The 72,089-nt window shown below is 38.6% G+C and overlaps 1 protein-coding gene and 1 long non-coding RNA gene across 2 annotated transcripts; both read left to right on the forward strand.

The window, feature by feature from the left end:
- Positions 1–249: 249 nt before the first annotated feature.
- On the forward strand, positions 250–15,817 carry LOC148757384 (uncharacterized). Its single transcript, XR_016021953.1, has 3 exons — positions 250–13,008; positions 13,232–13,301; positions 14,434–15,817. It is a non-coding gene; the product is annotated as an uncharacterized LOC148757384 (long non-coding RNA).
- Positions 15,818–16,395: 578 nt separating this feature from the next.
- On the forward strand, positions 16,396–34,780 carry GPR37 (G protein-coupled receptor 37). The gene is made up of 2 exons (XM_019750085.3): positions 16,396–18,509; positions 33,500–34,780. Exons 1-2 carry the CDS (start codon positions 17,484–17,486, stop codon positions 34,316–34,318), a joined length of 1,845 nt encoding a protein of 614 aa, XP_019605644.3. The 5' UTR covers positions 16,396–17,483; the 3' UTR covers positions 34,319–34,780.
- The last annotated feature ends 37,309 nt before the right edge of the window (positions 34,781–72,089 follow it).

The following is a 72,089-nucleotide window of genomic DNA, read 5'->3' on the forward strand; positions in this document are numbered from 1 at the left end:
TGCTTTTCATTCTTCTTCCTGCTGCTTTTACTTTCTGTACATTTTTTTTTTTTCCCTACAGATTCAATCATTCTCTCTTCAGCAGTGCAAATCTGCTATGAAATTCTTTTATTTGATTTATTTAATATTTGTCTTTTCAATTTCTTAAAGTTCATTTTTTTTTTTTAAATTATATCCAGGACTACTTTAAATTAAAAATTTGACTCCAACTTTCTTCAGACAACAAAAGTGGTGATAAGTTGGACTAGAGACTCAGGTGAAAGATTGCTAATGGTCCTAAATCCTCAGAGGAGGCATCAAATTCTAGACAGACAAGTTTCTTTGTTATCCTCTTCTAAAGAGAGAATTTGTTTCTCATTTACCTTTACTCTGAGGGCTGCGTGTGCAGGGGTCCAGGCTTTAGTCTTTATCCCTTGCTTCCTCCTACACAGTCTGGCCGTAGAGCTATAAAGGGAGAGGTTGAGCTTACAAAGGAGAAAATGGAGAATGTAGACTATAAGGATAGAAGATAGACATGGCAGGTAATTTCATGAGCGAAAAGAGCACGGAAGGATAAATATCAGATAATATAAACTAGGAGAAAAACACACAGTAAAGATGCTTGGAAAACTGAAAGACTACCTGAAGAAAGACACTACACAGACCAAAGAAATATATAGAGATGAGGGACAGAAAATTTACAAATGAATAGAGTTCAAAGGAGAGAGGTGAGATGGTGATCCTGAGAAAGGAAAGGAAGTGTGTTCAGTAAGTGTGTGTATTGTTTAGATTCATTCTGAGACTGTGTTTTCATGTGTCCAAAAAAAACCATTTCCAGCCTTTGGGGAAATGTACCAGTTCTCCATAGACAGGGAACTTAAGTGTTTCTTAGTAATATGTAAAGAAATGGATAAGGGGAAGAACAGTAACCTTCCCATGGGCAGTGAAATGAACTTTCATAAATAACATTTGCTTAGAATTTTTTGGTTTATATAGGATTTGACCTCTAGGATTTGACTTCTTTAAAATTCTTCAAAAATGATTTTTAGAAAGAATCTTTGAAATAACATGTGATTTGAATAAATATCTAAAGGAAAAAATATTTCCTGCTGCAGACAGGTACTGAGGCCCCACTATGTTCAGATCCTTAATGTCGGCAGCCCCAAAACATTTTAGTTAAATTGTGACTCATAATAACAAGCCAGACAAAAACAATAGATCCATTTATTTAAAGGGAAATAAAACATTTACAATATGATTCTTGCATTAGTACAATATACTTAAAAGTAGTTTGAGATATACACTAGGTTTGCAAATATGCACAAAAAATTACTTGGAGCATTTCCCACATATTTATTAGTTTTGAAAGGCTTAAATTTCATTAAAAATATTTGAAGATGGTCTCTTCAAAAGGGACTTAGATTTAAAATGGCAACATTACCACATGTCTAATTCCCTCTATAAAGTTTGCCCTTAAAATTCCCAATGGATTATTTAACCAAAAAAGAAAAAGAAAAGAAAAGAAACCCTTTACCAATGCAGTTGAATTTGGAACTGTGATAGCCACTTTTGAAAAACTGAGAGATTTCTACTCCATGTACTCACAGAACCAGTAGAAGAATGAAGAACAAAGCTAAGCTGTCCCCTCCCAACAAAGTGTACCCGGGAATAGGGGGAGAATCTCTCACAGAAACCCTTGATGCTCACCATCTGCGGAGCCTGGGGACCTTATTTGGTGATAAAGCCGCAGTGAACATGTTGTATCCTCTAGATTTCACATGTCCTCGTTTGTCATTCATACAAAAATAGTGCCCATCTTAGTTAATTCCCCATTGTCAATCAAAACAAAGAAAATAATGTCTTCAAAGAAATTGTGTGCATCTCTTCACTTCCTACATTCTGCTGGACCTCTTAGCTTGTCAAGTAAATGTACAGCCTAAGTTTATTCCTTTCCTTTTCCTCTGTACCCAAAATATTCAGACAGGGATCTATACCAATGACTGATAGCCCATATTTCAAGACCGCATTTCAACCTTCCTTTAAAAGATGGAGTAAAAAGAAAGAAAAAGTCATTATCAGCTTATAAAAATACATTCCAGTTCATAACAAGAAAAATACAAATATTTCCTTCTTAAAAAGAATGCAACAAACAGTAGGAAATTTTAGAAAATGTTTTTTTCATTTCTTTCCATAAATGTGCACAGTTGTTACAATTAGAAATAATATGCAGTTTTTCTGATTTAGCAACCAAATGATACCTGTTCAAAATCATCTAAAACATCTCTCTTTATTAACTCCCTCCCTCCTTATGTTTAAACATGGCAGCAATGGAATCAAAGAGTGTGGGTTCAAATCTTGGCTCTTTAAATTCTATCAGCTGAGTGTTCTCCAAAACGTTGTTTACTCCCTTCATCTATAACAATGAGGGGGAAAAAAAACATTCTAAAATATTTGTTCTTGGAGCAGTTAATATAAAAATTAAATGGAGTGAAACATATAAAAAATGCCTATCCCATGGGGGATTCTAAATACATTTTAATTTCTCTTCCTTTATCTCACCCTCTCCTTTCTCTCTTCCTTCTTTCCATCAGCCCTTTCCAAATTACTTGTTCATTTTTTGTCTCCACTCTACAACTACATTTCTTTAATATACATTTTACATTTATCCTTCTACATTTTGTCACACCCATTCCATTCTCTATCTTATCAGCTCACTGAAGCCCTATCCTTTGTTAAGTTAGTCTCTGCCCAGATCCCAACCAAATCTGCTTACTCGTTTCTTCTTTCTAGTTATCTTCGTATGACTTCTGGTTGTCTCTCACACCAAAAGCTAGGATTTCTCCTTCCCCAGCTCTTTCTTGGCATTGTAATTGCTATCCTGGATCTTTTAACTCCAACTTTAGTTCCACACCAAATTCATTAACCAGTAGTGTACCCAGGAGTTGGCAAAGGATTGTGGGGGAAAGCATTGTTGTTAGTCAGTTATTTAGTCTGAAATGTGTCGTGCAGGGGGTAAGTCATGGAGTCTGGGGCCAGGCCTTGGCTGAGGACAGAGCTCCACTGATTCCTGGCAGTGTCAGTTTCGTCAAGTTATCTCATTCCTGTGGCCTCAGTTGCTTAAATTTCCTTGAATTCTCAAGGTTCAAAGAGGATAATCGATGTAATGCAATTAGTACACACTGTCTAGTACATAATAGCAGCTGACATTTATGGAACACCCTGTAAGTGTTAAATCATATTAACTTGAGGATCTTCCAAATGAGTGATGAGAATTAAAGAAAGCACAAATGAGTGACATTACTGAAAATTACTTTAATTACTTTGTTTATCTTTTAATCTCATACTTTTTTCGTAACAACTTCTATTATTCAGAATCTCGTAAAGTTTCTAAAGAAACAGTTGAATTTTTGTGATTGAGATGCAGAAACAGGAATACACTTTCAAATATTTATGAACAGAAAAAAATTATTCTGTCTCAGAATGGTCATTTAACTGTACTCATTTTAATTCGGAAGACTGTCTAAAAACCCCATTTACTGGAATGAATATTACAACAACACATTGTGATGGAGGTGAGGTTTTGAGTACAAGAATTTAATCAATGTAATGCAATTAGTACACACTGCCTAGTACATAATAGCATTTTGAGTATTTGTATTTTATATCACCTGTTATCAAGTGAAAAATTATCTGGCAAGTATTAATTAAAATGCACTTGACCTTCAGTATGTCAACAGGTAAGGCAGAGCTTTCTGTGGTTTGTCTCATTTTCATTAAAGCTTTAAATTTTAATATTTGACATCCATACCTCTGTCAAAATTAATTTTAACTCATACATAAACATGTAATTTGCATGTTGATTAACTGCCACAGTTTTCTCTGTAACAATCTCAGATTGGAAGTGCACATAAATCACAACCAGATTTCTATTAATTCCAAAACCTCATATGAAATAATTGTCGTTTTCCTGAAGACCATCTATAGCCACTGCACAAATTATACATTTCGTTTATACATGTGATCTATAGTTGATGTTTCAATTATACACTTATTTATATATGAAACTTGGATTTCCAAATCAAGGACTATAAATATAGAAAAGATCTAGCCAAACTGATGTGTAATTTGATCACTTTATGTGATGGAATTAAACAGTTTGGGTGCAGGAGGCAGTTAAGGAACCCACCCTGGCAAGTGTATGAAGTGGCATTACATTCTGCAGGGCACAAGTGGGAGCTCTTTCCCGCAGGATTCTGGCCTCATCCTCTAGAGGAAGTGGGGCTGGAGGAACCAGCCCAGTCAGAGGAAACACCACACAAGTTCAAGTTCAAGCAGAATCATGACAATGCCACGTTTGGAGACCTTGAGAAACATAGTTAGACCAATTAGACCTATCACAACTGGGAGCAGGTGGACCTTTTTCAATTTGGTTGAGGCTTTCACAAATTCCAAGTAGTTTGGGAAGAATACTAAAATTACCGTGTCCACTCACGGCTAAAAGGAAGAGGGCTTTCCACCCAGTAAGCTCATCAAGTGCACTCCCAGCCTACAATGTTAAGTGTGCTGGAGCCAAACCAGACTAATTGGGCGAGTGCCTTCTGACAAGATTTCCAGATTTCCCTGGATAATTACCGGTGCCGGGGTTGGGCCGCCTTCCCTCCCGGGTAAGGGTCTAGAAGGTAGAGGATGCCCCAACTCTGAATAGAAAGATTTTGACTTTGGATTCTGGATTCCTTCCTTTACATATGTTCTAAACTACAAAACAAAAGTTCATGCTCTTTGGAGGGTTGAAGCTTTGAACTGCCGCTGCTCTTTTTAAATCATGACTTTGGCTGTATTGGGAACTCAACAGTTCAAGTTCTCCTGCATCCTTTTTTCTATTCTGCTTTCCTTTGGACTATGATTGTCATGACATTCATGCCTTTACTTAAAGCATTATCAGCAGCGTGGAAACATTGTTTATTTTAGTTAACAGTGAGAGAGGATTGCATTCTCCCAGGCCTTAACACTAAATATCTACTGAATCACTATATTGATAACGTCTGGGCCTATTTTTAATAGAATGGTTTTCCTTAATCCTGTCCTTCTGATTTACTTTTATGTGTTATACATTATAGAGGCTTTGAGATGCTCATCTTATCATCCCAGTCACTGCGGTTCGTGCCCAAAGTGGAAGCATTATGTCCTTGCTTGTAGCACGTCAATAGACATTTCTTAGTTTCAGCCGATGGCTGAAAATAAAAACAGGGTTGATACTGAATCATGATAGGATGAATTAAGTAGCTGAATTAAATTTGTTCTTAGAAGAAGAAAAAATCTTCTGCAAACATAGGTTGCCATGCTGAAATGATTTATTTCAGTAGGTTTCTAAAATTCAGAAAATAATGCAGGAAGGTAAGAAATAATGCAAGGAAAATAAGAAAAATGGAACCCAAATAGCATTTTATTGACAAACTGACATCTAGCTATTCTTCAAGTAAAATCTTCAGCGAGGGAGACAATCTGGGTCCTCGAGGAAAAAGCAGGAGAGTGAGGACCCCTGTGTCTAGCTGTCCCAGTGCAATGTTTATTTCCTCCTCTGAGTCCTGGCTACAGAGTTGTCAAATGTACAGGGTGGGGCACAGCAGAGGAAAATGTCCTTTGAGAAGTTAAAACTACACATACTTACATGGTATTTATTTTTTAAAAATGAAAACATATGTCTTCTATATATGTATCTGTATGTATACACATAGCTGTAAGCAACGGGTACCTGGATGCTACGATGCCTGTACCCCCATCTCCACTCCACGTCCCAGTGACACATTCACGGACCTGATTCCCTCTTCTCTTCACCATGCTCACCCTGTCACTGCCACCGGCCTCCCGGCCCCTTTCTAACGGTTGCATCCACAGAGCCACAGCTGTGCTGCTCAAGACCTCAGCCCTGCTGCTTGTTCATTGGGTGAGTTACTGTAATGCTCACAGTCCCCCTTCTTCAGTTCTGCAGTGGGTGTAATCATCTCTACACTGCCACTAGAAGATGGCAAAGGAACTGAGAGATACAAGGTTGTTAGCAGTAAATGGTTAAGAAATTCACAGCGATGGGCAAACAGACAGCAGTTCCACAACATAGGGGTTAAAACAATGAGGTTCCAGGCACAGGGAGGGCGGCTCATCCGCCCCCAGCATTCCAGTGGAATTCGGAAGCTTCAGATGGCTCTGCCTGCCTGGAGTGAGGGTTCCACCAGGTTGGAGAGGGCAAAAGGGCTTCCTTTGCCCTTTTCAAGGTTTCTTTCTTTCTTTACTTTTTTTTTTTTTCTTAGTACCCTACTATTGGTACCAAGCAGGCTGTTCTGGAGACTGGCTACATGCCTGCCTACTCACCATGTGCAAATAACTAGTGCAAAACAAAATTAGCACCTTCATGAGTGTTTTTGTGGAATTGAGATGAAGTGAGCTTCCATTACCCACAATCAGGCTTCAGCAGGCCTGCACTTCAAACTCTGGGAGCACCCTGCCTGCAAACAACTAGCTCACACACATTCAATATATGGGTGTTTAAAGCACCTAGCACATGTACCAGGCAATCAATCAATTAAAAGCTGGAATTCCATGACATGTAATATTGCCCATAATTCTTTATGTATATCACTGTATTACTAAATTGATTTAAGAAGATAACATCCTATAACATGCTGGGTTCTCTATTGCTGAAGTCACCCACAAGTTGTTGTTATTATTAGAATGTGTTAAATTGTATATTATCATTCCATGTCCTATGTTTAGAGTAAATGCAGATTCTTCATATTCCCAAGTCTTGTACATTTACTATATCCTAAATCCCCTATGAAAGGAGTGCTATTCATATCCTATTGTGAAAATGTGTTCCTTTTAAGAGAATTTAGGATATAGTATTCACCTTTGAAGGTAACCAATACTGGTGGGTATATAATATTCATTATTTTGCTCAGGTAACACAATGTATATGCTTAAAGGTGATTATTCAAATATTTCATTGGTTTTAGTCAGAACAAGCTTTCTCTTTATTCTCTTCATGTTAACAGTAAATTACACTATTTTGGAATACAAATCATACATTTAAAAAAGCCATTCAATTACATTATGTTACAAACAAAAGCATGCAAAACTTGTAATTGTGTTTTTATGTACACTGGTTTAATATTTTCTTTATATATCATGCTTTAATTGTGCTTTCCACAATCTATATACCCTGTTTTCCCAAAAATAAGACCTAAGTTGACAATCAGCTCTAATGCATCTTTTGGAGCAAAAATTAATATAAGACCAGATATTATATTATATTATATATACATATCTATTCTATTCTATTCTATTCTATTCTATTCTATTCTATTCTATTCTATTCTATTCTATTCTATTCTAATTATGTTAAAGACCTGCTCTTATAATATCGTAAAATCAGACCAGGTCTTATATTAATTTTTGCTCCAAAAGATGTGTTAGAGCTGATTGTCCGGCTAGGTCTTATTTTTGGGGAAACACGGTATAAACCACTTTATATTCAACTCCAGTGACTCTTACCAAATGAGTATAAAGAAACTGTTCATAAGGACTGTTATCTGTTGGCAAAATTAAGAAGTGATTAAATACAGAGTGTGAAAGCAAACCAAATCATGCCATGCAACTGAAGTAGTGTGACATCCTCTCCACCAGCAGACACACACCATGCATGAGCGCACACACGCAGACACACACACACACAGACACACACACACACACACCCCTACACCTGAAATGTTCTGATGACTTTATACATCTATCCCTTTACCCTGCCTGTGAGGTCTTTCATGGTCAGGCGTCCTCATCTCTCTCCAGCCCCATCACATCTCTCTGCTTTAGCCAAAGGCGTCCTTCAGTCTCAACTGATCGTACCCCCTCCTGCCACCATGCCATGGAAGGTAGGTGTTTCTTCTGCCTGGAGCATCCTTCCCTCCCCTGTTGAGTAGTTAACTTCTAAGAGCCCTTCTTTTAGAAGTCATCTTTTACCTTCTGGATTAGATTAAACACCCCATCATAGATTCTAAGAATCACATAGCACACCATCAACTTTGTATCCACTGCAGTTTCGTATTTGCTGGTGTGATCATGTGATTATTACGCCTGCCTCCCATCTTCCTTAAACTGTGGCTGTGGTGAGGTCTCCCTGCCAGTTTCTGCTCACCATGGCATCCCCCACTGCCCAGCGCTGCGCCTTGGAGGGGGAGAAGCTATGAGAAACGAATAAGAGCTTTGTGTGAAAGCATGTAGTGTTGGCCAGGTTTCAAGCCCGTGTGTTTGTGCAATTGAATATCAGAAGACAGAATAGATGGTTTAATTTGGAATGTTGAAATCCAACGATTTCAGTGAGTGACGTCCTATTTGTTTCTGCCCTTGCTTTTGATTCCTTAGGGCACCTACTAATTTTCCAAATGCCTTTGATTTTGCATTTTGTTTAATGTTTATTTGTTTTCTTGTTGTCCTTGGGGCAGAATGCCTGTCTGACTTACCCTGACAGATCAGCTGTGGCAGGTCTGCTGCTATAGACAAGTCTCCCAAAGGCTGTAGCTCTCCTGCAGGGAAGGCTCATATGCAAATGCTGTCACTAGCAGCCATGCAATGCTGAAGACACGCAGTGAGAAAACATGTCAGGCATTGTTCCAACATACAGGTTTCAGTAGAAAACTATGAAGAATTTTCAGGATGTGAAATGTAAATTAAAACAACCTTCATTCTAAATCCTGAGTTTTCCTTGGTATTTTGATTTTCAAAATACTGTTATTTTGGTTTTCTTTTCTTGCCCACCTGTTTAAAAATTAATGCATTTTGCCTTCGTATTTTTCAGGGAAAGATGCTTTCATCAGAGAATTTTTTAGCTACACTATCGGATTTCAGTTCACTTTTTATATCATCTATTTCATACTTCTTGGTTTAAAATCACCAAAAGAAACCTTTCCTAAAGCTAGGACAATAGGCGTATCAAGCTTCCTTATATAAGATCTCCTTTTTCCTTTTTTTGTGTACATACAAGCACACTGTACTGTCTTGTGCATCACAGATAGCCAGTGAATATTTGGTGAATGAATAAGCACTTAAAATAGTAACATGTATATATTTCTCCCTTCACAAACCATTCTGGAAAACAGTAACACTTCATTTAATTGAGTCAAAACAAAATGTTTGTTTTTTAAACATTCAAAACTGTAAACTAGAGTATAGTTGCAGGGGGGCAACAGAGTTGGGTGAACGGACTGACTTGACCAAGAAATGAATTCCCTTAAAAGTCTCGGTAATGAGAATAATAGTCAGGATTAAACGCAGACTGTTAATGGGTACTTCTGAGGTCATTGTGTTCAGGCTATTTTCTTTCAGCTTGTTACAGTTCAGGGTATATCTTTGCTTTGTTGATAAAGGATTTGCAGAGAAAGGAAGGGTTTCAGGTTCAAGTGTATAATGGACGGAATAGGAAAGGGGCCACAGATTGATTATTTAACTTAACTGGCATCTAAATGAATAGTTGTAATAGGAATTCTCTGTTTAATTTAAGTAGAACCTGTCACTTGTAAAGCAATCTAAACGTAAAAGCGTTTTAAGTTGTTTTCATAATATTTCACAGTTGTCTCATTGCCACCTAATTTAATAGCAGTGTAATAATTTCTTTATAAAATATTCAAATCAATCCTTTATTTTCATAATCCCATTATTAGTTTTTATATAGTGATAATTTAAATACTTAGAGTGACAAGTACAACTGGATTCACAGGAAAAGAAACAAATACAACTGATTTTGACTCTGGAAATCAACCTAGTTCGAGGAGCAGGGAGGGTGCAGAAGTGCCTGCATCTACGAGAGGAGTCTGTCAGTGACTGAGGAGGCCAGGGGCCTTCCGTGTCTTCCAGGTGGAAGGAAGCGCACCAGTGAATCCAACAATTTGGTTAATTCTAACCGAAAAATTTTCTTTTAAAATGTACTTTTTCCTTATTTTAAGGATAACGTGTTTATTATAGAAATTGGGGGGGGGGGGACATATATATAAACAAAAACTACACATACAAAATGCACCACCTGGGGAATCACTGTAACTATTTTTGATTATGTCTTTAATCATTCTCTATCCATAAAGTTATTTTATGCATGGATCACATACAACACAATAGTTTTCAACACAGTCCATGTTTTTAGTTAATTGTACATGTAGTGTATAAAGGTATAGCAACATGTACTTATGATGAGCTATTATTCCTATTACCATAAATATTAGTAGTGATGTGAGAACTATATTAGGGTCTCTAGATTTCCATCTCTTCCTTAAAACCCTGTACCAAAGATTTTAATAAACAAGATAAAAGATGTGCATCACTAATGTGGAAATTGTAGGCACATTTAAAATATTATTTTTTGGAATACTATATATTCTTTAAGCTTAAAGTGACTGAACCATTTACAAATGAAGATACATTAGTATATAAAGATTAGACACTCCCAAGATTACCTGGCCAGGTAGTTAATGAAAGAGTCAGGATTATTAGAACCCAGATCTCTTCTCAATATTGTCATATATACGTACCTGATAAAAGTCTTATTTTTATGATCTAGGTGAACAATACGCTGAGGGTATGTTTTCTTCCCATTACTTTCCTCTGTTACACTTTTAAATATTAAATTTCCCATTAATAGTTTAAAAACCGTAGCATTTTTATAAGTGATTACAGACCAGCAACAAAATGTTCTCAAAAAAAAAAAAAAAAAAAACTGTTGCTTTTTCAAAATAGCACTTGAAGTTAAAAGGACTTCAGAACTTGTTAGATAAAAATGCCCTGTGTTATTGCCTCTGATGTCCTGTATAGAATTTTGAAGTCCAGCTTTAAATTGTAAACAACTGAAAATTAAGAACTACGTTGGCTCAGCTCCCTTTGTGAGGCACGCAGCACAGAGCCACATAAAGATGGTGTACGATGGAAGCTTGTTTCATTGACTGACTGCCTCCAATCATTTTTCTTTCTTTAATATGATCTCCACGTCTCTTATATATCGTCCTTGTTTCATTTCTCTTCGCCTTGAGCTTGGAGAGGAGAAATATTTTTTCCACCTACATCCCATATTCTGTGCTAGAGTCAGATAAACCTGTTCTCCTGAGCTAGAGACCTGGTTACAATGACCCCCCACCCCTATTTTGTGTGTCCTTAAGGGCACCCAGAGAAAAAGAGGGCAAATCAGTCAACTTCCCATACATCTCCGCAGAAGTGCTGTGTTTCAAGCTGATCTCTGATCATTCAGTGCGTAGAGGTGGGAAAGGGATACGACTTTCCCTTCTTTATTCCCCTCCTTTATCGAGCTGCAGAGGAAATCTTTCCAGGTATGAAAACTTCCATGGTCTAACAATTCCGTGCAATGTTCTGCTGTGGTGTAAAGTTCTACCTATGGTTATTCTACTAAGTTTAAAATATACATTATAAGTCATTGCAATGATGATATTTAAGAGTTTTTTTCTTAAAGGTTGGCAGTTTCTATGGCAAAAACTGTAATAAAGTGAGGCTAGAGAATGAATATTAGCAATGACAAATTCGATTGCAAGTAAATGAGCCACCATGCAACCTAACGTAGTAGAAACCCACTGGAATGTCTCATGGACTCCAATGACTGAGGGGCAGCTGGATTTCAGGAACAGAACCACAATCTGTAGTTCTGCTGGGTTTCTCTTTCCATCTCCTTCATTTGTCTTCCTAGCTACAGGTTGCTTTTCTATGTGCCTTTATCCTCATTGGAAATACGGCTGCCGACGGCTCCCGTGGCCTATCTTCCTGTTTCTTTCCCAGTTAGAAAAGTTCCAGGCATGGGACTAATTGGCCAAGCTTTGGTCGATTTGACATAGCCAGGACTAGGACAATAAACTACGTGGCCTACTTCCCAGCAGAGTATGTGTGGCTGGATGTAAGGCAAAGCAAGGGATCCTTGTAAAAACGTCAGTCTCTCTGTTGATATTCAAACAACTAAAACAAATGAGATAAATAACAGTTACTGAGTCCCCACTGTATGTCAGATGCGCCCTGGTTTCACGTACGTTTCCTTTTCAATCATTGAAACAACCTTGTTACTCAATGAAGACCCATGACTTTTCCAGTTCAAAATCCCTTCTCAGACCGGGAAATGTCCCCACAATTCGGTGAACTCACTTCTCTGCATAACTTAGCTTTGAGCTGTCTGTGGAAGCTGTCTGCTATTTCAATGTGTGCATGCCCTCTGGCCACATCTGAGATTCAGGTATGGTCCTCCAGCCAGGCTGAGTCCCTTCTCATGATACTGGAATTAAAAAGGGGAAAGTCAGCATCTTTCTCTCTCTAATGACTGAATTTTTAATGTGTAAATCCAGAAGGTGTTGGCAGGTGTATTCTATCATATATTTGAAGTGCAAAAGAAGCTGGGCTCCTGGAAGAAAGGAAAGAAGCGACTGGCAGGAAGAAGCAGAGACAAAGGATGGATCCGCGTTCCATTAGTTTCCTGGACCTACATTCACTTCCATCTCTCCCTCAGGCATTCTGTAAGGCCTCCAACAGGGGGATATTCTTGAAAATTCTCTGCCTCGTAAGGGGGTCATGTGTCCCTTTATTGCCTCTCTAACCTGCTCTCCCCACTTCCACTTTCAACTCAGTTCCCAGCCACTGGACTGCCCCCACCATGGCAAGTCCAACCTGTTGAATTTCAGCTCTGTCCTAATTTCTTCTTGATGTCCAGCTCTCCCTGCCCCCACGCTGCCCTCATCGACTTGCAGGGCTCAGTGTAAAACTATCTTCTTCAAGGGCATCTACTTTAACCCTACTTGAACAGTCTGGGTAAAATAGCTGTATGTCTTCATAAGCCACCCACCTTCTCTATTCTAGAGCTAACTTGGTCATGGTAGATTCTCATTCAATGCCTATTCACTTGATTAAATTCTCTCTTACAGTGTAAGCTCCTTGAGGAGATGGACCAAAGCTGGTCTGTTCACCACTATATGTCTTGCACGCAGCACAGTTTCTGGCACAGAGGTGGTAAGCAATAAGAATTATTGAATAAAATTAACATTAAGCTTTTTGTTTGTTTGTTTGTCTTAAATGCTCGTGCATTATTCCTAGCACCATTGAATTGCTCCTGGTTCCACACACTTCCTTTTTCTCTTCTCCGTGTCTTTGCTGGAGTCAATCCCTCTGCTTGTAACATGAATTTTTATTCCTCCTACTTCAGTAACTAACTTCTACCATCCATCTCTTTCAGGAGGTCTTTCTGACCCACTGACTGATCACCCTTCTTCTTTACTCTCAAAGAATTTGGTTTTTAGTTCAAGGTCAGTATCTACTGCACTGCATGATACAGAGGAGACAACTCACCCAGTTTCCTTACTTCTCAGTTTCCTTCTAAAATGAAGGGGTTGTACTGTATTGTTGTTCCTTAATCTCTTTTTAGCAGCCAAATTCTCTTATGTTATCAATAAAATTCTTTTATGAAGTCCAATGGATACATTAATGGAAGTTTTGTCATAGAAAACTTTATGGTCTTTACTTCGGTGAGCTGAAAAACATCTTGGAATCCTGACACCTACCTGACTCTACACTGCCTAGAAGCCACTCTTGTGGACACCTTGCAATTACCAGGGTCACCTCCCTCCTAAGAAGGTAGAGCGCTGAAAGGGGTCTCAGTCATATTATCATACGTATGTCCTCTCCCTAATACAAGGGGAGGTCATTGGCTTCTTGGTTATCTGGGAGTCTAAATGAAAGCCTTCCTTACTCTAAAAATGGATGCTCGGGGAAGGGTATTGAGTTCATGAAGCCAGTCCCGAAAAAACAGTCTGTGAACCAGCTTGGTTATACATGCATTATACATGGTTATACATGTGTTAATTCATCTTTAATTTTATCCCTTTTTGCATTCAACTTCCTTTCCAATTTAAAAAAGAAAAAAGACTTGGCTGTGCAGTAAAATGCAGTGGTCAAAATAAATGTTATGTAGCCCAACTGACACATTCCTTTTTTCTATCATAAATAAAGGACTATTTTAATGATTGTTGTTTCATATTAAATTGTAAATACTTTAATATTGGTATTTTATTTTTAAGATAGACATATATCATGTTGTTTTATCCCAAACAGACCTATTTTTCCCACTAATTCTATCCACGAGGCAGAGGTTGTCGGTAGAGGCTTCTAAACTAACTATTAGCAATTTAGGGACAGAGGAAGTTTGCAACCACAAACTTTTTTTAAAAGAAAGACATTTTCAGTCTCAGAAAATAATAATCTATTGGTTGCATGTTAAATTTTCTTTTAGGGAAATGGTCCTTTTGAATTCTCTGGAGCCAAAAGGAAAGAAAAATTATTTGAGCGGTGAATTGGGTGCTGAGTAAAACTTCTGTTCAAAGATGTATCTTAAAACTTGAAATAGTCATTTCTCTTACTCTGTTATATGTCTTATTTCAGCCCGTGAAACACTAAATGAAGTTAACAGATTATGTAGAAATGCCAAGACAGTTAATAATTTGCATGTTTTCTTTTGTATATAAAAAAATCAATATTATATATTATAAACCATGTGGAAGGGTGGCACAGAAAAATCCATGTTCAAATCAGTTCTTTTACAGATAAATGACCTTTGATGTAAACCAAACAGTGATTAGCCAACATATATTCTGATCTATTTTTCTGAAGTAGAAATTACAAAAATAGATAAGCTAGGATAATTCCCACTTTAAAAAATGTATTTATAGATGAGATAAGCTTTGGGAAAGATTTGAAAGGCATTGGTTTTTCTTTTTGCAGTGAATGCTTTCTAAATTTTCTTAGAAAGTAAACTCATGAGACTTCTTTATCAAGCATGATCTCCTTCAAGACTTCTATGCTGTTGATGGCATTTAAATTTTGCTAAGAGCAAAAAATAGTTGAACTACTAAAAGCAACAACAAATATTGTACACGTATGAAGTATTTTCCTATCTGCTTGATCATCATAACAACTTGAGTGGGCAGAGTTCAGAGCACATATGAGTATCCTTGTTTTACAGATAAAGAAAATTGTGTTCCCCCAAAAATAGATAATTAACGTCATCCCAGGCTCCAACAGGGTGGCTGGAACTCTGCTGATTTTCTTCATGGTCACAATCCATCTTTGTTTAAGGAGCCAGAGCATGGCAGCCATCCAAGTAGGAAGGCATCTTTGTTCAGGCTAAGGAGGGAACTGCTTGTAAGTAAGGAGGTAACCTCTCAGACAAGCACAGGCAGCCCTCCTCCAGGACTTTCCTAAGCCACCCTCCAAACTGGAGACTCAGTGCTGCAGCCGACCACTCTGAGAATGATGCCTCGCTCAGGCCGAGCACGTGTCAGTTACAGTGGTGTTTCTGGGAAGGGGGCAAGGGTGTTTCCCCTAGTGAGCTTGGCGTCCTTTCTGGGTAGAGATGGACATTAGTGACATGTGAATGTGACCTAGAGTAACAAGGCTACAAGAATAGCTTACATGAATAACCCAAACTTGAAACTAACAAGGTAACAAGGAAGTCAATATCCTGTTTTATTATAGCAACATTTTGTTGTTGTTCCACAATTAACCCAGGTTATCCCCTCCTGAATTTTCATTTTAAGAAATATTACAGTCACAGCTTTCTCCCATTCCATGTCCATCCCTCTGTCTCCCAGGGTGACTAATATTCTGAAGTTGATGAAGTATATTTTCCCAACCATATATTTTATACTTTTATGATACATACGATTTGTTATATTGCTTTGTGTGCTTTCTAAGAGTTGCACAGATAGATGGTAGTATACTGTGTTTCCTGGAAAATAAGACCTAGCTGAACAATCAGCTCTAATGTGTCTTTTGAAGCAAAAATTAATATAAGACCCAGTATTTATATTGTATTGTATTTGTTATATTATATTATATTATATTATATTATATTATATTATATTATATTATATTATATTATACCATACCCGGTCTTATATAAGCCCCGGTCTTATAGTAAAATAAGACCCGGCCTTATATTAATTTTTGCTCCAACAGACGCATTAGAGCTGATTGCCCGGCTAGGTCTTATTTTCCGGGAAACACGGTAAGGAACGCCTGGTAGGGCGCTTCCTAACTCAGCGTTAAAGGTAATGGTGTATACTGAGCATTCTCTCTTTTGCATCCCGCTCTCGGAACTGCTCATTCTCTCTGAAACCTCTGAGCTGCCTTTCCCCTTGGTCTCAGCTCGGGAATACCTAAGGAGGTGAACGCCGCACCTTACTACTCCCTGGGGCCTGAGGCCTGGGCATGCGCAGCGGATTGGAAGCGATCGCTGGTCTCTCCTCCTTCTCTGGGCTCCGGGACCGGTCGGGCTGGTTCCGACATCTGGGGAATTAACGTGTCCCGCCCATCTCTAGCCTCGAGCCGCGCAGGCTCTGCACCTCCACCCTGGTTCCTTCCCGGATTCCAGCTCTTAGGAATGAAAGCCGCTACAAAGGGCTTGAATGAAACGTGTGTGGGATTAGTGAGTCGTAAACCACCAGGGGATCCCGTCTCCCCACAAACCAGCATCTCTCGGAGGAGGCAGAGGAGAGGGAGGAGGCAAGGAGCGGAGAGCTTGGTGTCGCCGGAGCGCACAGCAGCTGGAGTGGCGGGGAGAGGCCAGGCCACCACCCCCTCCCAGGCCATGCACCGCCTCGCCCGCGGCGGTTCCAGGCACCACACTCTCCGCCCGGGCTGCGCCCGCTGTCGCAACAACAAGCTCCTGCGGCCGCCGGCACTGTCCACTGAGGAGCACCGCCCGCCCTCCCCACCCCCACCACCGATTTCTTTCTTGGCGGGGACACGCAGCCCTGCAGCCCGCGCTGCTCCTGGTCAACTTTGAACAGGAGGAGAAGCAACTTTGGCAGTGGCCGCGGGTTTCGAACCCCGCTTCTCCTGGGCAGCAGTTGCCTCGTTAGTCGCTGGGGTTAGGGGAGCACGAGTTTTCTGGGCGCATCTGCGCTGCGTCTGGCTGTTTGCAACCTGTTTCCAGCGAGCGGGGAGCGGGCTTGCAGCTACTAGTCATCTGAAGGAGGGGAACTTATTTTTCTTTGCCTTAGCGACCTCGTCTCGCTACTGGATAAAGCAGTATCGAAAGGAGTAAACAGGCTGAGCAACCGTTACCAAGAAGGCCATCACCCCAGGGCAGGGAGGAGCGCGGGGCTTGGTCGCAACATTAATCTTCAGGTGTTGGTTGCAACTTTTCAAGGTCAGCCACCGGGAGCTGCGAGTCCCTTAATGAACCTTGAGGATACGCAGGGCTCGGGTTGGATTTGGATGAGAAATGCACTGGGCACCGAACGAGGAAGGATTGTAGAGCGGGAGGGTTGTGACCCCAAGACCCATCCCCCAACGTCCCCGTAATCTCCCGTCCGCAGCTGCCCGGGCGGGGGTGAGTATGTGACATGTGTCTAACTCTCAGCAGCAACTTTGGCAGCAGGTGTTGATCTTAAGCAGGAGCCGCGGCTGCCGGGCGCCCTCACCGAGCCATGCGGACCCCAGGCGCGCCTCTTGCCCGAACCTCGCGGCTGCTGCTTCTGTTCCTGCTCAAGGTTTCTGCCTCTCCTGCCCTCGGGTCCGCCCCTGCACCCAGGAACGAAACTTGTCTGGGGGACAGCTGTTCACCTACACTGAACCAGCGCCGCAGCAGGGACACTTGGGGACCAGGGAACTCTGCAGGACACCTTCTACTAACCCGTGCGCCCAGGAAAGACGAGCAGGAGGCAGCAGTGCGCGCGGCGCCCTCGTGGGACCTACCGGCCGCCCGCGGAGCTGACCCAGGTGCGAGCAGAGCTGCGGGGGCGTCACCAGCCGAGGCCTCGGGTCCCCCCGCCAGGCCTCCAGGCGCCTGGAGGTGGAAAGGTGCCCGGGGTCAGGAACCCCTTGGAACTTTGGGGAGAGGGAACCCCACGGCTGTTCAACTCTTCCTTCAGACCAAAGAGGAGGAGGAGAAGGGTCCAAGAGGCAGTGGCATTTCCGGGCGCAGTCAGGAGGCGAGTGTGAGGACAGAACCCGGAGCCAGCGACCTTTATTACTGGCCAAGGAGAGCCGGGAAACTCCAGGCTTCCCACCACGACCTCCCACCCAAGACGGTCAATGAACCGTCTGGGCACGAAAGGCGGATGATTGCACCCCCTGGCAGGGCACTGGCCCAGAATGGGTCCTGGGGTGAAGGGATCCCGGAACCAGGGGGTCCCCGCCGGGGGAACAGCACGAACCGGCGCTTGCGACTGAAGAACCCCTTCTACCCCCTGACCCAGGAGTCCTACGGAGCCTACGCGGTCATGTGTTTGTCGGTGGTGATCTTCGGGACCGGCATCATCGGCAACCTGGCGGTGATGTGCATCGTGTGCCACAACTACTACATGCGGAGCATCTCCAACGCCCTGCTGGCCAACCTGGCCTTCTGGGACTTCCTCATCATCTTCTTCTGCCTTCCGCTCGTCATCTTCCACGAGCTGACCAAGAAGTGGCTGCTGGAGGACTTCTCCTGCAAGATCGTGCCCTACATCGAGGTAATGCCTTCCAGGGAGTCTCAAGCTACTGGCTTTCCACACCTCTGGGACTTCCAGCCTCAGAATTTCTGCTCCGTGCACCTAGCTGGTTGTTGAGCCCCTTCACGTGTTCTCTGAGACCCTCCTTCATTTCTCTTGCCAGTTATTCATGCATCTGTCTGTCTGTCTGTCTGTCTGTCTGTGTCTGTCTGTCTGTCTATCTATCTATCTATCTATCTATCTATCTATCTATCTATCTATCTATCTCTATCTATCTATCTGGGCATCTTTGTTCAGTCACCTTGAAACACATCTCCCAGACTGTGAAATAATTATCTCATAATGTATAGAATTGTTTAGATTTCAAGTTTATCTCTCTTAGTATAGTGTCAGATATGTTTTTGATTTGGTACCTAGCAGAGATTGTAATAAATGGCCAGTTACTAAATGGCCAGTTCATGGTCATCATTATTAGAACTCAGCAAGGAAAAAACCTGTCTCATTTATCTATAACACTAGATTTATGGTGCTTCAACATGGTTATCCCCCAGCCCCAAGCAGGTTATTCTATTGTTTCTTAAACACAAAATTAGAATAGTATTTTGTTTAACAAAGGAAATCTGCCTTTCTTTGTCAGTTGGTCTCATGATATATTAATAACCTGCCAAATTAGTTTAAGTGTTTTTGGCTGTCTGCCATGGCTGTCCCATCTAAATTCTTATGTCATTTCTTGTTTCTTTGTTGTTCTCAATTTCTTAACAGGTTTATTTATTTTGTGCGAATGAGCTTAAGTACAAATAACACTTTATCCATCATGGCACAGACTTTATTTAACATTCTCAAAGTATATGATATATGTCATGTGTTAGCGTGTAAAGATTGGCTCTTTTAAGGGATTGACTCTAAGACTAGAAATTTCCTAAAGAAGATGGGGAATCTCAGAGGTTCTAAACTTGGGAAACAAAACTCTTTCTGAGTACACTTTTATTGTTTCATGCTATAGCAGGTGTCCTGCCGCATTATCACGGTCGTTGGAATTTGCTCTTTAAATGGCCTCTCTCTAAACACCAGCTCTTGGAAGGAGCCCAAGTGCTTTGTTGCCAGTTGTGGTTTTAGCCAGCTGGCCCTTGATTTCCCCCATTCAGACTGCCTGTTTCATTTATGGAAGCAGAAGAAGGGAAACTGTAAATATTTCAGAGCCTCTGATCCCGTCTGGCACCAGGGCGAGTGACACTATGTTCAACTTTGTTCCAGGGCCTAAAGCTAGGGGATAAGTAAACAGAAAACAGTACCTACTCAGAAGGACCAAGGCAAGAGACAGTGAATAAGACCTTGTGTTATCCTGGCAGGGATCAGATGCAGAATGATTCCATGCGTGCTCAATCAGCTGTTGCAGCTTTACCAGGATCCAGGATTTCTCTTGTTTTCAAGCCCCAAGTAGTTCTAAAACATCTAATTTATTTGGTAAACAGTTCATTTTTGAATTACAGAGGAGGTAGTTGAATTTGTTGGAGAATATGTGTCTACCAGTTACCTTTTCAAGGTCAATTTCAATTTCAAATTTCTCTGATGATTTGAATAATGCAGGAGAAATTGGCATATGCAAGGAAGAGACCAAAGTAAGCTACAAAGTGAACAGGAGAGTTACCCAGTAAGAGAGGAGTGTGTTGCCTTGCCTTAAATGTACTGCACATGTAGAAACCTTTCTCATTAGAGGAAAAAACAATAAAGTATACAGAAAAAGGAAACTGAGGAAAGAAAAAAACATTACCGAAGTTCTTCAAAACAACTTTAAAAGAAAAGAATCCCATCCAAATTCAGAAAAGAATATACAAACTTTGCTTAGTTTAATGAGACCCATGAGTTTTGAGTGATGGTATTTGTTACTCATGGGCTTTAATTTTCTTTCTAAGTCTCAGTATTTTAAAATATTGTATGCTGTAATTTCATTTGTATTTCATCTTCCAATTTAATCATCTGCTCCTTAAAAATATTTTGTTTTTACCTCTTCTCTTGTTATTAACACAATTGTAGTTATGTTTTGTTCTCTGTATTTTATTCCCTTCTTTGTATACCTATTTTTTAGTTATTGGTACCAGGCTTTATTATCCCTAGAGAAGCAAAGGTTTGGGGGAAAAGGTTCACTCATTTTTTTTTCTTGAAAAATTAGACTGTAATATACATTTTTAAATGTATACTATTTACCATTCAAGTCAGGAATGAAAATCTTAATGTTTAATCTAAAATGTAGACGGTGTTTCTACATTCCTGCCTAGTCCTAGTCTTCTGAAATAATTTTATAATGTTTTAGCATGCTTCGTGAAAATAATTACTGCAGAGTAGTATTAGCTCCACCATTCCTGATTATGAGAACAAGAAATACAGTCCAAATCTCAAAATAAAGCATTTCTGCCTCCAGGAGGCACTGTTATTTCCACAGAAGTCACAGAGATTTAGTGCCTATTCCATGTCAGGTCTCCCCCAAAACAGATCTAATGTGGAGATTGGCTGGCAAGAAGTTTATTGGGGTGTGCACTGGGGTTCAACACCTGGTAAGGAATGGAGAAAACAGGATTGGGCAGAAGGAGTTGAACTGTGATACACATGCCACAAAGACACAAAGACATAGGGAGCCCTAAGGTTGGGGTGACCCTGCAGGGATAACCTTGGGTTCTGAGTGAACCCAAGAGGGCCCAGACTTTATGTCCCCTAATGGACCAGACACTGGATGCAAGTGACTTCCAGGAAGGGGGCATAACCTTGAGCTGGGTGGGTCTTTTTGTCAAGGGCACTTCCTAAAGAGGGATGCAGCTAAGAGCCATGGACCACTAATAGTCCCAGTGGTTGGGGACCTCAGCACTTCATTCCTGAAGGAAGGACTTCTGTGGGGAGGCAGTCTGGGTGGGGAACCATAGCCTCCTGACAGTAGCTTTTGAATTACTGTGTTCTATTAGAACCAGATGGCATTCTAATCCAACCCCCTGATTTTAAAGATGAAACATGGAGCTCAGAGAAGAGAAATAATCATCCTAAGCCTCGTAGTCCGTGGCAACCAGACTCTGTCTCAACACTCGATGTTTACTTATTAGACGACCATCTATGAGACACAGTTGTTCAGTGAGTGTTTCCTATTCCTGATTCTTGGTATCTTTTAAAAAAGATTTTCAATGGGCAGGAAAAAATAATCAGTGTCAATTGCTATATGGTGAAATTGATAGCTTCTTAGATTCTGAAGTTTTATCTTGCTTTTCATAAATTGACAGTAACTTCCACAGTGGGTGGTAGCTCATTAAATTTTTAAAATTTTCAATAATCTGAGACAACTGCACTTTTTAAAGTGCCAACCATAATTATTTTAATGATCAAATAAAGTTAGATAGGTTATAGTTTGTTATCAAAATAACAAAGTATTTTATATTGGTGAAGGACATTACAAATTCATTACATTTATTTAAACTTTCTTCAAAATTTGCTCCTTCCCAATGTTGTTCCTCTTAACCACAAGACTTCTAAAAATATTTGACATTTATCTCCTTGCATTACCTAGATTTTGCCTTTTCTTCACTTTCTTATATTTATTTTATGTATTGGCTATTCTTCCTTTTTTTTTTTTTAACCACAATCCTCTTACTGATTTATAATGTCTGATTTACCATTTTTCTTATAATCTGTTTGCCTTGTCTAATGTTTGAAATTTTTAATATTGTTTAGTTATTTTAAAATTGTATCCATAATTAATTTTTATTTTTATTTTTATTGAGGTATAATTGACAAATAGCATTATATTAGTTTCAGGTGTAGAACGTAATGATTTTATATTTGTCTACATTATGAAATGATCACCACAGTAGGTCTAGTTAATATCTGTCACCTCACATAGTTACAAAAATTTTTTTATTTTGATGAGAACTTTTAAAATCCGCTTTCTTAGCAACTTTCAAATATATGATGCAATATTATTACATATAGTCACCATGCTGTATGTCACATCCCCATGACTCATTTATTTTATAACTGGAAGTTTGTACCTTTTGACCCTCTTCAACCATTTCTTCCACCCTGCACCCCCACCACCACCTCTGGCAACCATCAGTCTGTTGTCTGTATGTATGAGCTCTGTGTATGTGGGGGTATGTGTGTGCATAGATTTCACATTTAAGTGAGATCATGCTTATTTGTCTTTCTCAGTCTGACTTAGCATAATGCCCTCAAGGTCCATCCAGGTTGTCACAAATGGCAAGATTTTGTTCTTTTTTATGGCTGAGTAATATTCCATCGTATGTATATATGCCACTATTTATCCATTCATCTGTCAGTGGACACTTAGGTTGTTTCCATGACTATTGTAATTGATGTTGCAATGAATATGAGGGTGCATACATCTTTTCAAGTTAGTGTTTTTGTTTTCTTTGGATCATTTCCCAGAAGTGGAATTGCTGCTCCATGAGGTCGTTCTATTGTGAAAATTTTGAGGAACCTCCATGCTGTTTTTCATAGTAACCACAGTTCATTTTGTTGTTCTTTACAAATATCCCCTCCCATCTTCTCTTTTGCCTGTTCCTTTTCTTCCACAGTGCTTTCTTGTCTACACCTTGAGTATTAGCATAATCTTAAGGAGGTAGTGGGATTTTGGAGAGAGTTAGGTATGTATGGAAAAATAGGAGGTGTGTCTTCAGCAGAAATTACAGATCTGTGCAATATTCTTTTCATTTCAATGTGTTGACATAAGGCTTGAGGAGCGCAGGATCCAGCTTGCAGGATTTATTGCTAGAAAGGGAGTTTTATCATATTTAATGTTGCTATGACTGGGCATGTACAAGGAACTATTATAGTTGCTAACTTCTTTCTTTCTTTTCCAGGATTATGATGCCTTTGTGGTCTAGTGATAAGTCCCATAAGGACCAAGTGCAGATGGAATGGTAGGAAAGGGGGATGGAAGAGAAGGGACCTGGGGGGATGGTGGCCATCCTAAGAGACACATTATTTTAAACTGGTTTATGAGTTCATCACCAGAAAAACTATATTCAAAGCAGTAGATTTATTGGGAGGGAGGTGGAGAGAGGGAGAGAGAGATGAAGGTCTGGGTGTGGATTGCAGTAGGAGACTGGAGGAGGAGTGTCCTACCTCACCATTCACTTAAGGATCTAACACATGGTAAAAGCCAAGTAATTCAGGCGCTGAATGTGGCTTTGGAACAGCTCTTTGCTCATAACTTGATGGAAGCCAACCAAAATCAATGTATCATCTGATCTAGACTCACTGCTAAATGTCTATTTCTATTTGGACCTTAATTGGAGATTTTGAATAATATAGGCTCCCCCTTTAGCTTAAAGACCTCACGTCTTCATGGTGTGTGGTAGAGAAGAAGATTTTGACGAGTTCTAAGATAATCCCAGCGCTGAGTGCACTTTTTATTTGACTGACATACAAGAGTCCTACATCAGGGTGGAGGATGGATAATAGGAATGCATCTCACCAGGGCCTCTGGACGAGGGATGATCTGTGGAAAGTCTGGAATCTTTTGTGACAAAAAGAGCCAGATTCTCCAATGGCTTGGAAATACGGGTTTTAAACTGAGTGAAGCAAATGGCTCTTTCATTGCCTTAGATTGTAGCTAGCCCCGACAGATAAGAAAGGAAGGTGCTGGAAGCTGAAGACAATATCACAGGTGTTCTACACAGATTTCCCGAGACCTTCTGTATTCAAGTAATAGCACATTTATAATAGCAGATGGTAAATTTGCTTGAGTGGTGGATTAGCCATTAGGCATTCTAATGGACTTTTAAGTGGAAACATACAGTTTTATGAGCAATTTCAGTTAACTAATAATATTCTCATGGAAAATAGACTCAACACCTGAGAATGGTGCTTAAAAATATTTCATGACTTTCCATTAATCCCTTTATAATAATTTCCTACATTCCCATGCAAATAAGACTATTTAGCTGATAACTACTGCAGAAGATAAAAGCAAACAAAAGAACAAAACAAAGTTGTAGAGTGTGCCTTTGTTTCTGATTTCATTCATTCATGAAGTGTATGGTGAAGTTTACTGAATTTGAGTTCTACATAAGAAACAAAAACTTTTTGATATTCAAATGTGAAATTCAAATAATTTCCTTACCTATTGATTGTAATAAGAATGGAATCCTTTTCTAAAACTTGTCAATGAGGTATAAACAAGAACATGATTTTTCTCTACTTCCCTTATCAGAGATATTAGTTGGCATTCAGCTTTTAAGGATTATATATAAAACAGCAGCACCCAATAAGTGACTAAGGAACTGTTTAAATAATTTATTATGTTCTATAATATTTTTCCATATATATCATCATTCATTTATTTTTTTCACTATCCATTCATTCATCAAACATTTATTGGGTTTTTCTTCTATGACAGACATGGAACGGGTCAGGAGGAAACAGGACTAGAAAGCAGAGGGAAAGAGAGGAAACAGTTTCCAGAGATGAACAAAATAGATGAGTTACTGTTACTAAAGTTACAGAAAAGTGAAATAATGTTTTACCATGTGACGAATGCCATAATAGAGATTTAAACAAGTTGTTATAGAAATTCAGGAATGGCCCTGGGATGGATCCACTCACCATTCCAGGTACTTGGTTATGACCAAAGATAGAGAAATTAAAGTGAAAACTGTACTCCCTCTAATTCATTTTGAATCATGTTCTTACAGTTCATCTTCATAAATGCCACACAGCCTAGATGTGTGGTGAAAAGTTACAACTGTGAAAATCTTTACATTCTTGCTTCCTTGTTTTTTTCAATCTTTCCTGGAATAGGGGGTCCATAAGAATAATTGGCAAGATAATTTGCCAGATAGGGCGGTCCTAGAAGTGTTAAAATATAGAATTATTGTAAATATTATTAAATATTTAATTGTTATTTAGAATATAATGCCTGAGATAATTGTCTCTGCTTTGGTAATTATGAGTCCTTATTAACCATAAGGACATTAATTAAATCTAATTTAAAAACTTTCCTTAAATGACTGATTTATTTAGCAATGTAATAACCTTAAATTGAGTCCCTTTCTTCTGAAAATCTCAAAGACATACCAATTATTTAATTTGACCTTAGAGAACCTAGAAACAAAGGCTGACAAGGGAAGTACTTTAGACCCTATTACAGCGTAGAGGGGAAGGAAGCATAAAGACACTTTCCCAAGAATTGGATTAATCTTTCAAGCACAACATCAGAGTGAGGACTTGTCCTGGTTTCCTGAGGGTTGCCAAAGCATCTGGTTATGTTAACAAAGCATCCTTCAACGGCAAAAAGGGGGCAAATATGTCTGTAGAGGCAGAATAGCTCTGAGCTTACGTGTCTACCACAGCTGAGTAGGTGATGGTCTACCGTAGCCTTTGCCCTGATGCTGCCTGGACCTTGATGGAATGTTTCCACCTGTAATAGTGCTTCCTATGTGATGCAACTCTATTTAATAGTGTCACATTGGACACACAGGGATCTGTGTCTGGGATGTTGCCTGTGCAGGTTGCGGGCTGAGCAGGCAGTGAGGTTAGTCTCTGGCACCGCACTTCTCCTCCCACCCCCCAGGGTTCTTCCTGTCATTTAACCTCCCAAGAATTGACCTGCCAGGGTCCCATAATCAACTCAATCTCGTTGCCAAGACTAACTCTTAAGTATCGCAATTAGAAGGGCATTCTTTGTGCCAGAAGAGATGATCTCATCTAAAATGTCCAGGCGGAGTGGAGAAAGGGATTGCTAACACCTCAACGATGGGGTCTTCTAGTTACAAAATAGGTGTAGATACTATTCCATAAAACTTCCATAAAACGCGGGATATAATCACAGTGCCAGGCTTATTTTTGAAACAGAATCCTTTCAGTTTGTGAATGTATGATAGTGTTCAGTGCTATTTGTCAGCACACTGGAGTGATTTGTACTATTAATGAGGCCACTGATTTGATCCCTGCCTGGAGTGAGTCATTTTCGCTGGGTCTGTGATGGTACTCAGGGCTGCCATGTTACTCCCTCCTCGTCACTCCCTCCCTCCCTCCCTTCCACCTTTCCTCCTACCTTTACTGTCTTCTCCTTGGGTCACGTCTCTCCGTGTAAGAAAAGCATCCTGTTAACTAATTCACATCCCGTTAACTAATAGGAGGTTTAGAGGTACTTGCCTTTTATAAGAGGGTTGAATGAGAAAGAGCACTATACTATTTCCTTAACAGACTACCAAGGGAATTTTGGTTAAAAGCAGAGAAAATTTGTCTTAAAATGTGGTTTCTCAGTATCATTCAAATCATAATTACTGAAGCACACATGGATGAGGCCAACTCTGACTTTGTTTTCAGTGCTGGTTCACCATCATCCACATCCCTGTCGTTAGTTGTACGGAAAATAGATGAAAATTTGTTACTGTTCTTTGGAAACTCATCAGAGCCCCTACGTGACAGACAGAAATGCTAGGTCACTTGAAGATTGATTAGAAACATCATCATAATACCAAGCATTGAAAACTGGACTGTGGGCTTGGAGAAAATACTACATTTTGAAATGAATTTCTAATTATTAAGGATAAATATCGAATACATAACTCCCTTAAGAGCTGCTGATTCCAATAGATGGTTTTTCCATCTTTGGATAAATGATGTTATTCTTGCTTCATTTACAGTTTTATACTGATAAGCATTGCCACATTTATAATTAAATTGTAACATTTTAGATGAGTTGTAGTAATTTTTTTTCTTGTTTTACTGCAAAAGGAATGCACTGCTACAGAACTCAGAAGTTGAAATTGGTATGAAACCTTATGTCAAGGTGGGCCTATAAAGAACAAATTTGGGGATGCTATGTTGGCTTTCAAATAGTCTCAATTGTTCTTAAATAAGTAAGAGCATATTACCAAGCTTACCTAAGAGGGAGAAAGATGAAGAATGAAGTAATAATTATAGTTGATGCTTTCAAAATATTTTTCCTCATGACACTGAGATTCATATATAGATAAAATAGGCTGGGCATAATTGAAATAAATGGATATTTATGATATGTTGGTGTATCTTATTAAATCTCAGTGATACTGAAAAAGGTAGGAAGCCTTCTCTTTGGCTGTGGAAGAGTGGACTTGGAAAGCTCTATTTTATTTCAGAGAAGTGTGCGTGCGTGCCAGCGGTGAGACAGATCTGCCACTCACTGTGCTTTGGTTTGGAAACACTCATGGAAGTGTGTCACTGCCGTAGTATCATGATTTGCATGCACTCTGAAATGAAGGTCTTTTGATAAAGGTCATCTCATTCACAGCAGTCTGATAAACAGTGACTCTGATAAACATGCTGTGCCCACTGGTGCTCAAAGAACCATTTCTTTCGTGGGGAAGTTGTCTGTTTCATGGGGAAGTGCTGGAAGGATGAGGATTATGGAAAATGAAAGAGAAAGCCAAAAGCATAGGGGCTCCAGCCATTGAGAGTTTCACAGGAAACTCTGCCCTGTGCTCCTGCTTTTTTTCCTGACTGATTGTTAGGCCTGTAACCAGGGACTTATAATAGATAATCATTCATGGCCCAAACAGTGGTTTTGCTGAACAATAATGCCCTTGTTTTTTGAGAGTTACTTGTATTAAAAGGACAGCACAGAAATAGATGCCCTTAAACCTCTTATTGAGGTAAAGTCCGTTAGGCTAGAGTACAGTAGTCATAGCTGGTTAGAAATTTCCCTATTCTATAAAAATCAGTGTATTCCAGTTGCTTTGCTGAACTTACAAAGCATGTAGATTCAGTTTCGTCAGAAAGTAATGTTGCTTGGAAGTTCATTGGCCGTTTCCCCCCATTGGTGTTATCACCGATTTATGCAAGAATGTTTAGCAAAAGATACTCTTTATTTGGTGAAGAGTTGCATGTTACGGGACCTGTCTTTTCTATTTCACAGCTTCCTCTCATTCCTAGTGCTTTTTTATTTGCCGCTCTACAGTCAGCTGCTGAGAAATGGACCACTAGCTCCCACACAGGATCTTCAAAGATGACTTTTTTCAGAGAGGATCTGTATGCCCTTTTTCCACATCATGGTGAATGAGCAGGAGTCTCATGCAGTACAAAGTGAATCGAGTGGCCCAGGTTTCCTCGGGGGTGAAGTTTGCCATGAAGTTTGTATGGCACCCGCAGTTTGTATTGCTGCTTGCCCACCTGAGTGCTCAGGTCTTGACTTTTCCTGCACCTGTTGGTGCTGTGAACAAGGCTCCAGGTGCCCGCAGCTGCCCAGAGCCTGAGTGCCCTGGGTACTGACCGGGCAGGGCTGAGGCAGCTTTTACTGTTGTTCCTCTGGGATGCAGAGGCCAGCAGAGGCTGCTGTTTGAAAGAAAGAGTTTAGACTTATTGATTTTGAGTCTCTTGCTTCTGTATTTTGATGCCAGTCCCCTCAAAATGCTCCATATCTTATTTTCCTGAATCGTTACAAATGTCTACTTCCAGCTTCCCTCTGAGCTTGAGTCTCAAAATGAATAGTCTTGTCTGTGAAGTGTTTACACTCCTGCCTTTGTTGATGTTAATTATGCCTCCCATTGCTGTTTAATTAATATGAGATTGCATCTTACTCATTTCATCTCTCAGGATGTTGCTTCAAAGAACTAACCATCTAAGCGAATGCGTAACAGCTTTATTCCCAAGAGCATATTTCATAGTGATACTGAATTTTAGCAATCAGATGTGGTCATTAAATGCAGAAGATCCAGTGTTCATGGTACAGTTTTATAATTGCGTATAATTGCGGCCATTCATCTTGGTAGAATTTCTAATGTGCTGTATGTAAACAAGTCTATTTAAAAATTGTGATAAAATTTTCTCCTGTTACCCCAACATTTAGCCATTTTAATTCCATGGATAGATTTCATATCTGAGTAGGCAGAAATTAGCCCACCATCCATTATCTAGACGATTTTTATCAGTTCATTTCTGAGGTATGCAGTTGATTCTTTACGGATGTTCAAAACCTTCTGGAAACAATTTGGGAAAGTACTGAGCATGGGCTTCCCACCTTTCTGGTTCTTTCACATCATAAAAGCAAGTGCAGAAGTGAATTGACAGCAGAATATCTGAAGTAACACTGCAGGCGGGGGCAACAGGAGAGAGTAGAAATCTAGGACTAATGTTTGGGTTCAGTTGCTGTTGGCAACTGCATGGCAAGCCGTCTCTGCTTTGGGGGCAACATTTTCCTTAGAGGCTCCTTTAACCACCCTCCATTCCACAACCTTCCTGGGCAGTTCACCCTGTTTTAGCTGGATCCTGATGGCAGAGAACACTATCAGAGAGAAGGACAGTTTGAAACCAGGAAGCTGGAGGCAGGCGTTTCCTGAAATTAGTGTAGGAACATTGGCACGTGTCCCTCAACCTATGAATCATCAAGAGGATGATAGATCAGACATGTCTGAGATTCTGACTCGATATTGAAGCTTTTGGAAATATGGCTGAAGAACTGAGCATCTACAAATAAGATACAGTGCAGGAGAACAGCTGAGCAAAAAGTTGGAGCACATGTAAATCTTGCTTAAAATTTGCCCTGGCTTATATTATCATGTGAGATGAAGTGTGCAGAATCTAGAAAACCTTATTTATTTGTTTGTTTGCTTGTTTGTTTTTTCTTTTCAAAGCAGTGACCGTCTTCTAATTAAGAGTGGGTGTGCAACACAGCTTATGATATATAAGGAGTAGCAATCTAGCACCCCCACTTTAATACATGTCCATCCACATTCATTTGCTATTACTTCTCATGAAATACTTTGCAACTGACTTGGATAATTGGAGTTAGGTATACAAATGCTAGCTCTGTGATAATTCAAATCTAGAGATTTGAAATTAGGGCAAGTAATCAGGGAAGAGATGCTATCCTTTGTGTGTTCCTGGTTAAGTAATGATAGAAAACTACCAAGCAAATAGATGTTCCAAGCCTCTGAGAGATTGCCTATCTTCAGAGTTTCTAGTAGTTTTATATCGCCAAGCTATCCTGTTAATAGAAATGTTATTCTTAATTTAGAAAGACTGCACAGTATAAAGCTTTTACCTTTGTATTTGTGGACTGACTCAGGATACACAGTGACAGGGAGACACACACAAAGATTTGCCTTAGTGAAGATGGCACAGAAAGCCTTGCTGACAATTTGTGTCTATTTGATAGTTTGAGAATTTGTTTTGTTTTGTTTTTACATTATTACAGAAAATGAATCAAAGCATTTGAAAAACTAATATATAAATGTAAAGTGTCAAAACTCTGTAGAATAGAATACTGAAATTTCCAGTTAGCTCTGTGTGAGGTAGACCTTCAGAAAATGCCAAGTTCTTCTCAGATTTCCATTCAAAGTGTGGCAGTTACCGACATTAAAAAATATAACCTGCTCTTAAGACAGCTGCATAACGTGGATCTCAATTTTAAGAATTATTTTGAGTTTCTAGCCTAGATGCAGAATAAGTTTTCATCAAGGTGAACCATTTATTAATTTGAAAGTTAATTTCAAAAGGTGAAAATAAAGATAACTCTTTTTGGCAGTCGTATTAGATTGATATTTTTTATACTGGCATGTATGGGAAACTTTCTGAAGATTGTGTAGCATAAGAATAGTGGTTAGATGTTCAACCATGACCTCTTGATCTGTACGGACCTAGATCTTTGTTAGTCATTTTCTTTCTTCATTTTTGCTTCTCAAATAGTTAATCCCTCATTATATCTCACTTTCAGACTGCCGTCACTATCAGTTAGGAAAACAGTCAGGGCATAGCTACAGTGTCCTTATTTTCCGTATTAGAAGTAGTAGACACTGACTATTGTGTAGTGTGTAAGAGGAGAAGAGAATATTTGATGCTGGAATTCTCACAGAAGCCCCAAGGCAAGTTGCGTCGTGCTGGGGAGAGTGACATCTTGAATGTCGTAGATAAACAACTAATGTTTCGAGTGTTAAAATTGTTATGACAAATGGTTTTCCTTTTGTCAGCATGATCCCTGTGAGTTCTAAAAAGTGTAGACGTGAGCATTATATATACCCATTGTTCCTTGCCCCTTTGCCAAGGCATGCTGTACAGCTGTGCTTCTTAAACACTCCAACTTGCAGGCAGGGGAGGGTGATGCGATACCCAGGTGATAGGACGCAGCCCAAAGCATCCCATCCGCGTAGGGGGCTTTCTTTCCGTCTCCTATTTTATCTTAATCTTCATGAATATTTTACCTCTTATTCATTGTCCTTGTTTAAATATATAAATAATGACCACATTTATTCAACCTTAAATCACTTCCATTTCCCCCAAAAGAGTTGAGTAAATGTGATGCTCTGGGATGATCACTGTGTTTATCTCATGACTTTGAGAATGACCTTCGTTCCCCCTCTTGGTTGACTTTGACCTCTCTGAGGGAAAGAAACTGCTTCTTGTTCCTTTCTATGTCCCCAGTATCTAGCAGAGTGCTTGGCCTAGAGTTGATATGAGTAAGTGGTGCCTGTGTTGAATGTACACCTGGGTAACCCATTAGAGTGCACATCTGATGCTCAATGCTTATTTTATAGATTATTGAATGATAGTGTGTTTGCATCAGGAACATGTGTTTGTATCCCTCTGTGTGGAAAAAAAATATGTACATGTTTTGGGTTCTTAACCTTTAAGTTGATTTATTGAGATGTCTGGGCCATATTTGTGTAAAAGCAGTTCTCTACGTGGTCAGCATCGGAGTTTTCTGATCTGAAGTTATCCTATGGCTGGAATATGTAGACATTCTATTTGGTTCATTTTTGCATTTTTGTGGTTATTTTTTTATGTCTCTTACTTTCTTTGACATTCTCTCATCTCATATTTCTTTAAATGTGATGCGCATGTTTATTTCACGACAGATGGGCTTAGGTCTGATTCCGTAACTTGTTTCCTTTGGCGCATAAATAACTCATAGTGGCGGGTTGTCTCTTGCATATTGTGATTTTTAATCCATCTTCTCTGGAATTTTTACCTGTGGGATTTCTCTGAGGCCTGGTTTGAAAGTGAGTTCTTGCAGAGCGGTTTTGTGTTTGCTTCTGTCATGTGCCTGGGACAATTTAAAATTGCATTTGGGGTTCCTCTGAGCCACATAGATGGTGTGAATTCTGACTTTAGTCCAATGCAAATTCGGGCTCCTGGTTAGAATTTGCGCTTCTCCCTTTCCCCCAATTCATCCACATCCATATCCTAAAATGCAGACAAGTTTCTCCACTATCTCCCTTGACTTTTTTTTCTCTTTGTGCCCATGGAGATGTCACTATTTGGGGCATTCCAAATTCATAAGGGGATCTTTAATCCCCACTCACATGGGTACCAGCTTTGTGGTCTACCTCTGTGACCTGGACACCTGGCTCCGTCTGTCTCGCTAAAAACCAACTTGAAAATCTCATCAGCATTGGAAGATGCCCTTAGGGCAGACATGCAGTGGGGCGGTGGTCACTGACCTGTTTGGAATTAGTTTTCTCATTGATTTTGACATCTGGAGAATCTCCCTTTCTTGTCTTCCGTTAAGTGTGTGTGCAAATAATAATAAAATATTATGCATTTAGGAGAAATTGCAGGAGCTCTTTACTCATCTAGTTTGTTGGAAACAAAAACTCTTGAAAGTTTGCTGTGTGTAAGGCATGCTACTAGCCCCTCCACTGGAAAACACAACCATCTTTTTCAGTAATGAAAATGGGACATGCTCAATTATCCTTACTCCTTATCTAGATCACCTGGTGGCGGGCATTTTCATGGTGACTGAAATTCGTGGGGGCTCTGCGTTCTTATCTATAATAAAACAGTGGTGGACTAAATGGTCTTTGTGGATCCTTCCAGCTCTAACATTTTTTGACTCCGTGACCCTGAACCACTGCATTTTTCCCCCCCATTTTCAATTTTCATCCTCACAATGCTTCAGCTGAAGCCATGGGCCCAGTCACCCTTGCCTTGTTACTCCAGGAACGTGTTCTCCTTTCCTTTTTCACTCTGACCGATCTGCATTTATTCCCAGAGATTCCCCAGGATAACTGCACCCTGCGTTCCTCCCACAGGTCGCTTCTCTGGGCGTCACCACCTTCACCTTGTGTGCTCTGTGCATAGACCGCTTCCGCGCTGCCACCAACGTCCAGATGTACTATGAAATGATTGAGAACTGCTCCTCAACCACGGCCAAACTGGCTGTTATTTGGGTCGGTGCTCTGCTGTTAGCGCTCCCAGAAGTGGTGCTGCGCCAGCTGAGCAAGGAGGAGCTGGGCGTCAGCGGCCGGGCGCCTGTGGAGCGCTGCGTTATAAAGGTCTCTCCCGATTTACCAGACACCGTCTACGTTTTAGCCCTGACCTACGACAGTGCGAGGCTCTGGTGGTATTTTGGCTGTTACTTCTGTTTGCCCACCCTCTTCACCATCACCTGCTCCTTAGTGACTGCCAGGAAAATCCGCCAAGCAGAGAAAGCCAGCACCCGAGGGAACAAGCGGCAGATTCAGTTAGAAAGCCAGATGAACTGCACAGTGGTGGCTTTGACCATTTTGTATGGATTTTGCATTATTCCTGAAAATATCTGCAACATTGTTACTGCCTACATGGCGACAGGGGTTTCCCAGCAGACGATGGACCTGCTGAATGTCATCAGCCAGTTCCTGTTGTTTTTTAAGTCCTGTGTCACCCCGGTCCTTCTCTTCTGTCTGTGCAAACCCTTCAGCCGGGCCTTCATGGAGTGTTGCTGCTGCTGCTGTGACGAGTGCATTCAGAAGGCATCCACAGTGACCAGCGATGACAATGATAACGAATACACCACAGAACTGGAACTCTCGCCCTTTAGTACCATCCGCCGTGAAATGTCCACGTTTGCTTCTGTTGGAACTCACTGCTGAAGGAAGACCTTTGGTTTGGTTAGGTGTTTTTGTTTGTTTGTTTGATTTTTCATACCCTGTGGAAGTTTTGACTTCCGATTTTTCCTTACTGGGAAATACATGCAAAAAGAGAAATATTAACTACTGTAGAACTGATTTTGCAAATTAATATTTGTGCTTTGAAAAACATGTTTATATTTAGTTATTTAAGACATAGGAGGAGGCCATCAGTTTAGATCATTTTCTCTGGTATGGTGCTAATATTTTATGTGAAAAAAGTTACGGCACCTTAACTTAATTAATTGCTAATTTTCTTTCTTTTAAAAATATAATCACTGTATATTGATTATAGCCACGTGATTTTATAGATTATTTTATGTTTGAGTTGAGACTGAAAGTATATTGTATATGGTATCGTTAGATGATTTGTAGATAAGAAGCATTCACAAAGTAGCACCAAATAAATTACACTTTATTCTTTAATGTCCTTGTCTTACTTTTAACCAAGATTCAATAAATCTTTTAATTGCCTTACGTACACAATTACTGGTTCTATGCACAATTTAAAATCAGCCTTATTGTTTTGTAATTCTATTTTCCTTTAAGGCAGGTAATCACTATATGATAAAGTTTTCTAAATAGCACTCTTTTATATGCATGACTCATAAAACTATACTGAATGTTAAAACAAATTGTATTTTTAATATTCAGCTATAGATGTAAAATTACTTCCAAATATTTATAAAACATAAATAGAGAGCAGAGTAGGAAGAAAGTATCTTTATTTTTTAATTCATCTCTGAACAAGCCTGTAGAGCCACAGGTTTTCCTCTGAGGAATTATGAGCAGACTCGAGGACTGAAAAACAACGTACTTGTCGCCTGATTTCCTCCTAACACTGACCTTTGATGCCCTGTGAATTCTGTGTAAGGCATTCTGAATTCTCCTTTTTCTCCTTTTAAAAAATGAGCTTGGTTGAATCAGTGCAATTTGATTTCTTTAAGTAGAACAGAAGTACCATGGAGGAATAATAAAATATTTATATGTCTTGATTATAACACTTAAGTATTCAAATGCTCCCTTTAAGTCGGTGTTCCATAAATTGCCAACAAAAAAACTAGCCCTCTCCATTTGAATCATTTGAATTCCTCAAGGAGTTCACGTTGCAGCAGTGGTGTAGGAAGCTTGCCATGTGGGTCACATGTCTAATCAGATGGCAGCGACAGTGACCTAGTGACTGAGCATTGTGATGTCTCTGTCTTCAGAAAAAGCATGGAGGGGAACCCAGTGTTCGGACTGGAAACCACCATATAAGGTTTCTGCTTGTCAGTTTCTGTACTGTTTAGCATAACTGAGTAGCACCTTCTTTCTTCCGGATGATAACATGATGTTATTTAAATCATTGCATTTTAGGGCAAGAAGAATTAAAGAATCCAGACCATTCATGTTCCACATGAAACCCAGATTGACTAAATGACAGTGCCTAGAATATCTTTTTCACAGTCCAGTCCTCTTCAAAGGGATTTTTCCCCTTGTTGTCTGTATTCTAAGAGATTTGACGGAGAATAAGAACAAGGCACCATGGTCTTCTGAGAGAAACCTGTAACGGGTTTTGGGAAAACGTCTCGAGGACACCTGAACTAGGTTTCGGTTGCAGAGAGATCAACAATTGTGATTCCCCAGTGTCTCCTAATGTGTAGTCAACTTTATAGATGAAGAAACAGTGATTGAGCACAGGGTATAGAAAAGGTTCCATGCTATTCTCTGCACTAGATAAACATCAATAGAACTTAGTGTCAGACTTTACAAAACCAGGCAGCGGTGGGATGGGAAGGAAGTAGTCAGGCAAGCAAATCAACAATTATGATGTAAGGTGAGACTTGTTAGGAAGGTGTGAAGGTCTAGATCATTCAGAGCACATCATGAAGGGCTTTATGAGATAACAATGGGTAGGCTTTCAGAGGAGTTGATGAAACGTATTGTGAGAAGTGGACACTCCAGGAGGAGAGAGCTAATTAAACAAAGGACTGGAGGAAGGAAGCATGAGGTGTGGATGAAGAGTAAATGAATAGTCCACTTCGGTTCCCATGGTATGTGCGTATAGACACCTCCTGGAAAATACTGATGAAAATATGCATTGAGATCATACTTAAAAGGGTCTGACCTTGTCTTTGGCATTGTGAATGGTCTGCGTTCTCCTGAGGTCCTGCCTGCCCTGCCCTATACTCTCATACCACATGCTCATTAGCATCGGGGATAGCAACTTCCTCCCCCTACATTCACGTCTCATCCTGAACTGAAAAGTGTTTGGCAGGGAACTTGAGTCCTCTGAGGAACATTTAAGATACTTGTACTCAAGAACATTTCTTCTCCAATCCTTCCCCCTCGCTTAAAAACAGATGGGCTTTTTCCACTCTTCAAGCATTCTCCAAGGTAATAGGTTAATAATTTTCTTCCTTATGTTTTGAATTCACTTTGCATTTTCGAGTATTCTTCAGTTATTTTCTGTTGGTTTGGCTTTCTATGTTCTCTTTCCAGGCAGCATATTCGCAGTATATCTGACTATGGCTAACCTTTCTCATAAAGAGAGTAGAGGAACAACATATTAAAAGTTTTCATAATTTCACAATCATGTTTTATGAGTGTTCCTGCCCTCTTCCCGGTGAGTAGAAAAATATGTGTTATGTTTTCTTTGTCCTAATCTTTTAGTGAATGCAATTGAAGAGTATTTACTGAACCCCACTTTTGCTTTGCTACTTACTCGTCTATTGTCAGTTTCCAAATTTGAAATCACTCAATATAGCTCCTATATTATAGACTGGAATTACATAACTTTAGAGCTCAAAGTGATCTCAAAGTCTTCAATATACCCAATTTTTTCTTTATATACACAAAATTGATTCTCTGAAAAGTTAACTGACTTACCCAAAGTCACATAATTTGACCGTGGTTGACTATTGACTTAGCATAAGAACTCTAAAAATAGAAGAACTGCTTTGGGGGATTATAAATAATAATTCCTTCTACTTCACTAGTACACTCACAGCGATCTATGAAATACTGTCTTGATTCAGTTAACACTGGTAGGTATTCAATAAATTTGCTCAGCGAAAGGATAAACAAATATTTAAACTGGAAGAACATGCAGAAAACATAGTTTAACAAAATACAGATGGAAAACCAGGACTGTGAGTTAAGGAGCAGCGTCAAAGGAAAAAGTAAGTATAATTTTCTTATAACAGCGTGCAGGCCATAGCATTAATTGAATGATGTACATATACTATGGCCATGCACATGGTATATGTTCTAGACAAATTACAGCATCTGGGTGCTAGAGTTGAATCTTCAAACTCTATCCCAAAGTTACTAAGTCTAGGTATCCTAAAAGCCCCTTCGTTGCTTTACTCATTTTCTTCTTTCCCTCATTCACTCCCTCCATTCATTCAGTTCAATCCTATATGCCAGACATTGTGCTAAATCCTAGGGATGTAACAGTGTATGAATTAGATACAATTCAGTCCCCTTTGGAGTTTATATGATGGCAGTGCCTACAGCTATTAAACACTATTTTGTCCATCAAATATTTAGCAAAAATGAGAATAGTGCCGAGAAAGTAAAGTTCAGAAAGAAAAGTGCTCTGAGAGTGTGTAGTGGAGGAACCTGACCTGGTGGTAATGTCAGAGAAAGTTCCCTGGAGAAAATGCTAGGAAAGGGTTGAAAGTGGCAAGTGGTTGAGGCCAGATCGAGGGAAGTTTTGTGTTAAGGCTTTGGGTGAAGACAGAATAGAGCAAGTTCGGGAACTAAGAAAGGTCCTGGGAGGCTGGCATGGAAAAAAACCAAGGCAAGCAGAGTAGGTGCATGAACCAGAGTTTGTATGAAGCAAATTGCCACTCACCTTCAATGGATGTCTGTTATATAAGTAGAATAACTTCACATTATCAATATTAGACAGCCCTTCTGTGGCTCATGCAACAAAAACTGACTTCTTAAATGTTTGAATGTAACAGTCTCACATTTTTCAGTCTTGATTTTTCATGATATTTCACTGAATGTGTTTCCACACTTGCACCTGAAATAGTGCAATCTGAAATAGGATAATAATTCATTGATTGAAGAGGTTGTATTGCTATAAGTAGAAAATAATTATTATTTACGATCATAGTAGGAGATTTTTGATTCCTAGAACTCTGGTGCTAAATCAATTTTACATTGCATTCTATAAATTTGTAGAGGATTAGAGATCTTTTGGCTCAAGTGCTCAGAATTGGAAGATTGATTTTTAAAAAATCATATAGCTTAATCAATCATGAAGTGATCATTCTCTTGAACAAGAGATATTTTAATCAATCACATGGCTGTTAAATGACATTTACATATCCTGTTCATCCATTGTGGCCGATTCTACAAACTGATTCAATATTTTCTCTTGAATTTTTAAGATATAAATAATTCAAATGCAATGCATTCTGTGAAATCCATAGACACCTTCTGTGTTGAATGCCTTGCTCTACGGACAGGCATGTGATTGATCCATTTAATACAGTTTATATGCACTGAATTTAAGCATAACCATAGACATTAAAAATTATTCTATTTAATTTTAACATATTTTTCTTAGTTTTTATCAGAAAAGTTCTCTTGTGATTTTATTCCTCTCATTTGTATTTGTATTGATACTATATTTAGAAATTTAGGTTGACTAGGACTTCTTATCCCTAATCAAATAAAGTGTTTTGAACTTGATAAAATTTGGAAGTTTGCTTCAGATGGAATTTGGAAGTTTAAGGGAATAATGTCTGAGAGAGAGAGAAAACATTTGGAATGTCTAGAAGAGATAGTGATGGTTGTGAGGTAAGCTTTCAAAAGAGTTCATAAAAGTGACATAATCAAATTTTTCTTATTCCCTTTAACGACTTTTGTTCCCAAATATCTTATAGTTTCTAATTCTGTTTACCTTGAAAGTGGGCTCTGATCACCAGTGCTTTCAATGCAGGGAGCAGGGTCCTAAGTCATGAAGCATTTTGGTAATGGGGAAGTACAATTGTGCTTCAGTCATTCTAAAAACACATCCACACTTGTGTTTAAAAACATGTTTGAAACATGTCAACATACTTAAAAACTCTAATTTGCTTCTAATACATTAGCGATTCAGGTTAAAAATCGATAGCATTTAAGAAAAGTTTGTAAAGATGAATATGTTCTTTTGTGAATTATCAGTGTGGGCAGGAAGGGTACCAGGAATCACATTTAAGTCCCTGAAAGTCACATGTGTTAGGCTTGCTTTCATTTGAAATATATGCTCTCCTATCATAGAGTTAGGCTGATGTGGACAGAGTTTAGTTCTATCGAATTTTAATCTTGCTTTCACTCCTCCTGGAAGGAAGACTTTTGTTTGCTTGTTTCTCTGTTCGATTAGCCTCAGTGACTTGGTGTTAGGGCAGCACTTTGCCCCAATTTACTCTGATTTGAATTCCAAATGGATTGAACAAACCACACATTAACAGGTTGACATTATTCTATGGGCATAATACAGTGATTGTTAGAGAAGTGTGGCTTCAAAGTCCACCCAGGGTGTCAGATAGTAAATGGGCCTTTTGTTGGCTTTGGGGGTTGGATTATTTTTCTTTGTCTTGATGATTTTGAGATTGTTGGACAGAAATTTCACTTTTTCTTTTTTTCGTTTTGGCAGGAGATTAAAAAAATCTCAATAATGCTTCTTGAAAAGGCTTCATTGACTTCCACAGAACTTTGTTTCTGAATTAACTTATCTCCTGAAAAGCCTTGGGGCAGGACAAGCCAGGCAGGCATTTACATGGCATTTGCAACAATTAGTAAGTTCACTGGTTGGGACTGATCTTTAGTCACCGAGTTTAAAAAGATTGGATGCTGTAATGCCAACTGATGGTGTGATTGTTTAGACCTCACTCATAAAGGATTTCAGCTGAAGACTCTTTGTCTAGGGCAGGCCTGTGAGATCCAGCTGCATGGGCCCCTGGAATGAATGCCTTTGTGTAAATGGTCAGCCCCACGCTGATATTTGATCAGCTTCTATTCGTATCTCAACCTAGTTCTACATCAGCAAAGTGTGCGTATAATGCTGGGCTTTGTAACGGGATGAGAAAATGCCTGGATATTCAGAGGTTCCCCCTGTACCGTCACCTTTGGATGATTGAGTCGAGTGGAAAGAAGTGTTATGTGAGTAATTAACAACACAGAGTGACTGATCGTGCCTGAGTTACGATGGTGACTTTGTTCCCAATGTAGCAATTCCCTGTTGCCAAGGTGAACCATCTGACTTGGCCACTTTGATTGATTGAATTAACTAGAATCAACTTGACTTCCTTTCCTACCCACCCAAGGACTATGTGATCAGCCTTCAGCCACTGAAAAAGGACAGAAAATATATTTTATTGTTAGAGCCTGTGGGAGAGTAAAGAAACACATGCAAAGCCACACACACACACACACACACACACAGAAAAGTGGAGCGTTAAAATGGTAATATGTTTTGATGTTTTCTGATCTAGCAGCAGGAAATGCATTTAGCCTTCCAGGGCCTTATCTCAGAAAGTCACAATCAATCCTTACATTGTAAGGGACTAGAAGCAATGTTCCTCAACAGAAATATAATTGGCCTTTGGGACAACACAGTTCTTTGTTGTTCTGTGTTGTGTGTGATATTTCCCAATGTCGCAACATGTTTACTATTCCTGCTCCCAAAACCCAGATATCAGTAACTTCTCCTACTGGTTGTGATAAGAGAAAGCGCCTTTCCTTTTCATCCCAACCCCCATATTTGCAAATGTCCCTGGGAAGGTGTGGAGTGCTGCCAGATCTGGCAGATTTAGAAGCACAGTAAGGAATTATGGTAACTGAAATACTTTGAAAAATACAGAAGCGTAGCCACTATTCATAGTTTACCATGTTTTATAAAAGTTAGAATATGAAAAGAAACGTTCAGCCCTAAAATTATAGCATACATGTAGACAACTCCTGACTTTTAAAATATTGTTACAACAGGGTTTTTCATTAGTTATTTGTAACTTCATACATACTTTTCCTGGAGAAACTGTTAGGTTGTATCTCCAAGATTTGTTTAACAAGCTGTCAACTTCTTTGAATGGAAGAGCCAAAGGCTTGGTAAGGTGTGGGGCTGCTGGCAGACAAGAGACCCTACTGAGTTGAATTTGACAAAGCCCAAATCTGTTTCTTGGCCTTGAACTCTTTCAGTATAACCCAGGGACAAGGTGACTCAGGTAGAAAAACTCACTCACTGAGCTATAATAAGAATGTCAATGAATGTGCATATTTTGGGGCCTGTGAGTATATGCTTATATCCTCTATCCACAGTGCTGTGTCCTGATATCAGAGAGCCTGAGGATTTGCATTAGTAACCACATGGTTGCTTGGTGAGTGAAGAGAAATGGCAGGTCTAGAGGGCTAGTTAGTCTAGGCCCTGGAGACATCTGGGCAAACGCTTTTCATGACAGAATTGCCCATATCCCACAGATTCTGAATCTCTCTCCATTGACCAGTGGTGGAAAAGCCACAAGAATTCACTTCTGTATACCCCTGTGTTCATTTCACTGATTAAATTGAATGCTATTTCTGGCCAAGTTCACTGTTCCCACGTGTCTAGGGAATGACCTGTGGCATCCTGTTTGGGGTTGCCATTAATTTTATCTTCAGAGAGAAAGAGTCTTCCTCATATCTCAGAGTTACTCTGGAAGAAACTCAGAGTCATCTCATCTATTGAGATACTTGTTATGTAAGTAAAATAGCATTAATTACAGCAAATATTTATATAACATTTACTGTAGGCCAAAAATAGAAATAAGTATAGAAAGTTTGAAAACAGGTCTTGGTTAATATACAAACACTGGAAGATCTATTGAAAGACATCTAAGGATTATATAATCAATTTAAATGGGTTGTTGCCATAGTTTTCATGAGTTTATGCTCCTAGATTGTTCTCTCTAAGTAATTAACCAATTGTACCATCATAAACAGTCACAACTGCATCTTAGCCTTACTTTCCTTCCACTGAGTCATTCTTTCCTCCATTAGGCATTAAGCAAGCAGTCTCCGAGAACTAAACATCATTCACCTCACTTCAGAGAGGCCTCGAGACAAATGACAGCCTCCTCAGACATTAAAGATACATCGACAAAGAGAAGCTGTAAGACATGGAAGACAAATGAACCCATACCCCTATTATACAGCAAAGAAGAAGCCACGTTGCTGAATAAACTTTGAGCTGAACAGACCATGGCATCTTAAACATATCTAGCAGTCTCACATCCTTTCTAAGGTAAGTGCACAACAATACATATTATAGACTGTTACCCACATGCCAGTCCCCACTGTGGGATGGTGTGGATTGCTTTTCCCAGCTCTAAAGGTAAGCTCGTTGATTCTTGTCCCACGTTTCTCTCCAGAATAATTGCTTGGGTTTCTTAACTTATGTCTCAGCCAATCAGCTCGTGGCATTTCCCTTGCCCTGTGATGTGTTCCGTCGTGGGTCTAACGGTGTCCAAATCTGTATGAAACTAGATGTATTAGTAGTCTATGGCTATTGTAACAAATTACCACAAATATAATGGCTGAAACAACATGAATCTATTCTCTTACAGTTCTTAGGCCAAAATTCTGATGCCACTATACCACGGATGTGCCCTTCTGAAAAATGGCAAGAGTTTAAAAGTGTCAGTTATCTCATAATAGCACAATAGGTTACAGCAATGGAAGCTTTCTCCACTTAATTTAAGTGACAAAATAAATTTATCAAAAGGACAGGGGTGGCTCACATCTGAAAACACAGGAAGCATGGTAGTTCTGGGACCCAAATTTACTATGAGAAGCACAGTGGAGAGGAATCTACCAAACCCTTTCTTGCCAGCACCATCTGCTCAAGGTTCAGACCTTCCATGAACTTTGATTAGTTTTGTTGGGTTATATGCCCACCCTGCGGATTATGGGAGAGTACTGTGATTGACAGCCCTGCAAAGATTGCCATAATGGGATTCGGGAGGTGGTAGGTAATTCTTTCAAGAGAACTAAGGATATTATTACCAAGAGAAAGCAGAAAGGACTCTGGGCAGCTAAAACAACCGATATTCACTGTGCTACCTTCTAGGTTGTCAGGGAAATGAACTGCAATAAGAAGGATGAGACAGCGGGGACACACTGCTAGTTATTAGTGTAGCCTTCCCTTAAGTAAAACCCAAGAGTAAGTGCCTCACACATCAAACATGCAATTTGAGAAAAATCCATAACATTAATCAGGCTTTCTCTCTGGGAGAAAGATTTGCCCCCAGCGAGGCTGATGCCCACACTCCTGCACATTCCGAGTTGTAAGGCAGGGAGCCCTCCAGAGAAGCACTCAAAGTACAGACATACGATGACTATCTCTTTGATTCCTGTGAAGCCCATGCCGAGGCCAGGATAAGCTCCCCTACTGGGCAGCCAGCCTAGGAGGGCATGACTATAGCTTCAGAGCCAGTGTTCTTTGGAGACACCTGAGCAGGACAATGGTTGGTTTGCTGGATGATGCTCAAAGGCACACAATGGTCTGGGGGTGGGGGGATCTTACTCTCAAACACCTGCATTTGCTGGAAAGTGGGACATAGTCATGGAGACAGTAAGACAGATGGCTTGGCAGCAACCGGGAGAGGACATGCTTGATCTAAGAGGGCACCTGCTACTCTGTTCCAGCCAGTGTAGCAAGGACGGGAAATGCAGGCCCAGTGTTGGCAGATTGCTTGGTTTTTGAAGGAACCAGAAATTCTGATCTCAGGTGAAGTTAGTTGGGAATTAATTCAAAAAGTTTAAAAAATGCTTTGTAATCTAACACTGTGCAGGCCAAATAAAACCCATGTGATGGATACATTTGTCCCTTAGGTTTTCAGTTTGCCATCCCTGTTCCCCAAAAAAGGCCGTCAGCCCATAACCTCATGCGAGTAAATGAGTTCACTGTACTCACAGCCATGCACTCCACGGTCGCTGCATTTTTACATTATTTTCCAACTCACACTGCCATCCACCGCTATTCATTTTAGCCTGAACTTATACACAGGAGGTGTTGGGGACAAGGTGAGAGGAGCACCGGGGGTGATTTTTCTCAGGCAATGACAAGCACTGCTGCACCTGTTTCTCAGGACTGTGACTATTAGGCTAAACTATTTCCAGAAATGCAGGCTGCATAGGGTGGCTGTACGTGGTACCTGGGAAAAGGGGCCAAACAGAATCATCTCTCCCCTCAAATGTCTTCACATGCTTACTCCATAAAATACCTGTGCAATCGGGACCTGAGGCAAGAGACACATTATTATAGCCAGGTTTTTTCCTTTGGTGACATTTCCTTTTTTCCATCTTCGTTGGGCATCTCTATAAAGCTATTTTGGGGGACCTGCTCCTTTCTGAAGGACACCTCTGCTGGATTATTACAAGGGCCCCGCTGTGCTCTGGTTAGATTGTTACAAACTGCAAGTTTTGTCCTCTGGACAATTTTCTTCCAGCAGCTGGGCATTCCCAAATGACACTGTGATAATTAAGAAGGGTCAAAGAAAAGTCGGTATTTTTCAGCAGAGCTTTCTCTTATGCTGTAATGCTCCCCAACACCTGTCTAATACCGGGTACAAAAGAAATGCTTTGTGATTGATTTTTAACAGGAGTGACCTGACATATGGCAGAAATATAGGATTATGTCCAAAGGGTGCTTTGAAAAGTCTTCAAAATCTCTACCAGCAAATATCTCCTTTTATCATTAAAATACTTAAAATTTACATAATTCATCACTCATTTGGACTTGCTCCTGAAGGTAAAATATATTATTTTATAGTATAGTCTCCTGAACATAAAATACTGCAAAAAGTATTCTTTATTCCATTAGTTACCATTATTATAAACTACAAAATAATAATGAAATAGCACGTGAAATGAAAAACGGATACCAAGGTAACCCATTGTGGACAACGGCTGCGTGAGGCTTGAGAAGGATCCCAGGGCTCTAGTAAGTAGCTATAGTTCACTAGGAGACAAGAAGAGGCCCTGTGATGAGAAATTACGTCAGTGAACATTTTGTGTTCTCTTAAAATGTGGTCAAGATTTTAGGTCTCAGCATAGTTTCCAGTGAAACTCAAAGCTTCAGAAAATTCACCAAGATCCAGGTTACATCTCTAGTTATTTCCAGGAGAACAGTCTGTAACCTGTGGAGCAGGTGAGAATGAAAGAGTAATAAAATATTTAGCATCCTCTAGTTTGCAATCAGTGTATGATTCATAGTCTCTCTCACTCTTATCACCTCCAGTAAGCTCCAGATATAAAGGAGAAGAGTGCAATGTACTTCTGACTGTAAGTGGCTTCTTGAGTGTTTGTAACTTAACAGAATATCTAAAGAACATTTGGAGAAATTTGAGTGGGAGGCGGGTGGCAACCACATACCACTTGCCGCATTCCAATGGGAGCCAACTGCCTTAAGAGGTTTAATAGTAATTATAAACATCAGCAAATCTGTTACACCTTATTGTTAATTATGGATGATGTTTTGTTTCGACAGTTCTAAAAGTACTCATTAAAGCTTCCTTAATAACCCTAGAGATTTAGTGACCATTTTCTGTTGTCCTGCCTCTGCCCTCTCCTTATGTGAACATGCAGCTCACACCTGGGGTTTATTCAGTCGTAAGACACATCAAGTGGATAATTGATTCAAGACCTTAGATTTTATAATATTGTAAAAACACACAATCAAAGAGTTAAATAACTTTATGCATGTGTATTATTTTTGAGCAAACATCTGAGCTGTACTGCTGTGCTTTACTGCAACTTTATGCATATGTATTATTTTTGAGCAAACATCAGAGCTGTACTGCTGTGCTTTACTGCAACTGAATGTGTGTGTAAGATACAGATCTCATTTCTGGTTATTGCTTTATGCTTTTTCCTTCTTTCCTTCCTTCCTTCCTTCCTTCCTTCCTTCCTTCCTTCCTTCCTTCCTTCCTTCCTTCCTTCCTTTCTTTCACATTCAATATTATTTTATATTAATTTCAGGTGTACAGCATAATGGTTAGACATTTATATAGTTTAAGAAGTAAAACCCCTGACTACTCTAGTATTCACCTGGCACTATACATAGTTATTACCATATAATTGACTATATTCCCTATGCTTTACTTTACATCCCTGTGGCTATTTTATAACTACCAATTTCTACATCTTAATCTCTTCACCTTACCCCCCAACCCCCTCCCATCTATCACCCCGATAAATCTAGTTCCCATCTGACACCATGCATAGTTATTACAATATTATCGATTCTGTTCCTTATATTGACCCTACAACCCCATGACTACTGTGTAACAATCAATTAGTACTTTTTAATCCCTTCTACTTTTTTCACCCACACCCCCACATTCCCCCACCCCTACATGGCAACCATCAAAATGCTCTCTTATGAGTCTGTTTCTATTTTGTTTTTGTTTTTTATTTTTTATTTAGATTCCACGTATAAGCAAAATCACATTGCATCTGTCTTTCTCAGTCTGACATGCTGCTCAGCACAATACCCTCCAGGTCCATCCATACTGCTGGAGATGGCAAGAATCCATTCCCTTCCACGACCAAGCAATATTCCATTGTATCTATGTACCACCTCTTCTTTTTTTTAAAATTTATTAGGGTGACAATTGTTAGCAAAATTACATAGATTTCAGGTGTACAATTCTGTATTACATCATCTATAAATCCCATTGTGTGTTCACCACCCAGAGTCAGTTCTCCTTCCATCACCATATATTTGATCCTCCTTACCCTCATCTCCCACCCCCCTTACCACCTCCTCTTTATCCATTTATCCATTGATGGACACCCAGGCTGCCTCCACATCTTGGCAATTGTAAACAGTGCTGCAATGAACATATGGATGCACACGTCCCCTCGAAGTAGCATTTTGGATTTCTTCAGATAAATACCCACAAGAGGCATTACTGGGTCCTTCTTAATCTCTTGTGATAGCCTTTGTTTTAAAGTCTATTGTGTCTGGCATAAGTATTACTATGCTAACTTTTTTATTGTTTATTTGTTTTTTTGTTTCTATTTTCATGAAATATCTTTTTTCGCAAACCTTTACTTTCAGGCTATGTGTGTCTTTCAATCTGACGTGACACTCTTGTAGGCAGCATATATAAGGGTCTTGTTTTCTTATCCATCCAAGCACCCAATCTTTTGATTAGAGCACTTGATCCAATTATATTTAAAGGAATTATTTAAAGAGATATAGTTATTGCCATTTAATTTTTCATATTTTTGATGTTTTGTGTGTTTTTTTCCCTTAAAAACGTCTCTCTAAGATTCCTTGTAATACTTGGTGATGATGAACCCCTTTAGCTTTTTCTTGTCTGGGAAGCTCTCTATCTGTCCTTCGATTCTCAATGATAGGTTAGCTGGGTAGAATAATTTTGATTGTAGGTCCTTGCTTTTCATCACTTGGAATATTTCCTGCCAATCCCTTCTGATCTGCAAAGTTTCTATTGAGAAATAAGCTGATAATGCATGGCAGCTCCCTTGTAGGTAACAAACTGATTTTATCTTGCTGCTCTTAAGATTTTTTTCTTTGTCTTTAACCTTTGGCATTTTAACTATGATTTGTCTTGGTGTGGGCCTCTTTGGATTCATCTTGTTTGGGACTCTGCATTTTCTGGGCTTGTATATCTATTTCCTTCACCAGATTAGGGAAGTTTTCTGTCATTATTTCTGTAAATAGGTTTTCAATTCCTTGCTGTCTCTCTTCTCCTTCTGGTACTACTATTGATGCAAATGTTGTATTGCTTGATGTTGTCCTAGGATCCCCTTAAACTTTTCCTCATTTTTTTCTTTTTGGATTCTTTTTTTCTTTTTTCTGTTCTGACTGGATGTTTTCTACTACCTTATTGTCTAAATTGCTGATTCGATCCTCTGCTTCATCTAATCTACTGTTGATTCCCTCTAATGTGTTCTTTATTTCGGCCTGGTTCATTTTTATGTTTTTTTTTTTACCTTCATTCCTGAAGCCAGACAATTCAGTTCCTACCCATATGTCCCTGGTGCCTTTTCCAGCTGCAACCTCAGAGCTGGAGCTCAGAGTGAGTCCATCAGCAAGTAAGTCCATGCACAGGCCCTTTAAGAGGAACGCCTGGGACTGCAGGTGGCCTCGTCTCACTTATTCACAATCTCCACTGATTTTCACACCCCGAAGTTACGGGGACTTCTGTCCCTGCCCCTGGAACCCTGGGCTGGGAGCCTGACATGGGGCTGGACCTCTCACTCCTCAGGGGAGACCTCCACAGCCGAGACATCCCTCCCAATTGTTAAGGGTCACACACAGGTGTGGGAACAGCATGTTCTGTCTCTCCTCACCACCACCCCCACCAGTCTCAAAGTGGCTTCTTCTATATGTCCTCGTAGGGTTTTGGTCCTGCTAGACTTCAAGCCATTCTCAATGATGATGGTTCTGTAGTTCAGGTGTAATTTTGATGTGGTCATGAGAGGAGATAAGCACAGTGTTTACCTATTCCACCATCTTGACCAAAAATCACATTAAAAAAAATTTTTTTTATCCCATTTCAATTAACAATGGAGCTCTACACCTGTAGGCTTACTCGTAGAGATGGATGTCACAAGTGAAATCTATGTTGCAAAATCTTAATGGAATTTGCCCATACTATTAAATTAACTTTACAAATGCCAGCTAACTTGGAGTAAGGCAGTTATCAAATATGTGTAATAAGACTATCAGAAGAGCATATGGTTGGACAGAAAATGTCCCACCTGATGACATAACTATAGGCAAAGGCTCTACCAGCAATGAAGTAATCCCAGGATCCCAGGACCACAGAGTATACACATGACTGAATAAACTATTCTATAATGAAATGTATTTCTTTAATGACAAATTTTAAATTGTTATTTATTAATTTGTCTATATAAATTAATTAACTAAAATGATGAGTTGCAACTGTTATTAAATACCTTTTAATCAAGAATTCTACTTAGAGGAAGTAAAAGAAATGATAAATGCACTTACATTGTACCTAGAAGTTTACAGCAACATTTCATTTAATCACACTGCAGAATGATGTAGTCATAGATGATAAATCATGAAATTGCAAGTTTTGTAGACTAGAAGCCATCAAATATTGGAAGTATAATATAGCTCAACTTAATGGTTGAGAAAGCCAAAATGTTGAATGATTAAGTGTTTTGAAAAAGCTCTGATAACTTGTACTAGTAGAGCCAGCTTTGCTCTGAAGTCTGTCTATGTACAAATCTCTTGGTGACCCTACTTTCAGTATACAGTCCTCTTCAGTATCTCAGTGAGGTCTCCAGCTATTTGGCAGCAACACTGCAATCAAAATAACTTGAACATACCATGTTTCTCTGAAAAAAAGACTGGGTCTTATATTAATTTTTGCTCCAAAACACGCATTAGGGCTTAGTTTTCAGGGGATGTCTTATTTTTTCATGTACAACAATCTACATTTATTCAAATACAGGCATGTCATCTTCTGGAACATCGTCATGATATACTAAATGCGTCCATCTAGCTGACGATGTTACCTGGGACTGATTTTCAGGGTAAGCCTTATTTTGGGGAAACATGGTCGAAGCACTTCCACATTTTGTTGGGACACATGGCACATTACAATCTGTTTCTTGCCTGAACCTTTCCAGTCTACATCAGTCTATTATATTCCCTTTGAAGAAGTTCTGTCCTTGGTTATATCCTGAGTAAGCAATAAAGCAGCCAAAATAACTTATCCCGGTTTCTTTAGAAACCAACTAACCTGTGTATTCAAGAGTATATACAGGAACAAACTAGCCAAGTACATTAAAAGACATCATTCATGCATAGATCTTTTTTAAGACAATAAAATTGATTTTAATTAGTGTTCTTGATGTGCTCAGTGAGACACTGCACTATTGTATGATACATTTATCTTTTCTCCACACTTGCTATTTGAAGCAGGAAACAAAAATAGGCTTGGGTCTTATAATTCATTTCTTTACATAACTGTGTGCTAAAATTCATTGGCCATAGCTGGCTTCCCGCTTTGCTTCTTTGTTCCAGTAATTCAAAATATGTTGCATAAAAGAAATTAATTTGTGATTGAAATTAAAAAGAGTAAAATTGCATTGTTTTCCTTCTAGAAGATTCAAGTATATATGTATATATTGTTTCCTTTTTTTTCCCTTTCTCTTCTTTTCCTTTTTGTTCCAACAGTCTACTGTATATGTGACTATTGCAGAGACATTTTATTTTGACCTAATAAACACAGACTTAATTTGGCATGAGCTAGTATTTTCCTGATAGAGGGATGTTAGATCATGTCAGTCATGATTTCATTTTCTGAAAACAATTTTACAGATCCATTTTTGTTCTGCAGTAGCTACTATCATGTTTTTCTTTCCTTTATCTCACTAAGATTTTTATCTCTTGGTATTTGTGTGGAAGAAAAAAAATAAATGTTTCCATTAAAAAAGTCTATTTAAAATATATCAGGGGAAAAATGGAGTTTTGAATACTCTGTAAAAATATAACATTTATTTCAGTTTCTTCTTTTATTATATGTAGTCCTACAGAACTAATATTGTGAGCAACTATTTTTTTAAAAAAGGAGAGTAAGCCCAGAGGATAAATAGAGTATGTATTTTATTTCATGATTATGGAGAGTATCAGATAAGTTGTCAAGATGAAATGCTGACTTAATAGTCTCCAGATATATTATAATGATAGCTGATATTATGGGAATTATATAGATGTGACTTAAACTGGAAATAATATCTAAAGTAAGATTTGACAAACTATGGCCCATTGGCCAAAATCAGCCTGCTGCTTATTTTTATAAATAGACACACTCATTTGTGTGTGTATTGACTGTGGAAACTTTCCTGCTACAATGAAAGAATTAAGAAGTTAAAAACGGAGATCGTATCACCTGCAAAGCTGAAAATATCTTGCCCATTTATCTTTCTGACCCCACGAATACAGTAAAAGTATTTAGAAAAGAGTCCTATGAAATGAATAGAAGGTGGAAGATGAAGACACAATTCTATTTACACCTAAATGAAAGGGTCTGGAAGGAAAATACAATGGAACTGAACTAGTTGCTCCTGATTCTGGATTCCACATGAAAAGCGTTCTCCGTCAGTTCTTTCCTCATCCTTCAATCTAGGGCCAAACTCCAAAAGCCATTCCTCCAATAGTTCCTTCTCGGTTGACTCAATTCCTCCTCATCCTCTATAGGAGACATAAACATCAACTTTCTTGCTCCAGGATTGCTCTAATTTGCAGTTTTTATTCCGATTTTCTCTTGGTTCTAATACCTCTTTGTCCTTGTTTCTTTCATGAGTCACCAGCTGTGTTATGGACTGAATATTTGTGTCCATATGTTCAAATCTAATACCCCAAATTCATCGGTGGAAATCTAATCTCCAATGTGAGGGTGTTTGGAGGTGGAGCCTTTGAGAGAGAATTAGGTCAGGAAGGTGGAGTCCTCATGGGTGGAATTAGTGCCTTAGAAGAAGAGGCCAGAGAGCCAGCTCCCGCATTTTGCCACCATGAGAGGACACAAGGAGTCAGCCAACTGCAACCCAAGTAAGAGCCCTGACCAGAACCCGACCACACCAGCACCATGATCTCACACTTACAACCTCCAGAACTGTGAGAAATCAATCTTTGTGTTTATGCCACCAAATCTATGGTAATTTGTTATGGCAGTTGGAACTCACTAAGACAGGCTGCTTTACCACAAATGCATACATCATATAGTACTCATGTGATAACTTCTGTCTCCTCCCTCAACTGGGTAAAAGTATTATTCATGGCGGTCATTGTATTTACTGCCTCAGTTTTACTAAGATTTTGTTAGAATAACAGGTAGTTTTCTTTTTGGAGTCTTTTCTAGAGTGATGGAAATGATGGTTGCTGGGTCATGTTGCCAAATTGTGTAAACCACTCTGTGCCTGTCCCCAACCACTCACACACACTTACTGTGCCATCAACAGTTTTTTCCACAAACCTCTTACATTTTTCTTTAACTTGAGGAATTTTTCTTTCAATCGCTTAGTGTGTACATCGTCTAAAATGGTTCTCCAGTTCTTTCACGTTAAATTTCTTTTTCTAAAAGTAGCAAATGCGAATACTTTTAAACAAAATTAGAGTCATTGCTATATAGGAACTAAAGGTTAGTTCTGCAAATTTCACAGTATGTGCCGTTCCCCATGATTTAAGTTGAGTTCCCTCACGAAGAAGATATTGGAGTTCTGTTAGTCACTGAAGTCCTCAAATGTTAATAAATATCACTGTATTTGGTTTGTGGTTTTCACTTTAGGGATTAGACATACACCTTGAGATACAACCAAAATTAATTGGATCCCTGTTCCACTGTTTAGTGTTCAGGACTTCAATATCAACTGCGGTCCTTCATCAATCTTATATATCCCTTACCCAGTATCCAATTTGGAAAGGACTGAACCATATGAAACTAAAAATAGCTAGAGTTTGATTAATATCTCGCAGGTGCCTGAAGGGGCAGCTTGTAGAGACCTGCTTCAAAATGGGGTCCAGAATTCATAAGTCTTTTTCTTGCCGTAAGAGCAGATCAATGACCATCACCAGTGGGCAATTGAGCATGGGCCTGATAGCTTTCTATTAACACCGGGTATTATAGATGTTGCCCTCTCATATCCAAATATCCATGTGATACGCAGTTGGCATCTTGCTGAAGATTAATGGCCCCATGTGAAATGATGGGTTTGTGATGGATTATGCTTATGATTGCTTTTTGACTATTTCACTTAACATTCTTCTCTGGCTAGACATTCATCAGCTAGAATCACGGAACTCAATCAATACCACATTTTTAATTTGCACATATTTATCAGGCACATCTTTGAAAAACTTTCATTTCTTTAAGACGGAATCAAAGAAATAATATTGCTATATATAGTTTTTCTCCTCTAGCCAATAGGAATTGTTCTTTTCTAAGTATAAATCTCTAAGTGCCTAAATCAAGTTTGGATTCATTATAGGATATGCTTTATAATCTGAAAAATTCATATAATATACAAGTCACAGGCTATTCATAAATGCCCAGTCTTCACTGTTTAAAGGAAGACAAAAGAAAAGCTGTACTTGGAAAAAGATAAAACATTTTCCAAATTGTGATTGTGAATGTTCAATAAAAATAGAAACAGAGGTTTAAACTTAAACCAAACAGTTTAGTAAAATGTGAAGATTTCAGCTCTGGACTACTTACTGTCTTGCAATATTCTTCCTGTTATGATTCTTGTTGCTCGATTTCAGCGTATCCATACTTGGTATTCTGGCCTCTCATTTCCTCGGCTTCCTGTCCATCAATAACATCCTTCACAGGACCTCAGTCACTTACTCCCATACTTACACCTCATATTCAGTATTGAATTCTCTCTGTCTCTCTGTCTCTCTGTCTCTGTCTCTCTGTCTCTCTGTCTCTCTCTCTCTCTCTCCCTCTTTCTCCCTCTCCCTTCCTCTCCTCCACTCCAGATGACCACTTCTTACCCTTATCTCTTTCCTCGCAGGTCCAACTCTGCTGCTACCACCCTTCCTTTCCACTGAAAACCTTGCTTCCTATCTCATGAGTCAACAGGAACAAAGAGAAGACAACTCTCCTAACCTCCACGACCCTCCTACTCACCTGCATCATGACAGCGTACACCCTCTGTCTTCCCTTCAGCATGATGGACTCATTGTCCACATTCCTAACCAAACAGCTGTTTTTGTTGTGGACTAGCTCCCATCCTCTCTCCTCTACTCCGCTGCTTTGGCCATTCTACCCTCTCTCTCCCATCACTTGTACCTCTCTGTTGTATCATTCCCGTCAAGGTAAAACAAAGTGCCGTTATTTCTCCTTGTTAAAACAGAAAACAATCTTCTCTTGACCCTACTTCCTTTCCATCTACTGTCCCTTTAAAGCAAAACTTTTCAGAATTGTTGTCTATAATCTGTGTCCCATTCCTTTCCTCCCCATGTCTCTTAAACCCACTGTAAACAGGCATTGGCCCTTCCATGCCACTAAAAGTCCCTTTGTTAAGGTCACTAGCAACCTCCTTGTTCACTCAACCAGCAAATCCTGTTGGATCTAGCTTTACATTATACCCCAAACCTCATCACCTTATATCACTTCTATTGCTATCATCCTGGTCAAAGTCTCCTGGATCATAACCCACCCGATCATTGCAGTAGCATCCCGACAGGTCTCCCTACCCAACCCTCACATGCCCCTGCCCCACACATCTATTTTCAGCAAACGATGTGATCTGTTGCAAGGTAAGTAGATCATGCTACTCATTCTTTAAAATATCCCAGTGCTTCTTATCTCCTTCAAAGGAAAAGTTAGTGTCCATTTAATGGCCTGTGGGATTGAGTTCCCCTCCTTAACCTTTTGACCCTTTTCTTCCACTAACCTCCCCTTTGCTCAGTGTACCCCGGTCACCTGGTCCTCCCTGATGTTCCTTTAACGTGCCAGAACACTTTCACCTCAGGGGTTCACCTTTGTTTCTGTCTCTCTGCCTGGGATGCTGTTCCTCCAGTTACTTCATCAGACTGCCTAGCTCACTGTCTTCAGACCTTTCATCAAATACCTCCTTCTCATTAAGACCTTCTCATCAAAGTCTTCCCTGAAAGTCCATTAAATCTGTACCTCCAATCTCGCCACCTCCCTCTCCTCCTTAACTTTTTCCTCAGCATTTCTCATCATCTGGAATACTATATATTTTATGTTAGTAAGTTTTGGACTCACTTTCCACCACTGCAGTGTAAGCTCAGTGAGGACAAGAATTTTTGTCAATTTTGTGTTGTTGTCATATCCCCAGCCAGAATGCCTGGCACATAGTAGGGCTTTAATAAAATCTCTTAAATCATAAATGAATGGTTTTGGATACTATGCTTGGTTGGAATTACATGACAGAAGTGGCGAAACTTCTGTCTCTGAAACAAGCATGTCTCTGAAAGTGTTTCCCTCCACACTCCAAAGAGGATACTCTATTACACAACTAATCTCAATCCTTTATCTCTCTCCCTATGACACGTTTTTTGGTTTCTTGAGGGCATATAGGGTGTTGTTAATTTTTGTCACCTGAAAAAAGAGTTGTATGCACTGAATGTTGAATGAGTAAGAACAAAGGAATACTTGATGAATAGCAAAGATCCAGCCGTTTTCTGTGTTCTGTAAGCCAGGAACCTTGCCCGAAGATTGAGGCCCTAATGGACTCATCAACAGTGTCCCGAGGACAGTGATGCCCCAAATTACTCTCTGACCATAAAGAACGCTCTATTCTTTGCCGAAACTAGTTCAGAAATGAGTATTGTGGATAACCTCCATCGCTATATGAGTCAGATGATGCCGGATGATTTTGATTTTAAAAGAAGTAGAAACAGCTGTTTTCAAGGTTACCTTTAGTTTCCTCATTTAGGCACAAACTAATGGCCACTTTCCTAATGTCATCGCTATGTACAAATATCAGTCAGAATCCTTTTCATTTCCTTAGCAGATACTGAGTGCTTCCCACGTACTTTGAGCAACACTTCAATGAAGTCAGGTTAAACATGATTGTGGCTGTTTAGACCTTGCAGTGATTACAAGTTATGCTAATTGCTACCATGATACAGAATATGGTGTTTTTCTTTTTTTATCTTTTTTAAAAAAAGTCACAGGTTTATTGAGATATAATTCCCATACTATGAAATTCATTCTTTTCAAGTATACAATTTAGTGTTGTTTGTGTGGTCACAGAGTTATGCAACTATCACCAGAACTTGAGAATATTTTTGACATACCCCCAAAAAACTCCAGTACCCACTAAATTCATTCTCCAATCTCTACTTCCCAGTTCCTGGCAACCACTAATCTACTTTGTGCCTCTATGGATTTGTCTATTCTGCACATTTCATGTAAGTGGAAGCTTGGTATACATTGCCTTTGTGACTGTTTTTTCTCAGTATAATATTTTCTAGGTTCACTTATATTGTGGCATGTGTCAGTACTATATTCCTTTTTATTGCTGAATAATAGTCCATTGCGCCGGACGGGCCATATTTTGATCATTCATCAGTTTGTAGACATTTGGGTCGTTAACACTTTCTGGCTGTTATAAATAATGCTGCTATGAACACTCACGCACGTGTTTATGCATGTACATACGTTTTCATGTCTTTTGTGTATATACCTAGGAATAGAATTTCTGGATCATACAGCAATTCTGTGTTGAAAAACTTCTAAACTGTTTCCCAAAGTGGCTGCACTATTTTCAATTCCACTAACAATATATAAGGGTTCCAATTTCTCTACGCCCTTGCTAACACTTGTTATTGTCTGTATTTTTATTTTTACTCTCAGTTGATATACAGTGGTAGCTAACTATGGTTTTGGTTTGCATTTCCCTGATGACTAATAATATGGAGCATCTTTTCATGTTCAAACTGGCTATTGAAAATGGTCTATTCTCAGAGAATTTGTTTTCAAGGAATGCCTTTTTGAAGACAACCTGTTTTAATAAATATAAAATATAGGTAGGATTTAGCTGGGATAAGCGTGAAGGAAAAAAAACTCTCCATGCTGAGCGAACAGCTGTTGCAAAGATCCTGCGCTTCAAAAGCACTTGACTTTTGGAAGAACTGAAAGAAGGCCAGTGTGGCTGGGCCGCCGAGAGTGAGGTAGAAGATGGCAGCTCAAAGCTTCGAGAAGTCAGCAGGAACTGAGGCAAACAAACACGTTAGAAGACACAATTCAGCAAATTAATTTCATTCACAGGGTATCTAGTGAAGACAGATTTCTAAGCATAAAAGTTAAATAACCCGATTTATGTTAATAATAGCTGATACTACATAACAATTATATTCTAGGCAGCATTCTAAGTGCTTTATAGATATTAACTACAGCCATAACCCGATGATGTAATATATTATTTTCCTTTCGCTGCTGCAACAAATTACCAACTCAAATTTTGTGGCTTAAAACAACACAGGTTATTATTTTACAGTTCTGAAGGTCAGAAATCAGGTTCACTGGGCTGAAATTAAGGTGTCAACAGGGCTGCGTTCCTTCTAGAAGCTCTAGGGGAGAATCCATTTCTTTACCTTCTTTCCTGGTTCTAAAGTCTTGCTTTTTTTGTTTCTGTTGGTGTTTTTTTCTTGTGGTTGTTGTTGTCGTTGTTGTTTTGCTTGTTTGTTTTGTTTCATGGGCCATATTCCTTGGCTCATGAACTTGCGACACTGCCCTCTGCTTCTGTTTTCACATCTTCTCTGACACTCCTGCCTCCCTCCTTCAAGGGCCCCTGTGATTATAGTGGTATAATCCAGGATAATCCTTCCATCTCCAGGTCCTTTATTTAATCACATCTGTAAAGTCCCTTTTGTCATATTAGGTAGCATAGTCACAGGTATAAAGGATTAGGGTGGGGCGTCTTTGGGGGGACATTATTCTGCTACCAAAGGATGAACTATTATTTTCTGCATAGTAACTTGTTCACAGTTACATAGATGGTGACTGAGATTTAAACCAGAGGTCTGATTCCAGAGAGCACATCTTTACCCCTAGGTTGCCCTGCATCTCATAGTGACTAGATTTTTGAAAATGTGTAATTATTTCTTTTCCAATGGCATTGGCCTGTTGTACTCTGCAGTAGAACATGGTTCATATGATTGATAAATGTTTCTCCTGTGTGCTTGTGGGTAAAGTTCAATGTGTCTGGTTTTAAACTTTTAAACTTGCGTGTTGTTATTTTCTACATTTTCACATATGCTTTCCTAGATCTTAACATTGAAAGTAACACGTTAATGTCACCATTCCCAAAAGCTGGCTATTTCATGGAAAACTGTCAATGGTAATTTTCTGCCTGTTAGTACAGGAAAGAAAATTTGACATTTGTGAGTGTCAGTTGTTCTTAGTATACAAACTAAGTATTCTATGCTATTTATCAGTTTTCACAAAGGAATATAGTGAGGAAACATCCAAGATCCTTCTGTCATCTTAGGCCACTTTAACTCTCTGAGACTAAATGTTGATTAATAATTTCTGCCTCACAGTGTTTGGTTGTTCAGAAGATTTAATGGAGGGAAAAGTATATGAAATCATATGTAAAAATAAGAGGTACACATGGTACCTATATAGCTGGAGAAATATTCTAACTACAGTTTGACTGTTAAACCCTGACTACGTTAAACAATAACAGTTCTAAAGTTTGCAGTTTCTTTAAGCCTAGTTAGTCACCTCATAAGTCAAATAGAAAATGCAGCTACAGTACCTTTAATTAATTGCCGTTGGTGGAATAATTACTTTTGTCTTTTGAGAAAAAATTTGCCTCAAATTTTCCTCATCTGTAATTTAGCATTTCTATTTTAATTACGTTCAAAACAAGTACAGCTTTTTATTGTTTTGGGGAACAAATATTGGAAGCAACAAATACGTCCCTCACTAATACTCAAGTGTCTTCCAGCATATTGAAGCGAGACTTTGCCGTTTGAATTGTTGCTTAGGACTCATGAACTGCACATAAATGAAAATGTACTCAGGAAATAAGAATGTTCTGTGAAATGAAACACATATCTTTGCTCTTGAAAATGTTGATAATATTGTTAAAGAAATCTTTGACTGTAAAGGAAAATTTTGCCCTTAATAATAGCAAAGCTGTTTGTGTATATAAATCCACATCTAACTCGTAATTACAAGTATGTAAAATGGTTTAAAATCTGACTGGGGTCTTGGTGGAGAAGAGGACAGAATATGTTAGAAGCTCATCTTACTGTTGTATTTTTATTTCTTTAATTGCAGCTTCCTCGTAAGCACTCGAGGCCACAGTAAGATGACACACCACATCAGGCCATCTTGTCTGGTCCGTTTCTAAGACACAGCATCTATGGGTTTGGAGGCGGGGAGGAGCTGAGAGGTTTCCTGCAAATGTGGTTCCCTCTTCTTTATCCTTCCTCTGCCTTCATCTTGTGCCCGAGTGGAGCACAATTCAGGGCTTTTTGATGTCGTGGCACAAATGGGAACAAAGAGTCTGGAGAACTGGGTTTCCGAATCAGCTCTGCCTTAAACGTGGACCTTGGACCCACCACTTAGCCTTTTGGGGAATTAGTTCACTAAATTACAAACTGGAAGACCTGGCGTGGGTGATACTGAATTTCTCTTCCTGTACAAAGGTCCACACTTTACCAGTGATATGATTTACCAGGAAGTAATTATGCAACGCACACTGATCTAGGGTGGACATGGTCCCGGGTGGCTGACACTTCCAGGGTTGGGAAGCCGCTGCCCATTCATGGCAATTTTGTCTCTCCCCATCGGACACCACCTATTTTTTTTTTTCCTCTTCTTTTTATTTTTGGTTTCCTTTTCAGATCCTCTTTGTTTCACTTGCAAACCAAATCTAAGCTCTGCCCCTAACTGTCCTGGTCACTGAAGAAAACAGATTTTTTCTACCCCCCGCCTTCTTTTATTTATTTATTTATTTATTTATTTATTTATTTATTTATTTATTTATTTTTATTCCTCCTGGATGGCGAAAGTGGAATAGTTCTTGAATCCCTACACCTCCTATATGCACATCTATCTATGGGTCCCAGAGAGCAGGGGGCGGGGTTAGAAACCCCAGTATTTTCTGTTTCACTGGTTTTCACTTTGGGCTTCTCTTGTTCCCTCCTCCCACCCCCTTTTCTTCTTCCTCCTCTTTTATGAGCACATGTGGGTTATTTCTCTCTACTCTCTCTCTCTCTTGCTATTCATCTCTATCCATCTGTAGCAGCCGAATAACAAAGTCAAATGTCTTATCTTTTACAAAGTAGCACATTGGAGCTGCTTCTTTAGAGAAGACAAATTTGTGTGCTGACTGCTAGCGAATTTAAGGGCATGAAGAGGATCTGTCTCACATGTTGCTACACCTCAAAGACCAAATAAATATTTTATGGGTTTTTGTTGTGATGATTCCAGATTGGGAGTGAAAGGATGACTGGTCGTTATTTGTATTTACTTAATGAATGCTAATTAAGCATATCACGTGAAAGAACAAGAGTAATACGCTTTTTCAGGTAGAATACCAGAAACACATGGAAATTAGTTGAAGATACCTTGTGTTATAAAACTTAGGAGCTTTCAAAGGACGAGAATATATCTGTTTCTGCTATGTTAACCTAGTCCTAACTCTGTTTTAATGATAATTCATAGTTCATACATGTGAAATCTGAGCTAGGAAAGAGCATTTCTCTTCGATGAACACCTATCTTGGCTACTTAAGAGATAAATTCCAAACAGAGCTGAGCTCCCAGTGTGGCCCTTGGGAGTTGTTAGACAAATGCAAAGTTCAAGGCCTTGTAAATCAGATTCTGCATTTTAAAAACAGCCTCCCGCAACTTGTATGCACATTAAAGTTTGAGAAACATTGCTCTAGAAAGGATTGATACAAAAATGTCTAGAATAAAAAAAAAATCATATAGGTATGAAAATAATCATGCAGTGTTGTTTTTTTTATGAGTAAATTTTAAAAACGTACAGGGAAAATTAGATTCATATTTATATGTAAAAATTGCTCAGATGTATAAAAACCACTGTCTTTTCATTACAGATAATCTCAGTCATCTTTAGGCAAAATTCAAATTCAGAGGTAGAACTGTTTACAGCATTTCGTTATTCACATGGAATAAGAATTTCATACAAAGTGTTAAAGGTCCTCCTGCTTGACAAAATGTAAAATGTAAGGAAATTCATTTGTGCTATGTGTCAATCAAAGTAATATAAGTAACGTAAGTAATGCTGTATGCGGAAACGTTCCACAGTTTAAAAAGAAAGGTATCTTTATCTTAACTTCATTTCTCTTTACTGTGACCCTCACTTCCATTAAGGAAGTTTCCACCAAGGTTTAATCACACTGTGTCTCCCACCTAATTATAATCATACTGCCCTATGCAATAGAGGGCTAATGTTTCAAGGTAAAATTCTGAAGCAGAAGCCTCTGGTGTGTAGTTATCTGAGGTGTTAATTGGATGGCAGATACATTAACTTGGGAGTAAGAAAATCAACTGGGTGGTGGTTACAGACTCAGCTAGGGGGCCAAAGGGCCATTTTAAGGATTTACCACTCCATTTTTTAAAGGTATGATATTTATGTAATTTTGCAGTCATGGGATCTGAAATTCAGGTGAGGTCTGGGAAAATCAAATTGTGGTCAAATGCTGACTGCCATAAGAAGCAAAACTACAACACATTACTTTTGTGTGGCATTTTTCTGTTTGCCTGTGCAGCGTAGCAACCGAATTTGAGGAATCACAACTACAGGCCTCCCCGTTAGACCCCTGCGTGTACCATTCAGACAAGTTCAGGTGGGAGTGTTTGCTGCCTTCTCTCTCATCTTCAGCACGTCTCCCCCAACCGATATATAAATCTGTGTGTCCACCAAGAGTCATAATCACTTCCTTATCACAAAATGGGTGCTTCTTTTTCCTGTTTCCTAACCCCACATCACCGCTTAGCACCTGTCCTGCGACATTTGCCACTTATCTGCCCCTACTTAGGATACAAGAGAAGGGTGAATTTTAGGTGTAGAAAGGGAAAGTGAATCAGAAATAGAGGAGAAGAGAAATCCAGAATGGCATCCTGGGCATTACAGTGTCCTCTCCAAGCCAGCCCCTTGTATCTGTCTCTAACTAGTTAGTTCATGTGGTTACTCTACCATATTGTTAAAAAAGACTACAGACAAAAAAATCAGTGGTTTCAAATATGGCTGCTAACACCCTGATGAAAATCACGCAGGGGGTTGTTAAAAATGTATATCCATGGGTTTCTTTTCAGTACTTCAGAATCAGAACCACTGGGGATGACCTTCAGAAACTTATTTTTACATAAGATCCACAGGTGGTTAATTTGTACAATGAACCACTAGTTATATCTTGGTATAGGCAGATCACTAGGCACATTCAATCTATTGTCAAAGATTGCTAAAACAATTCCCTGCCATTCATTCTACCTTGTCTCTGGAAAAACAAACATTTGCAAAAAAAAATGCTTTTTGCAAATTGATTTCAAAATTTTAGCTGCCAGATTGAATTATGTTATTTTCAGATGGAAAGAAGAATCATAGCGCTTTTCTAAAGGTTTTTTGACATAATTAGAAAACCATTTATAACAATCCATGTATTATAGGATAGAACTTTAGGAACAAACTTCATTTATTAGTTATTTCCTTTATAAAAAAAATTGCGCAAGTGTACGTTTTAACGAAATTTATGTAAGTGTATTCAAAGCAAACACTAGTTTGAGACAATTCTATTTATTGTCACACTACTCTATTGCATAGGGTAGTATGGTTATAATTAGGTGGGAGACACAGTGTGATTAAACCTTTGTTTAAAAAACAAGCCAACAAAATCCCCACCTGTTTCAGTGTGTTTAAAAAAAAATGTAGAATTTTCAGTATGGGAAAGATAGGTGAAAATTGCATAGAACTTATTTTTTTTAATTAAAGTTTATTAGGGTGACAATTGTTAGTAAAGTTACTTAATTTTCAGGTGTACAATTTTGTATTACATCATCTAGAACTTATTTTTTTTTTAACTCTTCATTAATGCTCAAAGTGCGGTATCCTTAGGGTTGTTCAGCAATTCAGTAGAAATATAATACAACCACTTAGCAGCCATACTCTATAAGGATGGCTGGTCTAACTAAAAGATAGGGTTAAGTCTGTGCTATCTTTATACAAGAGATTTCATTCACACAAACATCTGTAGGCTAGAGATGGTGATTGTTCTAAAAAGAAAAACTTTCTGCATTCACATGGCAAGATATATGCTAAACACAGGCTACATAGAAACCATAAATGTCAGTAAGGCCAGAGTAGAACATGAATAGTTGAAGGAAAATGAGAAAGATGATGAATGGGAGTTCTATCTGAGTAAGCATTTGTAGATTCAATTGCTGTAACTTTTGGAGGCTAATTAGCAAGGTCCATAGGGTGAAACTAAGACAGCGAATGCCCCAGGATACAGAAAATATAATAAGTTTTCCTACTTTAAAAGGCAAGCTAGGTATTTAAAATGGGCTTACTTCTTTGATTGGCCAGAAACACTATTTTGCTAATTAAACTCTGTTGATTATTGAAACACCATTGATGAATACTAAAACTTATTTGCATGACCACATAAATTAATATATTCTAGAAAATCAAAAATTTTAGAAAATTGTGTTTTATTTTTATTCCCATGGTACTCTTCAGAATTTGAAGCAAATGATAGGAAGACTATATATACTGCATTAAAACTTATAATTTCTTATGGATGTTTCTGTGTGTGGACATAAAAACTATTTTAACAGGATCACTAAAATGTTACTATTTTCTGTAAAAAGAAATGTGTTGTTATATGGTCAGTTAAGGGAAAACTTTTATTACTGATATTATGAAGATGAAAAGAGCTTGTCAATGATTATTAATTGCTAGTAAATGCTTTTCGCAAATTGATTTCAAAATTTTAGCTGCCAGATTGAATTATGCTATTTTGAGCCGGAAAGAAAAATCATAGCTGTTTTCTAAAGGTTTTTTGACATATAATTAGAAAACCATTTATAACAATCTGTGTATTATAGGATAGAAGTTTAGGAACAAACTTCATTTATTAGTTATTTCCTTTATAACAAAATTTGCGCACGTGTACGTTTTAACAAAATTTATGTAAGTATATTCAAAGCAAACACTAGTTTGAGACAATTCTATTTATTATCTATGACCAAAAGGCTCAGGGAAATCTGAACACCCACCCAGTTTTGTTCTTATGTGAAATATATTATTAGCCAAATTACTTATATAGAGTAATCAGTATTCATATTGTGTCTCCCTGTGAGGCAAAAGTTGTCAAATGTATATTTTGACCCCCTATATCTTTATGCTATTATTGGTTGAGTATTTACGCTGGAACATAACGAGTTTTCTAATCCTCAGTTGAGCTGAGCTTTATTTGGTCATTATGCAAAAAGCGTTGAAGTAAAATGCTGCCTTTCTACAGTTTCAAGTCAGTAGCTTTGAAATAACCTCTAAATTGTGCTCTCTAACTAGGTCCCAGATTTTCTTCTGTTTCTATTTTTTTCTTTAGAGTTGTTTGTTTTTTAAAGATAGATGGGAATAAAAAAATAATTTGTGATTAACTAAACAGTAGATGTTAAATGAAGGTTTGGAATCAGGATATTTAGTAAAGCTTTAGGTGGCCACCACGATTTTCACCAGCTAATTATTCCCTGATGTTATATGCTCATGTAATCTCATCTCATGTCTTCAGCAGAATCATTTTGCAAGAGTTATTGAGGAAATGAAGCGACTGGAACTTGTATGCACTGCTGCTGGGAATGTAAAATGATACGGACACTGTTGCATACAGCTTGACAAAACATGTATTATCCAGCAATTCTATTCCTGGGAATTTACTTAAGATACAAGAAAATATGTCCAAAAAAAAAGAATGTTGCAAGAAAGTTAGTAGCAGCTTTCTTCATAGCAATCAAAACTTGAAAACAACTGAAATGTTCATCAACAACCAAACCGAGGTATAAGTATATAACAGAATACTACCCAGCAATAAAAAACAAGCAAATGGGCAAATTGAGGTATAACCCTACAGTGAAATACTACTCAGCAATAAAAGAAAAAGGAACTACAACATGGATGGATCTCACAAACATTATGCTGAGTGACAGAAGCCAGATGTAAAATAGTACATGTAATAACATTCCATTTATATGAAGGTTACAAACATGCAAGATTAACCTATGGTCTTAGAAATTAGAATAGTAATTACCATTGGTGGTAGGATGGTGGTATGGAAGTATATCTGGGGTGATGGAAATATTCCTTATCTTGATTGGGCAGGTAGTTGCCCAGATGTACTCACTTTTCAATACTCATTGAATGGTATACCAGCATCTGTACATTTCACTATATGTAAATTATAATGCAATATAAAGACATATATACATGCATAGGTGCATAAATGGATAGATGAATCAATGAATGCATGAATGAATGAAACATGGTCTCTGGATTCAGAAAGTCTATATTTAAATCTTGGTTTTACAACTTCTTGGCCTGTGACCCTGAAAAGTTACTTTATTTTTCTGTGTCTTATTTTCCTTAAACTTAATTGGATAGTGGTTGGATGTTGTGAGGATGAAATAACTTAATACATCTTAAGAGCTAGTAGTGTAGTAATGCTTCAAAAATTTTTAGCTATTATGACATTTTTCTCCCTGTTATATGAAGACATGAATTGATTTTAACTCAATAGCAATGTTTTGCTTCATATACTGTACTGTTTCTTTCTAGATCAAGATAATTTATAGGCCAACAGCTATGATGTGCCTTCTTGTTATATAAACAGTTTTTTAAATTATAAAAATGAAGGTACTAAATTATCATATGCCATTTTATTGTGTTGAGCTAGATTCAAAATTCACTGTTGTAATTATAGCTGTCAGTGGCAGATGCAAAACTAACATAAAATTTAATTGAGACCACTGAAAAAATTGGCCCCACATATTTATATATGCATATATATTTTACACTGAATTTCAAAATTCTTAGTTTAAATACAGAGCTCTATGAATAAAAATCTTCAGCACTTGGCACATAGTGGATAGAGAAAAATTTGACACTAGTTTTCATAATTGAAATAACAGAATTAGGGGTGAATACAACTTCCAGTTCATTCAATCCACTGAGTAAAGCTTCCTTTAAACACACCAGGATAAAAAAAAGAAAAAGACTTTAATAATTTAAATAATCCTTCCCTAGGATTTATCTGTTAGCTGAAAAGCTTTTGAATTTCCTATTAGGAGATAAAGTACCCAAGGCATCATGGGTGTTTGAGCCTGTCTGACCTTAATATCTTCCATTAGCACCGCATATGTGAGCCATAAGGAAGTCATCCTGCCATCTCCCAGGACAGCCGTAGTCCCAATGAATGACTGGGGAAAAAACTGGTTTCTCCCACTAAGGTCACTCATTATTGCCTACGATTACTTATATCTATGGCCACTAGAAAGTCATTCCTTATATTGTTAGGCCCTCAGGAGAGCAGTTAGAAAAGCAATAGACTTAACCTAGTAGCAATTTACATTTCCTGAGTCATAGGACAGTATACTTCTCCATTATTAAATATAGTCTCATCAGACTCCTTGTTTCAGGCTTACTTTATTTATGTAAGCATATTAAGTTTTCTCTTGTTCTGCTCAGAGATAGGTTATCCATCTTCCTTCTAAGAAAAGGTTTAGATTTTTTGATGTCTGAAATTCTTGGGTCCATTTATATAAAATCTGTTAATGATATGGAGCTCCGATTTTTTTTTTAATTAAATTTATTGGGGTGACAATTGTTAGTAACATTACATAGATTTCAGGTGTACAATTCTGTATTACATCATCTATAAATCCCATTGTGTGTTCATCACCCAGAGTCAGTTCTCCTTCTATCACCATATATTTGATCCCCCTTACCTTCATCTCCCACCCCCTTACCCTCTGGTAACCACTAAACTATTGCCTGTGTCTATGAGTTTCTGTTTCTCATTTGTTTGTCTTGTTCTTTTGTTGTTTTTGGTTTATATACCACATATCAGTGAAATCACATGGTTCTCTGCTTTTTCTGTCTGACATATTTCGCTCAGCATTATACTCTCAAGATCCATCCATGTTGTCACAAATGTTCCTATATCATCTTTTCTTACTGCCCAATAGTATTCTATTGTGTATATATACCACAACTTCTTTAGCCATTCATCTATCGAAGGACATTTTGGTTGTTTCCATGTCTTGGCCACCGTAAACAAAGCTGCAATGAACATTGGAGCATACGTGTCTTTATGGATAAATGTTTTCAGATTTTTTGGGTAGATACCCAGGAGAGGGATTGCTGGGTCATATGGTAATTCTATTCGTAATTTTTTGAGGAACCTCCACACTGCCTTCCATAACGGCTGCACCAGTCTGCATTGCCACCAACAAGTGTATGAGGGTTCCTTTTTCTCCACAGCTTCTCCAACACTTGTTACTATTTGTCTTGTTGATGATAATCAAGGGGTGAGGTGATATCTCATTGTGGTTTTTATGCATTTCTCTGATGATTAGTAATGTTGAGCATTTTTTCATATGTCTATTTGCCATTTGTATGTCCTCTTTGGAGAAATGTCTATTCAAGTCCTCTGCCCATTTTTCAATTGGGTTGTTTTTTTTGTTGTTGTTGAGTTGCATGAGTTCCTTGTATATTCTGGATATTAGCCCCTTATCGGAGGCACTGTTTGCAAAAATCTTCTCCCATTCATTTGGTTGCCTCTTTATTTTTTCGATGGTTTCTTTTGCTGTGCAGAAGCTTTTAAGTTTCATATAGTCCCATTCATTTATTTTCGCTTTTACTTCCATAGCCTTTGGAGTCAAATTCATAAAATGTTCTTTGAACCCAAAGTCCATAAGTTTGGTACCTATGTTTTCTTCTATGCAGTTTATTGTGTCAGGTCTTATGCTTAAGTCTTTGATCCATTTTGAATTAATTTTGGTACATGGTGACAGATAGCAGTCCAGTTTCATTCTTTTGCGCGTGGCTATCCAATTCTCCCAGCACCATTTATTGAAGAGGCTGTCTTTGCTCCATTGTATGTTTTTAGCTTCTTTGTCCAAAATTATCTGTCCATATTTATGTGGTTTTATTTCTGGGTTCTCAATTCTATTCCATTGGTCTATGTGTCTGTTTTTCTGCCAATACCATGCTGTTTTGATTATTGTAGTCCTGTAGTACAAGCCAAAGTCAGGGAGTGTGATACCTCCATTATTGTTCTTTTTTCTTAAGAATACTTTGGCTATTCGGGGTCTTTTGTGGTTCCAAACAAATCTGATGATTTTTTGTTCTATTTCTTTAAAATATGCCATTGGGATTTTGATGGGGATTGCATTGAATCTGTATATTGCTTTGGGTAATATGGCCATTTTAACTATGTTGATTCTTCCAATCCATGGGAGCTCCGATTTTAATCCTTGTGTGGGTTAGTTAATAGAATTCCCTTAGCTGATCATACAGATTAGAGTTTGTAAAAGTGAACAATATAGAGGTTAATTTACCATTTCTTAAATACAACTTAGGGAACAAGGAGATAATTAGCTTTTATGGTGATATATTTGTATTAGATATCATACTAAGTACTATGCATGCTTTATCTGATTAATTTCATTTTCTACACACTATTACTTTAAATAATAACAGTAGAGTCTTTTTTTTTTTTTTTTTTTTCAAGTATAAAGACTAGTTGGACTTCCATGTCCCCTACGTCTGGAAAACCTTTTCCTGGTCTTTTGAAGTTCAGTCACTCTAGACTCATAAACGTTTAGCATGTTTTCTACTAACTTAGTCCTACAGGCTATGATTTAACTGCAAATTAAATGGAAGTTCCTGAAGTAGTGTTTTCTGTCTATTAAGTCTGGGCCTAAGGTAAGCAACTCATTTTGCACAGATTAAAAAAAAAAAATTTCTAAAAAACAGCTATAGCTTTGGGGACACAACCCCAACGATCACAAAACTTCATTAAATATATTAGGTATCCAAATGATCCAGACTCCAGGAAGATTATATTAGTTCCAATTATCTTCCCTCACCAGCTGTCAGAAATGTCAGTATTTTTCTGTAAATATTTCTGACATCCCATTGGCAGATTACTTATTGGATGCAAATTGAGGTGTGGAGGGTGGTAATTAATCCTCTTTTGCCTTTTGAACGTTGGGAAGTTGTTCAAAGGCTTTTTTGCTAAGGCAAAAATTCATAAATGGGCATTGAGTAAATCACTAAGAACTGGGAAAATAGGGGGGAAGAACACCCTCTATTTTGAGAGACTTTTAAAACGTCAGTTTGAAAACGGCAGTGAAATTTATTGCAATATCTCTGTATGATTATTCAAAAACAAAATGAGTCATAATGTTATGCCTCTGCAGGGAGCTTCTAATAATGATGACCTTCTAGTTAAAAAAGATATGAAAGCAAAATTTACCATGGATAGCATTCATATAGCTAAAACTGTAATTTGTATATCAGAGCATGGTTAAAGAAAGCATTTTTCCCCTAGAAATTGAGGTTTAAAATTTTCAAGTTGATATTTGAATATTCCCTCTTATTTTCCTGAGTTCATTCATCTTTTCAGAATTTTGAAACAGTCCTTTCCAATTCTATTTTAGCCTGTCCACAAAATATTGATAGTCAAGAATAATGACAATAATAAATCCCATCAATTTAATCAGAATAGTTGGCTATAAATTATAACTGGGAAGTTTTACTCTTGTTCTCAGAATAACCTCCAAAGGTTAACAAAACTGTAATCCTGACTAACAACATGTTTTCTAGGTTCGAAATTTATATAATTCACATACATATGTAATGGTCCCATTGTTTGGTCCATTTTGAGGACATTCTCTCATAGATACAGGAGAAGAAATGAAGGTTCTCTTCCAGGCTCCATGGAGTGCTTCCCACTCGCGTTGTAGCTAAGGTGGGATTTATGACGTAGGAGAGAAAGTCCGAGACGCGATGCCTGGGTGAGGCATGAATTCCCAGGTCGATGCAACCGATCCCACAGCAGAGGGTGGCTCTAGGAGGACAGGCCTGGGGCTAGGCTTCCATGTATGTTCAGTTCTTGCTTCCGGTCAGAGGGTGGAGCAAAATAATGGCTGATACTCAAGAGTCAACTGGCACACCTCCATCCTTAAGGTCTGTCTGTAAGTTGTTGATTCCAGTTCGAGACCCACCGAAAGAAAGCAGGTCTCCAGTGTCCCCAGCCACCAAGCTGGAGTTAAGGATTCAAGGTAGAAACTACGGCTAAAAAGAAAGCCTGTAAGGCTGGCAGCACGTAAAACCAGTCTGCTTAATTATAATTATGTTAATTATAATCATGATTGGGCCTGAGAGAGTGACAATTACCCTGTTTTGTCTGGTAATTAAACTTGGTTTGTGATGTGCATGTTTTTAGGGAAGAGGTATTAACGGGAAAATCTCATGGCTATCTCTTGCTTCAGACAGGGTTACCATAGGTCATGGGATGACTTGGAGCCTTCCAGTGAGAAATGTGGCTAGTCCTAGTCCTACCTAAGAGATGCTGGCAAAGAGCACGGAACAAGGAAGGAGGCAGAAGCTAGGGCACAGGGCTTTCAAAACCGTTAGTCCACGATGGGTCTCTACTGCTAGGATGGTAGTGCTTACTTGCTCTCAGGACTTGAGATAAAACTGTCTTGCATCTCTTAGGAATTTTTTTCCTTAATGTTATAGCTGTTGGTTACATTTCAGATGTTCTCTGCTTAAACTGGGAGTTTGTGGTTCAAACAAATAAAAAGATATGTTACATAAGTTTTGGAGACCCGGCTTCCTTTTCTCACGTAGAATGTGTGTGGCAGCTTGTAGAGCAGGATGGAAAGAGTAGGAAAAATACCTTAAGTGGAGAACATGGACACCTTTGTATGCCAAAATGGATCTCATAATTTTGCAAAAGTCAAAGAGGAGTCTAGAAATATGCACATTCTTCAATTCCAATGAATAAATATTAATTTAAAAAATCATAGTTCATAATGTTATGTCCTCAGCTATTTTCAGGTTGGCTGAGTGTAGATGAGCATGACACAGGCAGTAAAGACCACAAAATACAGATATGCTCATGAAATTCAAACAAAGTTTTCTGTTTTTACCTGTCTTTAAGGCATAATCTGCTACCCAAGTAAACAATAAATATGTGACACTGAAACTGAGGATAATATAGGAACTTATTAGTTGTTCTTTCGCTCTCCAGATAGCTATTCATTGTGTAACTTTAAAATGTTTTATATAGTAATAGTTGGAACAATGAGACAATGAATTGAATGATAAAGGTTATCTCATTGAAATTTCAGTACTCTTGTCTCAGAGAAAGGAAAGGAGACATATTTGGCTCTAGTGGAAAATGCCACAAAATATACTACTTGGACATAGGAACAAAGAAAGGAAGGCTGTGAAGTGGATGGTACTCAGGATCGTAGGGGGTTGGCTTCAATAATGCCCCTCGGGCAAAGACTTTCATGTTTGTACATGCCAAACTCATCCTGAATGTGTGACAACAAAGAGAAAGTGATAACACGATTAATTATTTATAAATATATGAAAAATACACCACATGAAATACTGTCAGATTTTTTTTTTCTTTGAAACTACCCCTTTGAAGAAACATATGCTGACACACTCAACAAATCCGCTCCAATAGCTAGTTTGAAATGCAAAGAGAAAACATGATAATGTCACTCTATGTTCATTAGGATTTGAGAGCCTATGATTTCTTGGTTCCTTGAGATCAGCACTGATAAGAATTGGCCACCTTTATAAAACTTTATTTTTAAGATTCATAGGAATGGTTCTTCTGATCATTCTCTAGAGATATTTCTGTCATAATAAAGTGTGGCTTGTTCCTCGTTTATTTCAAGTGACTTAATAAAACAGTATTTTCAGATAGCTACTACATTTCAGATATAGTTTAGCTTCAAACTTAGAACAGTAATGATAACAATAACAATAATAGCTATTATAAAAGTTGAGCCTTGTTACCAGGGATCTTGTGGGTTGTTTTTTTGTTTTTTGTTTTTTTAAAATTTCATCTCATTTTATCCTCCAAATAACCTTATAGGCGTAGGATTTATTTCCCCCAGTTTTACAAAAGAGGAAACCAAGATTTGTCAAGAGTAAATAACATACCCAAGAAC

Source organism: Rhinolophus sinicus, chromosome 8, assembly GCF_057876585.1.
Source record: "Rhinolophus sinicus isolate RSI-liver-muscle chromosome 8, RSI-T2T, whole genome shotgun sequence".
NCBI lineage: Eukaryota > Metazoa > Chordata > Mammalia > Chiroptera > Rhinolophidae > Rhinolophus > Rhinolophus sinicus.

Coding starts and splice junctions, on each gene's coding strand:
- GPR37 (XM_019750085.3), top strand. CDS start 17,484: ATGCGGACCCCAGGCGCGCCTCTTGCCCGAACCTCGCGGCTGCTGCTT. Junction 18,510..33,499: donor AGATCGTGCCCTACATCGAG/GTAATGCCTTCC, acceptor TTCCTCCCACAG/GTCGCTTCTCTGGGCGTCAC.